The sequence below is a fragment of the Thalia democratica genome, chromosome 9, assembly GCF_965202585.1.
Source record: "Thalia democratica chromosome 9, ktThaDemo2.hap1.1, whole genome shotgun sequence".
NCBI classification, from domain to species: Eukaryota; Metazoa; Chordata; class Thaliacea; order Salpida; family Salpidae; genus Thalia; species Thalia democratica.
Window position 1 is genome coordinate 8626080 of NC_139173.1, and position 72089 is coordinate 8698168.

At 24.5% G+C, this 72089-nt stretch overlaps 3 protein-coding genes and 2 non-coding genes across 7 annotated transcripts; 3 read left to right on the plus strand and 2 right to left on the minus strand.

The window, feature by feature from the left end:
* The first annotated feature begins 2856 nt into the window (after nt 1-2856).
* Nucleotides 2857-15828, plus strand: LOC145844743 (uncharacterized). The gene is made up of 13 exons (XM_082952166.1): nt 2857-2982; nt 7693-7905; nt 8260-8451; nt 9765-9824; nt 10146-10186; nt 11821-11903; nt 12769-12865; nt 13145-13227; nt 13676-13824; nt 13884-14008; nt 14647-14712; nt 14998-15196; nt 15481-15828. The coding sequence occupies exons 1-13, from the start codon at nt 2870-2872 to the stop codon at nt 15731-15733; spliced, it is 1674 nt and encodes a 557-aa protein (XP_082808292.1). The 5' UTR covers nt 2857-2869; the 3' UTR covers nt 15734-15828.
* A 1281-nt stretch (nt 15829-17109) lies between these two features.
* Nucleotides 17110-28017, plus strand: LOC145844042 (uncharacterized). Of its 2 annotated transcripts, none has more exons than XM_082951371.1 (11): nt 17110-17213; nt 18527-18589; nt 21245-21362; nt 23478-23580; nt 24229-24280; nt 24585-24703; nt 24859-24968; nt 25946-26012; nt 26666-26880; nt 26987-27108; nt 27349-28017. In XM_082951371.1, exons 1-11 carry the CDS (start codon nt 17129-17131, stop codon nt 27474-27476), a joined length of 1182 nt encoding a protein of 393 aa, XP_082807497.1. In that variant the 5' UTR covers nt 17110-17128; the 3' UTR covers nt 27477-28017. The 2 variants fall into 2 exon arrangements, with proteins under 2 accessions (XP_082807497.1, XP_082807498.1); XM_082951372.1 differs by having other exon boundaries at nt 27002-27108.
* A 5143-nt stretch (nt 28018-33160) lies between these two features.
* On the plus strand, nt 33161-33242 carry Trnas-cga (transfer RNA serine (anticodon CGA)). The gene has a single exon. It is a non-coding gene; the product is annotated as a tRNA-Ser (tRNA).
* A 1766-nt stretch (nt 33243-35008) lies between these two features.
* Trnas-cga (transfer RNA serine (anticodon CGA)) lies at nt 35009-35090 on the minus strand. The gene has a single exon. It is a non-coding gene; the product is annotated as a tRNA-Ser (tRNA).
* A 16145-nt stretch (nt 35091-51235) lies between these two features.
* Nucleotides 51236-64731, minus strand: LOC145844409 (histidine--tRNA ligase, mitochondrial-like). Of its 2 annotated transcripts, XM_082951806.1 has the most exons (10): nt 64590-64731; nt 64063-64245; nt 63518-63616; nt 62139-62261; nt 61683-61793; nt 59366-59555; nt 56510-56628; nt 56087-56242; nt 51808-51984; nt 51236-51546 (listed from the first exon to the last, which is right to left on the minus strand). In XM_082951806.1, the coding sequence occupies exons 1-10, from the start codon at nt 64680-64682 to the stop codon at nt 51340-51342; spliced, it is 1458 nt and encodes a 485-aa protein (XP_082807932.1). In that variant the 5' UTR covers nt 64683-64731; the 3' UTR covers nt 51236-51339. The 2 variants fall into 2 exon arrangements, with proteins under 2 accessions (XP_082807932.1, XP_082807933.1); XM_082951807.1 differs by lacking the exon at nt 64590-64731 and having other exon boundaries at nt 64049-64161.
* Nucleotides 64732-72089: the final 7358 nt, after the last annotated feature.

Sequence of the window (72089 nt, forward strand, 5' to 3'; positions counted from 1 at the left end):
GTCCAAAAACAAATCCAATTAACTATTGTTTCAGACAAAGCTATACAAAAATTTTCAAAAACAAAATAGCTAAAAAGTAGCCCTTAAATAGCTGTCTAATGAAACAATAACCAAAACACTTTAGTTGCAAAGCTTTTGTCCTTTATTCAGAACATTTTCAATGCAAAAATACGGCTTATTCAATATATTGTTTTTAGTATATAGGTTGTTTTACTATTTTAAAGAAGTTTGAGGAAGTCTTATCGTTTTTATTTGAAGAATTTTCCCTGGATTTACAAAATTCCAGAAATTTATTAACTTCTAATAAGTTAGTGTTAGTTTTTTCTAACAAAAATACCTAGTCTGAAGGGCTTATACAAATTCTATCTTCTCTGTTGCTTGTAGAAAACAAGAGCTAAAATTATTTTATGTTTTAAAAGCGTTTCAAACATAACACTGATAATTCATTCTAACTTAAAAATTAGTATACAAAAAATACACTTACCATTTTTTGTCAATTACAACCAACTCATTCTATTTAAATGCTACAAAAGAATAATAATAAGAAGTACCTCAACGAAATTAAATATTACTAAACAAAATAAAAAATGATGATATATATTTAACCTAAATACAAAACTTAAAATATAAACTATTTTAAATTTTATTAGGACATTACTAGCTAACTTATAACTATCACTATATTATCCTAGGAAAATTTATTAATTTCTTTTTCTATCATAATATATATTTTTCATTAAATTCTTCTTTTTTTATTTATTTTATTCCTTATTTCAATGAATGATTTACATTTCTCAGCTTAGCATCAGTTGTTGTTAAGCTACTGTTACTACTCTTAAAACAGCCTCTGATTGGCTTAAAAAAAGCTTGCTCTAATTGGCTAATCTAGTAGTGGAATTCTCAAGCGACCCACATAAACATATGAATTTTAATAATTAAAAATATAAAGTAATAATTTTTTATGTTTTATTTTTCAAATGCTAAAGATTTTGTTATTTGTCTCAAAAAATAAAACAACTTGCTTAACATTTTTAAACACTAAACAACTTTTCATGTTTTTTAAAATCAAATATTGACTGCAAAAGTTTGAATTTAATCTACAAACGACACATGTTAAAAGTTAAATTTATGTCAAAACTTAAGCTGAAAATTCTACAACAAGAATTAATCTTAATCTAAAATAGATATATCTAACGTTAAGGCATTTAGTTGTATTCAAAAACCATTTCTAACTGAAAATCATAACATTTTTCTTTTTTTTTAATAATTTAATGCTAAAAGCGTATAGGATAACTTAGTCTCTTATGAAAAGTAAAATATATAGGAAATTGCTTTTAAAAGACATATTAAATCGTGTTTTAATTGATTATAACGTATATATACAAATTTATATAAAACCAGCTGTTAGAAAAAAATCTAAAACAAGAGTGAATTAAATATATTGCCAATAAAGCTACATTTCTATTAGCTTCTTAGTGTGTTTAGTTTTGGTTTACATTACAAGTCTACAGTTCATGACGAGTACAAATTTTAAAAACTTAAATATTATTTTCAAATTTTGAGTTCTGACACGGTCAACATTTTAGCAGTGTGATCGAAAATAGCATCAAGCTTATTTTTTTTTTTTTATCAGAACTCTTCGAAACTTTTAACGCCATGTCTTTTTAATATAGGAAAAACTCTTGTCTACAGATTAAGTGTATTTGTATACCGCATTAGCTTTAAATATTTCTAGACAGTTGCACTACACAAAAATGCTCAGAAACTACCTTAGCGGTGATAAATTTTTTTCACTGTAATTTACAAAATTGTTTCTATATAAATCTTTTTCAAAACCCGAACCCGAACGAATAATTTTCAAAAAAGTTAATTACAAAGTTTTAACAATAGTTAATATGAGAATTTTTACAAGTAGTTATTTTTTGTTTTTGATCAAAATCTAAGTTAATAACTTATGGCCTTCGAAAAACATGTTTTAAAAAGAATATTTAAAAGTGTTTTACTTATAATTATTTTTACGTTCTGCAATACCCTAGGTCAACAGGTTAAAAAAACTTCGATTTTTGTTTTTGTGTTCAAAAACTTATTCATTCAAAAACTTACTGCTGTATTATTGTATACAATGACTAATTACGACGATTACGTCTACCTGATGAGTAAAACAAGATCGCAGAATATCACACGCAGAATTTATATTCGTGCGTTTTATTAAGATAAAATAATATTGTAAACACTGTTAATTCTAAGATATATGCAGTAGCTTACGTAAAGGGCTACAGTTGATTATGAAATTTACAATGAAAAAAGAAAAGTGTATTTAGTTTTTTTCTAAAATATCCTTTACCTATCAAATTTAAAACAAAAGTTAATTTGATTATTAATAAACTAAATGTTTTGACTTATGATTGTTTTCGTCTTGTACTTATATTTTATGTTTAAAAATACTTTTGCTCAAAAACTATTTTTTGATAGGTTGACTAAACTATTATGTTAGTAGTATACTAGTTTAAAATCACTTGCAAAACTTTCATGTAAGCAGACCTTGTTAATTGTTTTTTGTCACATTAATTTAAAAACTTTAATACAACGGCTCAAACACAATTAATATTGACGAATAAGCTTATGGTATTTATCCAAGCTTTGCATGCTTCATTAATTTTTAGTAATGCTCCTCTTATACAAATTCAGCTTATGCATTAGCTTAAGCACTTATTGAGAAATTTCTCAAAAGAGAAAAGAATAATTAAATCTAGAGAAAAAGCAAATGTTTTAGATTTGGAACCATGAAAAACTTATTCTAGTGATAACAAACTTTGTTTAAATTTAATCAACACAAAATTGACTTCTATGTACACTTGTTGAGTATAGTATGGATCACTTTTCTAACTTTTCCAATTTGGATATATTAAAATGTGTTTGGATTTCTGTTGTGTTTGTTTTTAGCTTCATGATAGGATTGCTAGTGATAGCTCAAAATAAAAGGTTTTTAAAATTTTTTGTCAATATTTTTCTACTATTTTCTTCAAATATTTATGTTGTAAAATAAATAAATAACTTGGTGTTAATAACTGGCACTAGATAAGGCACTGCATGACCATCAACAACATGTATTCCTGATAATTTATTATGAGGACAAAACTAGGTCCCAAACTGTCGCATAGACTGTTGTTGATAATTATGAAGTTTAGTGCTTATTGTCTTGATGGTGTAGAAAAATCTCAGATTTGTTAAAGATAGTCCAGACTCACTAGTTAGTATTAAAAGATAATTTTTTTATGTAAATCTATATATAGTTTATGATACCAAAGATATAGACAATCTTTTACATACAATTAACATTGAAAAGTATTGCAAAAACCTCAGACTACTCAAGCTATCTCAAAATAATTTGAATTTTTTGAAAACTCCGGCTTCTTTGAGGTTTATAGAATATTGTCAGACTAAGTCAGACTTTTTTGATGTTTTTTATGAAGTTTTATCAAACATAATTAACCCAGTTTTCAGTGCTTTAATTTTACTTAACTTTTAGCAATCTGTAAAAACAATTTATGTTTTTTAAGGCCACAATTTGGTCGACTAGTTCTACTTTAGTTCTAAACAAATCTAATTTTTATGAAATATGCTGACATGTTATCCAATGTTTTATTTCAACGCTTAGTTCTGTTTTTTGAATTTACAATTTTTATACTTTACATAATTTAATAATTGAAAATGTAGAGATAGGGTGTACAGCACATTGTTTTCTTCATATTGTAAAATTCACACTATAACATTTAATTTGGATGTGTTTTGGCTTTATTAAGAAGAAAAAAGAAAGCAATAGATAAAGGTTTGCACCCTAAAAAACTGATTTGAACCCTAAATATCTAATGTTTTTTGATTTTTGACTTAATAGTAATAAAGTCTCTTATACATGTCCAAGACTTATAATTTTTATCTTTGAAATCTTATAATTATAGGCATAAATCTAAAGTCATTTCAATTGCTTTTGATATGTTATGACATCATAATCACACAAAGTATGCAAATTTTGTCTATAAGATAGTGCTTTTGAAAAATTAGAAAGCATAGCTTGTTGTTTAATCTAACAATTTTTTTTGTAAAGTGAAACTTTGTAGGTATACTTACCTTTAGAATTTAGACACTGTGGTATGTATTTTAGCAGGATATTTGATGTAATAATTCATTATTAAATGTTTAAATAAAAACCTTTTTGAATTTACATTTTTTTTTATTTTTTTTTTGAATTTACATTAAAACAAAATAACGAAATATTAAAAAGTTATAATTTATTCTATGCAAGATAATGTTGTATGGCATAAAACATTTACTTTATGATAACAAAATAAAGACTTAAATAAAGAAATAAAGAACATTGCAAAATAAAACAAACACTGCACTGTACCATTTAGTATTAGCACTTAACATTACTGCAAAATGACTGATACTTTTGAAAATATACAGTAACCTGCCACCTAGGTATGCAACTCCTAGATACTTCTAAGCCAAAAAAACGTTACTTATATTCTAGAAATGTTTTGATTTTTTATAAAAAAAACAACCAAAAAATGTTAATAATAAAGTATTATATCTTTAAATGAACTATTTTGTACTATTTTTAAGAAACTTAAACTAATGGAACTACAGAAATATTTATGAACTTACAAATTGTAAATCAAATCGAATATTTATAAAAAAAAATTTATTTACTTAACAAAAATAACAAAAAATGCAAACTTTATTTGAGTACCCCTAATCAAAACATAGGAATAAAAGTTACTTAAAAAGTTATACAAAATTTAGATATACGAAAATAATGAACAGTGCAATTAACATTTACATACCCAATTATTGAAACATAAATGTAAAAAGTAAATATGAACTAAATAAATAATAATTGAACTTATAATATTTATAAAACTGTTAAGCATTCTTTCTTAAATCCATAACTGTTAATATTGACTGTGGAGACCACACTATAAGTACCACAACATTTTATCCTTTACTGTTGTGTTTTCTACCAAGACAACCAGTTAAAATGCAAAAATTGCTAAATAATAAAAAAGCAGAGATAAAATTTTGTAACCCCAAGCTTGCTTTTTTGAATACACACAATTTAATAAAAGCATAACTAATGTATTAATAAATCTTTATTTATTTAAAATTTGTCATTAACTATGTGTATATTTTTTTTTAAAGTTACAAGTAATGCAAGATAGAACAACTTAGAGGGGTGAATATAAATATAATTATACTTACATATAGATACATATACATATAAATTCTTAGGGCTTATAACATATTTTCAACAAATTTGTTTTGTTTCTATGGTGAAAGGTTTTTTGGGGGGGTTTAGCTTTAATAACATTTTTTAAACTTTAGTTGCTTTTAACATGCATGTAAAAGGCAAAATGTAGGTAATGAAAGATCAAAATTTCATAGGTACGCACTCCCTGTTGGGTCTATACTTTGAACACAGTGTGCACTAATTAATGTGGCATAATAATAGCCTACCACAACATATTCATTTATTTGTTTCTGAATATTCAAAGAAGAAGCCCCTACAATCAATAATGCATCAGCATTTGTTGGTAAATAGCACAGAGAGCACTCATCATCTATTGCAACAAAAGCACATAAGTTTAAAAGTTTCCTCATGGATATAACCATTTACTTAAAAAAGTTCTGGATTGTTTAAGACTTTAGATTTGATTCTCTACAGTTTATAAACTTATTATAAACAACCACTTCATTTTGATCAGAGTAAGATTTTAAAATAGAATGCAGCTCTTCCACTTTCACTACAGGCCCACCCCAACTTTTACACAGTTTGAGAAACTTCTGCACGTAATTAATTTCTTTCTTTCCTTTTTACAATTTTATCTTTTTGAGCTTTAAATTTTTTGTTCTGCCAACCACTTTTGCTCCAATTATTTTGAAATTTAACAACTTTATTATTAAATTTTTCATGTTTAGTTTGAAAAGAATCAGATTTAAGTAGTTTACAGTCATTTATTATCCCTCTTGTTGTGAAGCATTGGTTCCTAAACTTTTCCACTGCTTTCCAAATGGCAAGGTGCCTTTCAGACTCTAACTTATTGGTTAGGAGACCATTCAGTTCATCATAACTTAATAAGTTGAACTCAGTAGCACATGTTGCATTCGACAAAGGCAACTTTCAAATACATATTCACTACCTGTTTAGCAATCCAAAACTTTATTAGCTTTAGACACATTTTGTCAAGAATTTTATGATACAACTTAGAAGTTGACAAAAAGTCAAAATACCCTGAGTTTCCCTAAGATTTTATATAATTTTACTGTACCCCGAGTATCCTGAATTTGTACAATAAAATTACATGCAGTTCTTATAATATGTAGGTCTAATTCTTATACTCTTAGTCAAAAGCTCTAGATAATCATAGTATCTAAATACTGAAAGTAATTTAAAATGTATTTTATATCTTTATCGACATGCAATTAAAATGACATCACAACAGTAATATCTTTCTAGTTGACTGACTCAACACATTTGACATACAAAATCAAAGAATTTTACCATTTTACTGACAAAGTTTGCATAATTTGTGTGATTATGACGTCATAAAATATCAAAAGCAGTTGAAAGTCTCTAAATGTATGCTTTTAAGTATAATTTTTCATTGTAGATATAAATTATAAGTCTAGGGCTGCGCAATTCTTAACCTGGGGTAAATTTACCCCTTGCGATAAATTCCCTTGTTATAGGGGTAACTTTTTTTATTACAAGGTATGTAAATTAATGTTTATTAATTTTCTTTTTAATTTATATGTTTGTATTTGACTGTAATTTTTTTAAGTTAAAATTTTTACAATTTTTTATATTTAATAAGCTTAAAGTTCAAAAAACCTTTTTTTTTTCCTGAAAATTAAACACTTTTTTGTAAATTGGGGGTAAATAACCTTCCAAAAAATGGTAACAAATGAAAAAAGGTTAAGATCCCCTGGTATAGGGCATGTATAAGTGACCTTATTACTATTTAGGTCAACAAATTTATTTATATGTGATTTTTGGGGTTTAAATTAGTTTTTTGGGATGCAGACTTTTTATTTATGAATATTTTCTAATATTCTTATTAATGAAGCCAAACAACGTCTGAGTCATATGTTAAATTGTGTCTAGCAAACATCATCCAAGTACTTCATACCCTATATACAGTTACTATATACCCTATACACAGTTACTTTTTTAAGTTGTAAGCTAAAAAAGTTTGACTTCTTATACAAACAGTTATTGTATAAACAAATAAAACTTTGCAAACATTTTTTTAACGTTTTATCCTAGTAATATTATTAAATTTTTGTATTGATTTATTGATAACTTTGAAATTTTTCTTCCAATTAATTTTTTTAAAGGTTTTAAAAGTGTTAATACCATTTGACTTTTAATACAAAGTAAAATAAAATTGTCAACTAAAAATTTGTAGGTATGTTCTTTAGTTTTAATTATACTGTTTTATTGTGGTTCTAATTTATGTATATTACTTTCAATTAGCCATTCACAGTAGATAATGAAGTTGTAGCCTAGGAAAGTGTAGCTTAAAATGGCACTAATTATAAGTTATTGTATTTTTTAGTTTTTAGCTTATAATAATTAATTGTGTGATTACATGTAAACGTGAATTTATAAAAATAATGTTTTTTTTTATACAGATTCTCACGTTCATACAAGCGCCTCAATATATTGTCACTCAGTCTTCTGCTATCTTCCTTTATATACACAGTAACAATACTGTCAGTTGAGGTTGTTACTTGCTTTACAAGAAAATGGACATTTGGTGGTGCTTACTGCAAAATAAGTGGCTACTTATCTTGTGTGTATTTTGGTGGTGTTATGGGTAACATATCAGTCAGCCTGTTGCAAAAGTAAGTTCAATAAATAAGTTGTTTAACTAAAAATAAAACATTTAAGTTAACAGACAGTGACTTTCAGTATTTTAATATAAATTATAATTAGTCTTTGCATGGAAATTATATTTTGTTATAAAAAAACAATTGAAATTATAGTTTTATTAAGTGAGACTGATTTATGATAGTTTTTTTTCTTACTAACATTTTTTAGTAAAATAAGTGTTGACATAGTATATATAAACTTAACTTAGTTTGTTTTGAAATTATTTTATTGTTTTTCGCTCTTTATTTATAGTTATTTATACTTTAAGTAACAAACTAAACAGTTTATAAACATTGTGAGTAGTTAAAATACAATTGCAATGATAGGTTTCTGTATATGAACACATCGCGGACTACATCTTGTTATGTTGAATCCAAGCATCTCATCATAATTGTTTGGCTGTTTCAGTTTGTACTTGCATCTGTACCTTTTATTGTTCTTAAAGATGCCTATGTATTTTCTCCTGTTTACTTTAGTTGCATACCTAACTGGGTTCAATACAAACCTTTAAGTTTACTGTGGGTTAGTGTTTTAATTAACTACCAAGAGCTTTACGCTCATGTTTTGAATTTTAGATGTTTTTTTTTTCTTTAAAAAATGCTATTTATAAGGACAATTATAAATTAATATATCCTTCAAAAGTTTTATTTACTTAGTATCAGTGTTGTCATTTTACTTAGAAAACCAATAAATTTTAATTTTTATTTAAATGAAATTCTAAATAAATTTTATAAATAAAAGTATGTATAGATCAGATGTTAAATAACCATTACATAAAATAAAAGTATTATGTTTTTAGTTTTACTGAGTTTTTATTATTATAAAACATATTTAAGAGCATATGAAATGTAAAACTCTTTTTTTTTTCAAATTTAGTCTTATTTTTTACATAATTAGATAAGCTACTTGTTACTTTTTTACCATTTGTCTAAATTCAAAGTAACTTTTGAGGTATAAATGATCAAAGTTAGAGCAGCCAATAGGTTCCTTATGGGAGGCGAAAACTAAAAGGACAAAAATAGGCTATTTCAAAAAAAATATATCTCCTCCTTCAGTTTTTGAGCAATTATTTCAAAACTTATTTAGAGTAATCTTTAACAAATTTTAAACAACTTGTAGGAAACAGGTTTTTAATTTTTCAAAAAAAAAAATCTTTTAAAAGTGTACAAAAAAAAGATTTTTTTAATATTTTGGTCATAAATTTTTTATGACTTTGAAATAATCCGCTTTGTACAAGTTGTTCGTAATATTGAGAAGCTCGTTTTTCTTTAAATTGCTTTAATTTTTGGTAGTTTTTTCAAAATTTCAGTAATATTGCCCTTAAAAACTTTTAATTCCATGCGATTGTATCAGAAGTTTTTTACAAAACTTGTTTTATCTCCAAAGTTAATTGAAACTTTTTATTCTGTGAAATTTATCCTATAGTATATACTCTAAGCTTTGACCAACTTTATTTTCTGTATAGAAAAAAATGTTGGTTTAATTTAAAACAAATAATTCTATTAACTTTGAGTTCTTCTGACATAAAGTTATAGTAATACTGCTTATTTGGTTATTTCTAAGAGTACTGCTGTTTGTTTAAAATTCATAAAAAAAAACTCTAATTAATCAAAAAGTATGAGAAGAGAATTAAGTACTTTGATTAAAGTAACTGATTTAAAGTCTGCTGTATGAGTATACCAGTTATATACCTATTTTTTTAGTTTATAACTAGTTAGTTCTTAAATAGTTTTGTAATTAAACAGGTTATAGTTTCCTATTTAATACCTATTTCGATGATGGTTTTTTTCGGAGCGTTTTTTTACTTTTATAAGTTAAACAAACTGAAAAGAATTTGGACGGAACAGACCAACACTTTAAATGGGTTTGACACTTTGATGACAAATGTGAGGTAATTTTTACTATGTTTTGTATGACAATAACTTTTTTTTTTGCTTTAATAACTACTTACAACTATACTAGATTAAAGCATTGTTAACTTTAACATAATTTTATCGATTTTTTATAAACTAATAAATCTTATTTTATTTCATATAAAGTGTTAACAAATGTATCTACAATAAGTATAACTAAAGAAAAAAAAAACGTATAAACTCTAATAATTCTCTTTGCTATAGATGATTTTTATAGTTTTTTTTGAATAAACAGAATATTTTCAATATTATTTAGAGTTTAGTTTCTTTTGTTAAATAACAACTTTTATATTTTATAGTGGTTATGGAAGATCATCAAACATTAGCCCCTTCATTACAAGTATGTTATATTTGTTTAGTTTTTGATTTATGTTTATTATAATAATCAGTTTTCTGTATCTTATAGTTTTTATCTATCATCTGAAAACTTATTTAAAAGTTCATAAACTCTTTACTTATTTACATAGTTATAATTAAAACTTTTATATAAATTAAAAAAAAAATTTTTGTAATTAACTATATACTTAAAAAAATTTTATTTGAAAACTTGAAAGTTCAATTATAAGGTTCCAAAAATTGAACTTAATTTAAACTTAGCATCTATGCGAACAGACTTTTTCAGATTTTTAGTGATGTTTTATGTATGTATATATCATTAAGTTAATATTATATAAGTAATAAAATAAGTTTTATTTTCAGAGTATTTTTTACGGTATAAAAAGTCACGTTAAGTTTTTCTTTTTGCATTTGTTTTTTTCTTTAAGTTATGAAAGTTTTAAATTTTGAAAGTTATTACTAAACATGTTTGAAATAAATCTGTTTTAGATGTAGACAAGGCATTTAATTTCTTATTACAATTTTTTCTAATGAACTTCGGTAGCTAGTTTTAACATTAAATTAAACAAATTTTAAAACTTCAATAATTTAACTGAAAAAGCTCGTTTTGAACAATTGTATATTCTTACTTGAATAAATATTTTAGCTAATTCTGTTTTAGCTTAATCAAAAAAAAAAAAAAAATTAACTTAATTTGTTAGACTAAATCTAACTAGTGTTTTTTATTAAGAAGTTATTTCTGATTATATTAAAGAAAATAATATGTATTATGAGTTTATTAAATAAAAAAAATTAAAACTTATGCGCATATTTGAATTATGTATTAAGGGCATTGGGGAGGTCCAAGATTTTTTTTTACAGAAAATAACATTGACTCTTATTTCAAAGCGTAGAGTAAATACTATAAAATAGTTTTAATAGATTAAAAGAATTTCAATGAAATTTTGAGATAAAATAAAGTTTTGTAAAAAATCCAATACAACCGCATCCAATTGAAAATTTATAATGGAAAATTTCTCTGAATTAAAAAATAATAACTATAAATCTATCTCCTCCTTCATTGAAAGCAATTTAGTTCAAATGTTCAGGAAATGCACTTTTAGTATAACAAACAACTTTGTACGAAGCAGATTTTTGAAAAAGAATCATACAAAAGATTCATTACCAAAAAATCAATTTTTTTTGTCATTTTTAATAGAATTTTTTTTTTTAAAGCTCGTTTCATACAAGGCGTTCAAAATTTATTAAAGATTACTTTAAAACTTTTTTAAAACAATTGCTCAAATCATTGAAAGTGGAGATAGTATTTTAGTGAAATAGTCTGTTTTTGCACTTATAGTTTGCGCCTTCCATAAGGAACTTATTAAATGCTCTAACTTTGATCGCTAATATCTCAAAAGCTACTTTGAATTTTAAGATGCCGTAAAAAGTAACAAGTAGCTTATCTAATTATGTAAAAAATAAAACTAAATATGAAAAAAATTCTAAACGTTATTGTTTTTAAGAACACTTGATCTAAGTATTATACCTAAGTTTTTCTAATTAAACATTTTAACCATTTTTACTTAAGATTTTAATAGCAATGAAGATAGATACATTTTTACAACATAATAATCATAAATGTTTATTATGCCTTAGAAATGGAGAAAACAGCACAACCTCCTCTAAAAAATTCTCGACCTTCAAAATTTTTTTCTTTGAATCGAACATTGCCACACTCGGTAGTTAATAAAGTATAAAAAACTAACAAATATTTTAAGACGCTTTTGAATGTTTGCTGCTTCTTTATAGTATATGAAAAATGTATACAAGTACAGAAAGTAAAAGCTAAACTAGTATTTTCTGATAGCGTTATTTAACAAATTGTATAAATAAAACTTATTGTTAATGTTTAGTTCCAACAAATTTATTTAAGTTTTAGTTTAAAATATTTTAGAAGAAAATTGCTAGTAAAAACTGAAGTCATAAGTTGAAATGCAATTTTATGTAAAGGTTAGAAAAACTAAAGCATGTTAAGTTTGCAAAAAAAGCTAACATTTAGTATCTGAAAAACAGAAAGCTTTTTATTTTTTTTGTTTAAAAAAAAAACTGTTTTTAGTTTACTCTATTTCTTATTGATTAACATTTACTTAATTGTTTTTAATTAGAATTTTATTTACTGGTAGGGTCTTAACTCTTATTTGTTAATTTACTGTTATCATTAGGTATGGTTTTTTTGTAAATGTTATATAACAGTACAAAATTATTTAGTTTATGTAAATATACAAAAGTGGTATGTGTTACTGTTTTGTTTTTATTAAATTGTCATTACGAATGTGCGCTTCTAAAACAAGGAAATTGTATGATTTTTAGGCTGATAATTTTTTTATTTTTCGTTTAATGATAAAAAAATTTACCACTATGTTTTTAGTAAAACAATAGTATTATTTTTAGTACTAATAAAATAATTTATGTAATTTTTATTATAAATCTTGTTACAAACTGTATTTCTTTTATAAGTACTAAACGAATAGTTTGATGTTGTTTAATGATAACAATGGTAAAAAATAACGACTTGTATAATAAGTTTTGTAAATTTTTTTACAGCCTGTACGTGAATCTTTTCATTCAAATTTCTTTTCAAGCAGAAAAAGCTTAAACTCTACTGAGAATAGATCATGTAGCAATGAGAATATAGCTGTTGGTTAGTTGATGAAAAACTTTATTCATAAGTTGTTTTATAATTTTTAAATAATCAATAAAACTGTTTATTAAACTTTTAGAAATAACACAACAAAACCAAATAAACAAAAACTAAATAATTAAAATAAGAATATAATTACAGTAACTCAATATTTATTATCGTTGTTTTTTTTTTTGTAATATTCTTTCAGATTTTCTTGAGAAAATAAGGTCTATATAATTTTAGTTTTTTTTATAATTTTTAGTTTATAAGTTAACAAAAAATAAAAACTGAAACCAGGAACTTCAGATGAAATACAATATAATGAAAAATTAAAAAGTCCCCTGTATCTTTATAAAGAAAGTAAAACCAAATTAAGAAATGTAAGTATTTTATTTGTTATGTTTATTTTGTAATCATACAGATTTATAAAAATTGCACTTTTGAAATATTTCTATTCTAGTTAAACTTGACTTTTTTTTATACTTGACTTCTTTTTATATACTTATAAACTATCCTAATGAAACGAAGTGTGCAATGTTAAGAAAAAGAAGTTTTTGATTTAAAAAAGTAAAATCATTTTCAAACTAGAATATGTTAACAAAAAGACTTAGATAAAGAGTTAAATAGTAAAAAACTTGATGTGATCAAATCATGTACAAAATTTAAGTTAAAATGCAAGCGTGTAATGTGTAAAGTTTAATTTAGATTAAAATGTAATTGTGTAATGTGTAAATTTTAATTTAATTATTTGAAAGCGAAATTCACCAACTCAAGTTATTATAAAAATGTTTCTCCAAACATAAAAGTTTGATATCTAACATGAAACAGGGAGCTTTCAAAATGTTGTTGTTTATCACTATCTTACTGCTGATAACGACACCATCAATACTATTGATGTCTGTGAACACACTGGATACTGAAAACAATTTATTCAACGTTCCATTTGAAACTTGGGCTGCGCTTCTTTTCTACCTATTGTAAGTTTTTAAACGCTTTAAATATTTAATTAGCTGGTTTTTGAAATGCTGTTTTTCAGACCGCTTTTTACCACTTCGTACATACTGATATCTAACAAGGAGTTTCTTAAATCAGTTGTAAAAATGTTTCGAATTAAAAAAAGTAAAAAGAAGAGACACCAATACCAGTTACCAGTTTATCTCAGTAAGTTATGTTTTAATGTTTTTTAAAACTTTTATTTGATTTTTAAAATTTTCGGTTTTAAGAAATGAACGGCTAACAATATACCCAATTCTTTACTTTTGAATTATAATTTTAAATAAATATTTGTATTTTAACTTGTTTGTGTATTTCCTTTTTTGTGCTGTTTTTTATTCATGTCTTTATAATTTGTTTTTGTCGTGATTTTGAAACACTAAAGTGTTTTAAAAATATATTAAAATATGTTCCAATCACTTTTATGACTTAAATACTTAATATTAATCATTTTTTTTATTTACTTTTGCATATTATTTAATATTATAAATTGTAAAATATGTTTATCGCTTATCACTCAACAATATGATTATTTTTTAATTGTTGATATATACTATATGATTGCATTTGTTTTTAAATGCTTAATTACATTTTACAAACTATATTAACAGAAAAACAACTATAGTACATTAAAAAAACATTGACTAACATTATACCAGTTCTCATTTGTTGAGAGCACTCTAACATTTGTTTAGTTATTATACCTTCAACTATATACTTTTTGATGTTACTGTTTTATGTTTTAGATAGTTTAAAAACTTAATTTTTAAACTTCTTAAACTCGTTATTTTATTTCTTTCAAACAGACAATAATGAAATTGAAGAAACTTCATTTATCTCACCTGGCAAAATTTCTAAAAACAGCACTTCAGGTGATTTTAACATAAAGTAGTAAGATTAAAAAGTTTTAATAAATTTACACTGCTATTCAAATTAATTAAAATCTATATCTAGTAATTTGTTTTCTTATGCTTATTCTAGCTCTTACTTATATATCCAGTTATTTTCAAATACTAGAAAACTTGATATACTATACAAATCTGGTAAAAGCAACAACACGTATAGAACAAGTATTTTACTTATTTTTTGTTTAATAAACTGTTGTATGTACAAACTCTCAATCCACTGTCCATCTATTTAAATTATTAAAATGACAGGAAAAATGAACTCACTGAGAAGGGAGATAAAACTTGCCTGGATGTCACTGAGTCAGTTTGGAAGTATCAAAAGTTCCAAGGTATTCAGAGACTCGGTATTTGTGAATGAAGAGGTTCCCAACATGTCCCAGTATCCCCTACCCCCCGATTTGGTTGAATATTTCAGCTCGAGTTTCGATGACAGCTCAGTTTGTTTGAGGTTTTCACCATTTTCTCGTTTGCTGGGCTTTTATGGTTAAAATAAGTCTCACAAATAGTTTGAGTTATAACGTATTTTTTAATGTTTTGAAAATATTTTTAAACCTTTTGAGATCTAATTTGTTATTTTAAAAACTAAACTAATTTGTATTATGTTTTAAAGTGATATGTTTTAGTTGCTTATAATATTTTTCAAAAACTATTTTATTAAGTCACTAATTATAACTTTCATAAATTGTAGAAAACAACTCAGTAAATTTTTATCAACTCAATAAAAATTTCCAGGCAAAACAACCGGCTGAGAAAATCTTCATCGCTGAGCAACATCACATCTCATTCCTCTCACAGGGTTTCCCCCAGGAGTGAAACTGGAAGGAGGCACTCGTTTTCAGGAGGGACACTTGAAGTTCAGGAGATGTTCCGCCCACTGACTAGCGACAAGAGCTTCGTTTATTCAAACGTTTTTTCCAGCAGAAATTTGATGAATTCTGAAGTCATGCCTTTCAATTTGCATCAAGACCCGCGCGGCTTCGGCTGAATTTTGAACTTTCAAGAAGTTCGAACTTCTTTCAAGAAGTTTTGTTCTAATTTGTGAAAAATGTGAACACTGATATAAGTTTTTCAGATATAACTGTAGACACATTAATAATCTGTTTAATAAAGAATAATAAAGTACATGATAAATTTAGATTTTGGAAAATGAAAAAAAATATATATTATTAGTTTTTTTTTTTATAAATTAATAATAGTCATTAGGTTACGAATAGGTAAAAACTCATTTTACTTTAATGTTTAAAAATCTATATTTGCGTTTTTTAAATTGAGAATTAATACAAAGTTTTGTTTTTATAAAAAAAATCAGCTTCTAGTTATTACAATGATACTTTAATATAAAATAAATAGGCTTTTCTATTGTTTATTTTTATCATACAAAGTAATGTAAATAAAAAAAGTGTTTTTGCTACTGAGATAAAAATAAACTTTTAAAGTAATTTTTTTATACTTTTAGATTTGTTAAAATTTTAAATTTAATAAAGTATTGTTATTACAATTTAAAGTTACAAATTTTTATGGTAGACATTCTTTAAATAGTTATAATACATTGTTTTATTTAAGTGGTTTTATTGTTTAAAACAAAGTTGTTTTAGCTCTCCAAAATGTTTACCATAAGTTTCAAGTTTATCATTAATTATATTTGTTACGTTGTAACATTTTCTTTAAAATTTTACTTATTTTTCGTTTATTTTGGACTGTAATTACAAAGGCACCGTTTAAATCCTTTTTAATCTTTTTTATTTTATTATTTCCGTTTTTAAGTTTAGCTGCCTTATGCCTTGTAAGTTTTATAAGCATTGCCATGTCAAAAAAATTTCAAAATATTTTCAGTTTAAATTGCTTTTTAATTTTAATATTAAAATTTACGTTGTAAAAAAATTTTTTTATTGAAAGTTTTAAAGAGTCATTAATAAAGTTCCCATACATTTTATCAACATACACTTTCTGAAAGTTTACTTTGCTGCAAAACTTTAGTTATTTCAAAATATTTTATTTTTCAAGTTTGAAACTTGAAAGCACTTATGCAATTTATAATGACACTTAATGTAATTTATAAGTTGAAAAATACGCACAGATTTTTGTTTTCGTAAAGTTTATTTAAATTTATTTAACAACTTCTTTTACATTTCACTATTTTAAAGTTTTCTAAACTTTATATGATAAAGGTTTAAAACATTTTTAAAATTTGATCGAAATTAATTTATTTCAACTTTTATAAAACCAGTTTTAAAATAAGCTATCTAGTTTCCTAAAACTGTTTGTCATGTTCCTTATAAAGTTTTTATATATCAATTCTACATTTCTTTACTTGAAAATTCCTGAATTAGTTGTTTAATATATCTTCTGGTAAATTTTGTGCTTGTTTTCAGGTTTTATAATGTCTTCAAATCTAAATGGCGACAATAAAAATAATCTAAGCTCAGAGAATTCTATTGACGAAAGTTCTTTAGATGTTGACCAAGGTACGTTTGTTTTTAATTGTTTTAGTTATACTGCAACAATATTTTTACTATGAAAAAATTAATCAAAAAAATAATTTTTATAATCAATATACTAATCAAAAACTGTTTTCTTGTAAACACCCGTGCTTATTAATCAATCATAATTTAAAACAGTCACGAATGAGTTTTATAACAAAATTTATGCGACATTCTAGTGGTTGGGTTTGAAATCTGCTTTAAATTTGCATGAAAACCGCGTAGAAAATAAAAGTAGAATATAAATCAAACTTTAGTGAGATGTCTGAACTACATTTCATACAGTTTGTGGTTTAATGCCGCTTAAAATGAAGTTGCATTCTATTTCATAATTTTTGAAGTTTTTGTGCCGTGCACAAAACGCGTTGATACATTAATCAAATTAGTCAATTTAGATGTTCAGATAATACTTTTACAAAGCTGGTTCCTTAAGATGTGGTCTATCATTCGAGTGTATAAACAACAACAATTTTTTTTCTTAAGTCCGTCACTTCAAAAAAAAATAAGTTTTTTTTTAATAATCTAGTTTTATCAATAACTATGAAGAACCACTGAGATAAGAATTAAATATTAACTAGATACTTTTTGGTTTATTTGTATAAAAACCAAAAATATAATTTAAAAAATCCAAAGCGAGTATCATAACAGTTTTTATAAAACATTTAGTCTAACGTACTTTTTGGTTTATGAAAATTTATAGCATTAATATTCTAAACGTAATTTGTTTCTGTAAAAAATAGTTTAAAATTTTACAAACTTAAATTTGAACACGCAAATATACATATTTAAGAAAATACTTTAAGTTTATTAACTTGATCTTTTTAATTTCATATTATATGTATTGTGATGGAATGCACTAGCTGTGAGTAAATCAGACATAATGAATGTAAACTGTTTTCAAAAACGGAATTTTCGTGAAATATTTTTTAGTCTTTTTCAAATTTTTTATAATAAATAAACTTAAAATTTCGTATATAAATATGTTGATTAATTATGATTTGAAGATAAACTATTTGTCTTTGAAATTTATGTGGGAAAAATTTAAAGCTCAAATTTTGTCATTTCAATTTATTTCAATCAATTTAAAATAAAATATATATTTTAAAATTGGAAATGATTAAATGTTATAATTTCAATATGTTCTAATTTTATAAATATTTACAACTATTTTTGAAAGTTTGTGTTCATGTTTTTACATTCACGTATTTGCACTAACATAAGTTTATCTATTTATTTCACTCTATTCAAAAAGTTTTTATTCAGTAAAATATATAAAATTTTTAATGTTTTATTTCCAGCAATCACTGTTTGCAAGGTTAGAGAAGATGGTGAACTCGCACTGAGGCTTCAGAAAGAAGAAGGTTTTTTTATTGTTGTTATTTGTTTGTAAGTTATATACTTTATTGTTTGCATCATCATAATTTGTGTAAAGTTTTTTAAAATATTAAGTTTAATTTATAGTTGTATGAATTACATTTTATTAAAGATTAAATCATGCGTATTTTGTGTTTCTTAAATATTTATATTGACTTTCATCAATTTAAACCAAATTATTAAAAAAAATCTAACAAAATAGTTTTGATAATTTGATATTAACATAAAGCAAGTTTTAATTTTTCCTTGATTACTTTTTAGTTTAAGAACTGCTGATACTACTGAATTATTTGTATCTGCTGTAAATTGTTTAAGCATAACAGTTATGTAGCTCAGTACGTTGCTGCAAGTCTGTATCAAAAACATTATTTTAGAATTTTGAATAACAGTCAAAAGATTCAACTCTTCTTATTGCAACTTCAATCTGATTAGAAGTCTATGGAATTCCCTTGACTCATTATTAAAAAAAGAATTGATAAAAATACTGTCTATTAGAGTGAATATGTTGCCCTCAAAAATTTAAATTTTAGAATTTGCTTAGCCCATTTTTTGTGCGTGTCAAATCACATGAAAAGACATCTCAAAAAAGTTAGCTTCTTAGTTAGCTATAAGTCTGTTAGAGCAAAACACTTTTGAAAATTTTGAAAAAAGAAACATAGTAAATAGTCATGATTTGTATATTTAAAATTGTTAACTAAAAAATATAATTTTGTATGATTTTTACAATGTTAAAAGCTAAGTTAATTTTTAATCAAGTTTGTTTTAGGTAAAACTTTAATAGGTGTTATTTTTAAAGTTATTTATGTTGTGCTTAGTAATATTTTTGAGTAAATTACGTTACTTGACTATATAAATAAAATGTAATGTCGATAGTGGAAAAACACAATTACACATATAACGATAAATAAAACTTAAGAACATATTTGATATTAAGAGATAAGACGAAAACTTCGAGCTACATTTAATTAAAAATAACAAACAAAAAGCCTATTGTTCACAGTTTTTCATGATGATTAAATATTAATGATGTAAAATGAAAAATTTGACTAAACTTAAGCAAAAACCAACAGTTGTATGGTTACAAAAATGTAAGTTTGTCAAAAGAATTTCTACAATTAATACTTTTTACTCCACTTTTAAACATTCACAAGTAAAACTGATTAAAAACGAGCACAAGTTAGAATGGTAAGTAAATTTTTTAAACCCACTTTTACAATTAATTTGTCATTAATTTTTACAGTGTATAAATAAACAATGGAATAAATAGTCTACCAAGCTTTTCTGTTTTAAGTATAACTTGTCTAATACACAGGGTTGCCAAAAAACCTGGCATTTAAAAAAACCCTGGAAAAACAAGTAAATTAAGAAATTTCAAAAAAAAACCTTGAATTTTGAACAAAAATAACTATAAAACCTGGAAAAACCTGAAATTTTCAATATTTTTTACATGTAAAGTTATAAAATTTATGTTTGATACAAAATATCCATCATTTATGTATGGTTTTTTTGTTATCAATATTTTTTTTACTAAAAGACACATTTTAAGTAGCTTTAGAGTATATTTTTAATGTTATTATTATGTACCAGATATACCTTAAATTTGAATTTATACCAAAAATTGACCCAAAAACTGTATTTTCGAAAACCTAAAAGAAGTTCAGAAAACTTAGAAGAATTTTCTCAAAAACTTTTGTCAAACCTGAATAAAGGATGTAATTAAGTTCTAAGTAAATCTGAAACAGTTTAGTGTAAGTTTATATTTGAAGTTCTAAATTGAACAAAAATAGTTCTCAACCTATTTGAAAATAAGGATACAAATATACAACATTAATTAATCAAAATTTTATTTGTAAAACTCAGTTTCACCCTTTAAGGGATCTTCAGTTACAATCTTTAAATCTGAAAAACAAAAGTAAAACAAAACATGGAAGATACTAAAAAGTAAAACAAAACAAGTAAATTCCAATGCAATTTTAAATTAGTTCAGTTTAACTCCAGCTAGCTAGTAGTTTATCAAGTTATAAATTTAGTTCAAATTCCTTTGTTCATGGTAATATGTAAGTCATTTAGTTTATTTATTCACTTTAAGCTGATTGTATTTTTTAATTTAGTAGTTATATGTTCAATACCTAAGTAAAAGTTTTCAATTTATTAAGTAATTCTAGTACATAAAATTTTCATGTTTAAGACACTTTCTAAATATCATAAGTTACAATTTCTAATTTACTTGTTTTGTTTTACTTTTTAGTATCTTCCATGTTTTGTTTTACTTTTATTTTTCAGATTTGAATTGTAACTGAAGATCCCTTAAAGGGTGAAACTAAGTTCTACAAATAAAATTTTGATTAATTAATGTTGTATACAGTTTAGTTTAATTAAAATTAAATAAACTAAACTTTTTAATAAACTAAAGTAGTAATTTTATAAAATAGTTTTATAAAATACCTCATAAATTAAAATTGGTTTTACGTAGTCAACATTAAAGTTTTGATGACTTTTAGGCTCGTTTATTTAAGCACTAGTCTTTAATTTTTGTAATATTTAACTTTTTTTAATCAAAAAATTTTAAAAACTCAAAACAACTCAAATTTACCGATTATTATATATAACTAAACACATATTTATGTATTTTTACAATTCAGAGGAGCGTCATTACGCGAGAAATATAGAAATAAGGCAACTTGCGATACACGATCTGAAGAAAGCGAAAGAGCTTCAGGATGTCGAAGACAGGAAACACCAGGAGTGGAAGAAAAAAAGGTGAGCACCACTTTTATGAGTTTTTTTTGTGAAATTTTCAAGTTTTCATGCATGATTACTACCGAAAGTCAAAAAAAAAATACCGACTATATTTACTTTAACATGTTTTTATTAAAATAAAATTTCTGGTTTTAGAAATGTCTTGTACATATGAATTTTATTAAACTCAATGAAAAACATCTACTAACCGAAAGTACAAATACTTAATTTACTAACTCGACGGTGTTGTTTATATTTATCCTTTATCATGATTGTTTTTAAAAAATAAAAACTAATAAAAACTAATATCAATTTTTTAACATAAACGCGTCTCATATGTAGATTATTTTTTGATTTATTTCTGACAAACTAAAGTTTGAAAAAATAGTTTAACTAAATAATACTTTGTGCAAGCTAAGTGAGCTTGTATATTAGACAATCGTAGATTAAAACTTTTGATTTATTAATAGGGAGTTCTCTACATTTTAATAATGTACTAAAATATTTCCCTAAAATAATTTTATAAATTGTTTAATGTCTTACTATTTATGTTGTTTGAAATGAAAGCTAGCTACATTGTATAAAAGACTAAAGAGTTAGTGTGGCTTAAACATATTTAAAAAGCATTATTTGTTTGTCATTTCTCTTTAAAAACTGTAAATAGTTAAGTTATGTTATAAAAGTTTACAGTTTTCACACATTGATTATTTTTCTAGTTTGATTCCATTTTATTACTTAAAACCAGCGATTTAAATTAATAATGTATAGTAAACTCTCGCATCTTTACGCACTTATGACGTTACGCTCTCTCGTTTTTGTTACGCATTTAAGAATTCTAAAAAGTTTAAAAATTCTTTTTTTTTACTGTGGCACAAACTAGGTTTATTGTATATTTTTTATTTAAAATATGTTTTTAAATGTTAACTCACCTCTCTATATCTTTAGACTTTGTAAACTATGTTCCTTGACTAATTGAAAAAACCTTTAGTTATACCTCATTATAATAGAAATTTTGTTAATAATAAGAGTTTAAAGTAAAATTCTGAAAGAAATATGACTGTGCTAAATAATGAAAGTATAATGAAATAAAGAGAGTAATATTTTTTGCATTTTTAGTTTGTGCCTTCCATAAAGAACCTATTGTACTCTATGGCTTTAACCTTTATTGCTTAGGTGTCTTAACACCCCTCCTTTTATACCTTTTAATAAATAAAAAATTTCAAATCCTTAAATTCTTATGGCATGGAATTTCATTCCTACTCAAAAGTCCATTAATATATCTTAAATTCAATGCAAGACAAGTTTATCCTTATGTGGACATAGGTCAAACTAAAAAAAGCTTTAGTAACATAAACAATGTTTATTAAACATTTTTCTTATATTTTGTATATTTTTGTTCAACAGAAGAAATCCATTACAGCACCTAATGCATATTTTTGTAAAAGGCTTTAGAAACAAATTTTAATGTAGACACCACACCATTTCTTAATTGTAAAGAAATGCTTAATTATAAATTGAATTTGCTAAGTAGAATAGAATATAAATGTTAAGTATCAAATAAGTCACATATAAATAAAGATCAAAAGATAATCTACTTATTTTTAAAATTAGTAAAAATTTTTCACAAGCATTGTTATTTTAGATAAATTTAAGTCTTTTTTTTAATAAATGTTTACTTTTATCTTTTGTTTTGATATTTAAAAACAAAATAAACAAATTTTTAAAAGTCGGAAAATCCCCAGTCTGCTTTAAACTAGAAGCAATATCAAAAACAGCAATTATAATAAGTATATTTGGTACCTCTCGTATATTTACGCACTTTTTCTGTGGACACAATATGCGTAAATAAGCAAGAGGTTACTGTATTACTTAACTGTTTTTTTTTTTCTTAAACTCAAACTAAACCTACTTACATAAAGCATAGTGGTAGCAAAAATTGATGTTTAATTTACTTTTAAAGTTTAGTTCTTGAAACAGATGGTAGCAGCCAAACTTTTCTAAAACTACATCTTTGCTTTATTCTTAGTTAATAATTTTTATTATTAATTTCTTTTAAGTGTTAAAAGACTTTATAAAGAGTTTTTACTACAAATAAAATATTTTATCACTTTTTACCACTTAAAACACTCTATACAGAGAGGAGGAAAACTTGAGAAAAGCTGCTTACATTCAGCAGAAGTACTACAGAAGGGACTTGGAAGAGAAAGAGAGAAAAGAAAGGATTGATCGTTTGAGCCAGGTATTTTTGTATAATTCAAGTACCAATGTTATTATAAAATATACTATTGTACTTGTAAATGTATATGTAAATGTATATGTATTGTATAATGTCTTTAATAATCCATAAATTGTGTTTTTCTCATTTAACTTTGTAGTACCATTTTTAATAAAGTTGGTTGTTGTTAACTAACGAAAGTTTATTCTTAATTTTTATGCTTTTTTTGAATTTTTATTTTTGTAACATTTGAATTTTTATTTTCTAGAAAAACTTTTTTATAACTATTGTTGGTTTTCAATGTCAGTAGATGCAATAGTTAAAATATAGATTAAAACAAAATATACGTTTGAATAAACTCATAAAAAGAACATTGAGCTTGATAGAAAACAATTTTCTATCTAAACTAGATTAAAAAGTTTTATATTATGAAATTTATAACATTTAAGTCAGCAAATGATTTTATGTAAGTCTAGAATTTAAACACCAGTTAACAATATAATCTATTGTTGTTTTGTTAATTATTCATGTCAATTGTTGCGTATCGGTTGCCAATTCCAAGCCATTTGTAAAAAACTAATTATCAGCTATTAACTTATTTTATTCCTTAGTGTTATAATGCTATTTATTACATTTTTTATTTAAGCTTGAATATAAATATTTATTGTACAGAGAAAAGCTTTGGAATTGGCTGAAAAAGATGAAAAGAAAAGAAAACAGCTCGGTAGTAAAATACTTTTAAATTTATTTGTTTTTTTATTAATATTTATACTTAGTTGTTTCAAGAGTTTATCGTGCTATAATATACAACCTAACGATTTTACCTAAAATAATAAATTTATCTAAACAAGTATTGAAATAAATCTGCAATTTAAATGTTAAAAGAATCTGTACTTTAAACTTTAATATATAGATTATTAAACCATATCAACCTATTAAATCATTTAGCACAAACTAAGTTCTATAAGTATCGTTTTGAATAAGTTCTATAGTCACATATAATCCTTAAAAAACATACAACTTTGCAGAAAAGCTTCAAGTAATAAATGATCAGAAAATAGCCGAACAGATGATGAAAAACATGAGAATTAACAACGGAAGAGAAAACAAAAATTATAAACAACCTGACAGATACACTACCGATGAAGTGAGATAAATTATAGTTATTGAACAAAAGTTGCTTATGTTTCAAAATTAGAAAGTTGTAAAATGCATGAAACTCTAGTTTGTTGTGTGTTGTTTTAAATGAAATAAGTTAAATTTAAATTGATATTGTTGATGACATCATTATGTTTTTTTTAGGAAATTGCACGTAGGATGTACTTGAAAGACAAGCAAGAATTAGAACGGAGGAAAATTGAGAAGCTAGACAAAAACAAAGCTGTTTTGTTACAAGATGAAGAACTAGCCAGGTGAATATATGATAAATAGAAAAATGTATACGGTAATTATATTTTAATTACTACGAAATGTTCAGGGTTGCCACATGGTCAGGAAAAGTCAAGAAAAAAAATTTTAATGACAATAGTCAGGAAAAAATAGGGGGTTTTGAAAAAAAGTCAGGAAATTTGATAAAATGTTTAAAAAAGTCAGATTTTGTCAGTTTAAATTTACAAAATTTCTTATCTTCCAAAGCCTTCAAATGGTAAAAGTTAAGTAAAAATCCTTTAAAGTCAGAATAAAATTCCAAAATTTTCACAGAAATTAAAAAAATTATTTAATGCCTTCTTCTGGTATAAATTAGTAAAATATCCTTTATAAAACTGCAAAATTTTTCTAATAACAAGTACGTTATTGTTTTAAGATTTTAGTTGTGAAAGTTCGTTATTAAGTTAAGGTTTTAATTGTAAAAGTTCCTTATATGTCGTTTGGTTTATTTAGATACATTTATGCTAGGAGGTGCTAAAAAATTATGTCTTTTTTCAGACAAGCTGTGTTTATAAGGTAAATAATACAAGTATTGTGCTGATAGAGCTGTTTATTGCAAATGCATCAATCATACACAGATGGTTCAAGTGGTTTAATGGAATTTGATGATTGAATTTAGCAAAAAAGCTGTTGTTTTAACCTGTATTAAAATTAAATTGAAAGCTTTATATAGTTTCAAGTGTTAGGTTATGTATTTTAGAATAAGTTTAATTTAACATTTTTATTTAGAAAAGTCAGGAAAATTTTGTAAAAAGTCAGGAAAAGTCAGGAAATTTGTCTCAGCTTGATCTGTGGCAACCATGAATGTTAGCTTTAAATTTGTTCGGGGTTTTAAAACATTTTATTTTTAAAACAGTCACTAGATTTATAGTGTTTGCAAATAAAATTAAAAAACTCTTAATTATAGTTTAATAACTTTTTTTTTAATCAAATCAAATAAATTCATATTGTATTTTTAAAGGCACATTCATGAAGCAGAACTGAAAGAAGCATCGAAAGTTCGCCTTAGACCTCAACGACCGAAGCAGGTTTAAATTATTTTCCTTTAAATTAGCTTCTTTTTTTCTAAATTAAGATATAGATCGGGTATCTCAATTTGACTGGCTCCTTCAAAATGTTTGTTGACAACAACTCAATTGCTTTCAATCAAACTGCTTTTTAAATTGACAGTAGATGTGGTAAACTTACATGTAGTTTTAGACAAAACTAAATATATTAGTAAAAATATATAATCACTATATAACTGCGTTTTAATTAAAAACTCAAATGATGACAGATGTCGCGGCTTACTTAGGTTTGGCCTTTATTCCTAAATCCTAGGCTAGTTATTTTGACTTATAAGGTTAAGCTTTTTTTTTTCTTGCTAATAATGTTAATTTTGTAAGTGTTCAACCTTAAATAAGAGTAATTTTTTTGCTATTACTATATTTTTAAAAGTTTTCTCATTAGATAAATATTATATGATATTCCTCAGGCTTATTTATGGTCCTTTAGGCTGCCTTTTTTGCTTCAAATAGAGCGACCCAGTGATAATCGTTCTTGTAATACTCTACCTTATAAAATAAATATCAAATCGATAAAGCTTTCTCTTTATGTATCGGTGTTTCAAGCATCTTTTATAGATAATTCTTCTTAAAATGTTTATTAATTACAAAAAAAAATTTTTTTTTTTTTATTTTAGCCTTCAAACCGGCCAAGGTCCAGAGACATGTTGAACGAAAATTACCACAGATCTGAACACAGGGTTGATCACAGGGGGGACCACAGGGGAGACCAAAGAAGTTCGCTGAACGAGCAAAGAAGGACCCATCAAGAAAGGGGCGTCCCATCCAGGGGAACTCCGAAAATAAAAACTCAAAACCAACCCGCAAGGCCGCCACCCCCAAAAAACACAAAGTATTTTAACTAACTTTCAACCTAGTATTTTTATTCGTTTCTTTACTTAACACAAATAAACATTCAATCAAGTATTTGATATACTTTTTAAATTTTGCTCAAACAGAAAATCTTCATCCAGGGAAGGTTCTTCTCGAAACCAGCCAAGCGTGAGATCGTACGACCACCCTGTTGCCATGGCAGCCTCGTCATCAAGCAATTTTTATGGGGATCGGCTTCACGACAACGGTGCTTAGATTAAAGTTACCTGATTAAACTTTTGATTAAACTTTCTTAATTTCTGCTAATATTTCTCCTGTCCCTATTGGGATATTAAAACATTTTTTAGCTTTTAATACTCTTTGCCCTTTTAATTTTCAACAAATAATAAGTCTCAGTTCTTTTTGCTTAAATATCTACTAAATGCTTATAAAGTTTCTGATAAAGTGTGTAACTACTAGATTAATTACTTAGTATTTATTTGTTAAGATAAAGACATTCCTATCGATGATGACGATTACGAACACAATTACCGCGCATTAGTTGACAAGCACAGCAAGGGAGGGAACGGTAGAAGGGAAAGTGGGAAGAAGAAGGGAAAATCTTGGTGGAAGTGAAACATTAGGTTGAATTTGTAATGAATAATGAAATAGAAAAATTGATAAACGTTTACGTACAATCGTTTATGTGCTGAAGTTAAAGTTATATTTTTTTACTTAGCTTATTACAAATATCATAACAAAGTATTACACAAAACTATTTTTAATAGTTTGAGTTCATATAAATTTCTTATCTTGTTATTTGATAAATAAGTTTTTTGAAATGTAACTGACAAAGAAGTATAGAACTTATAATTCTTTTATTTTTGACACTAAACTGATAAACTTGTTAGTAGTAGGTTTATTAATAAATTGCTAAACCGTTCCCAATTTCATTTATGCACATAAAATACTTCCGACATTTTTCTTTGATGCGCTTAAACAAACAATTAGAATATAAAGTTTTTTTTTTAACTGACTTGAATAAAAACAAGTAAGTTTTATAATCATATATTTGCACTTTGCATTGATAATACTTTGAAATACTTGCATAAAAACAACTTTACTAAAGTGAGCTGTTTGTTGCTATGTCAATTAAAAACATTTAAATCAAAATTTTTCAAAGTCATTTTCAAGATTTTTTCATATAAGTCTAAATAAAAATACTGTTTTGATTAAGCTTTCAATTATTATTTTTTATTAGATATGTACTTTAGTTTCTACGATTATATATGTAGATTTTGTTTATCATTCAGTTATTTATTAATTTTATGTAATTTTTTTATTTTCATCTCCTTTTTCTGCCTTATTTATACTTTCTGGTACAAATTGTGTATATTATGAGTATATCAAAAACATGTATTTGTTTTTGAATTTATATATTTATATTTAAATAAAAATTAAAATTTTATTTATAATATTTTTATAGTTGGTATATATTTATACATTTGTTTTTGGTAAGTAATAATGAAAATACAATTTTTTTTAAACTCTAGTTAAACATTTTTTGCCCAAAAACCGTGTTGTTTTTCATTTAGAGTTTTTATATACTTTACTATTTAAAAAGTTCAAACTATTGTTTCTAAAGTAAGTGTATGGTATAACTAAAAAGTTTTAGCTTAAAGTGTTGCGAAACAAATTACGTATTTCAAAAATAATTATTTAAACTTTTTATATACAGGTCCGGCCTTTTTAGCTTATTTTATAAAGTAAGATTTTTTTTTCAACAAAATTACTTTAAAAGTAAAAGTAGAAAGTAATTTAAAAGTAAAACATCGAGCATTAATAAGACCACAGTAATAAAGTTTTTTGAAATTTGTAAAAATGTATAAAATAAAAATTTCTGTGTGCTGTTAATTCACTAATATTTATAAACCTTTCTCGGTATGAAAAGTACAAAATTTTTCAGTTAAAATTTGACGGTAAATTATTTTCCACTTGCATATTATTAAGTGTATGCTTACTGAACTGGATCAATAAAATTATGTTCATTGATTAATTCAATCTAAATAATTAAAAGGCACAACATTTTTTTTTTGTTCTAGCTAAAATTCTAACTAATTTGTTTTATTCATAAATCAATTAGTATTCCTATACCATGGTTGAAAACTTTTCTACTCGATACACCAAATGTCATTTTGTACATAACGGCCAGTAGATTTTTTCGACATAGACTTTCTCCGACCACTTTTTTATCTTTTTGTAAAATTATACTAAAATAATAAAAATTTGTCTAAGTAATTAGCTTTATAGTTTTCTTACAATTCAGTTTACTTATATCTAAGTTTTATTTTTTGTTTAGTTTAAATTAGTGTTTCAATCATCTAAAATTTTCTTTTTGCATTTTCAATAAAAAGTTTAGTCGCAGGCCGGATCCTACCCACAGGCCGTATGTTGTCCACCCCTACATTATGACAAAATTGATTGAATTTAAAATAAATAAACAGGAATTGTTAATCTATTATCTTATTATTGGTAGAATATAGTCAATGGGATGGACAATGTACAGACGTCTGTCGCGCGACGTGTTTTTAAGCTTGATAACTTTTTTGCTAAAATGTTTGGTTTACGTTTTTTTTAATCTAGTTTTTAGGTCCAATTGCTTAACAAAATGAACAAAGACATTAAAACAATTGAACCACATACTATTTTACAATACTTTTAAACATTTCTAAAGTAGCGGTGCACAATTTTACCTTGAAACAACAACTTAAATCGTAGAAAAAAATTAACAAAAAAGTTTTTAATTTTAGTATTCGTAGGAAAATTCACTATAAGTAAAATTACTGTATGTTATAAAGCTACTAGTTGCACAAGTATTTTCTGCATTACCTCTACGAATGTAAAACAAATCTGTAAACTAAGCATAATATATTTAAAGTAATTCATAACTCAATTCACGTATAAAGCTCTAGATTATTATAAAATTCTATTTAAAAACAGCTTATTGCTACACAGTTAAATACTTTTTTCTATAAGGTAAAAGTTTGTTTTAAGAAATATTAAAAAAGTTATGAAGCTTGTGTTTTTATGAATTCTCTAATAAGTTGAAAAAAAAATTCTGATATAAAGCTTTACTAGTTTTTAATGGGTATCTTTGATGTTTAAAAAGTAAAGTGTTTCTAATGTTTTTAGATTTAAAAAGAACATGCTAATTTTATTTAAAATAACAAATAATCTAGATATTAAGTCAAGAGATGCTCCTAATTTGTAATTTAGTTTAACCGGTCTGACAAAGTTATTCTATTTCGTGCAAAATAATTATTGGAAAACAGTAAATATTTTATAGTTCAGTAACATAAGGCTGAAGTTAACTTATTAAACTAAAATTTCTGAGTAAAGTAAACTTAATTCCTAAAACAACTATTATTAAAATAGGTGAACGTTTTTTTAAAATCAAAAAATTCAAGCTCTTAATTTTTTTAAAGGCCCACAACTCAAGTTTTATAAAAAAAAAATTTAATGAAAGTGTGTATGTATGTTTAATACAAAACCTACAAACACTTTATTTTTTGAAAAACTCTTAATAATTTTAGATATATAGCTAAAACAAGTTTTAAAGTATAGTTATTTTTAGTAACTGTTTTTTACAAAACCAAAAACAAAGTTTGCAAGTTTTATTTAGACTTACCGTACACATTTTTTGTTTTTTTTCAGATACATATAAATTTTTGAGTTTTTGCCCTTTATATTCTATTTTAAGAACTTGACCTACCCGAACTATAATTGTCATATTATTATTGAAAATTTGCTGTAAAAGAAATTTTTACGACGAAGTAGATTTTTTTATAAGGGTATGTTATGTGTATCAATCTTATACAGTGTTAGATTGTAGACACCAGTTTGCAGAGATATTTTTGAAATGAGAATTTTTAAATAGAAAAATCAATAGGTTGCATGTGTTTCCCCTTAAAAATTTCCCTTAGTGTTAGGAATCACATAAAAAAAGCTTTTAACACGTGCTTTTGACATTTTTCTAAAAACAAACCTATGTAAATTGTATGGGACTTTAAAAAATATTTGATCTTAAAGTTATTGGTTAGAAAGTTTTCTACATTTTGCAATCATCACAAAAATACATTCTTCGCATTTTAAGACGATTTGAAGAAAATTTAAGGAGGCGACTTTTGATTTTCTCAAAAAAAAATTACTAACAAAAAATAATAAAAGTTATATAAAATAGAAAAAAATACGTCCGTAGTTTTTTTTTAAATGGTCTTAAAACGCGTAAAATGTGTTTTAGTTAAAATGCAACATGTAGAACAAATATCAACCAAATACTTAAAGGTCGAATTCTTAAGTTTTTATACAATTTACATAGGGTTTGTTTCAGAAAATGTCAAAATTTCTGAATGGTGTTAAAAACTAGGAAGTTATTTTTTTGTATTATTTTATGTAATTCACCAAGCTGAAAAAATATCTAATTTGGAGACTCGAGGATTAGGGCAATAGGTGCACCTTAGTGTACAACTTTAAAAACTACGTACTAAAATAAAACATAATTTGTAGTTTTGTCAAAAGAAATTATTAACTCTTAAAATAAGATAAAAACTCAATGTGCCGCATAAAAAAAGATTGAATATAGTTTTATCTGCATTTATCTTCCACCTGCTGTTTGCAAAGGTTTATTTGAAAATTATAAACAAACATATTATATCATCTTTTTAAGTGTAATTCTAAAATGAACACATTGATAGCTAAGTTCTATCAACTGACTCAGTTTTATTATTTACATTACTTATTAATATGTATATAATCAGTATTTATTTAGGCCATCATTAAAAAAGTTGAGATGTTTCGCCTGTACACTAAATAATGAAATTTAAGACACGACCATCAACAACAGTATCCGAGACGACCTACGACCAGTTTAGGACTCATCAGGCAGCTATAGTTGAGAGAAACGGCTATTTAGACCTTACCAAGGGGGGTTAAGTGCATATGCACTGAAGCAAACGTTTGTGGGTAAAATCCAAAAAATTTACTTAGCCAAATCGTTCACAGTTCTAAGACAATGTCAGCTTATTGTGATATTTTTGTTTACGCTCGTTTGATCAGTTTTAGCAATTAATTATTACGGCCATCATTAACAAAGTTGAGATGTTTCGCCATCAATAATAATAAACTTCACACGCGGTTTCTCGCGACTATGCCTGTCTGATGAGTCCTAATAAGGACGATACCGGTCGTAGGTTGTCTCGGATGTTGATTATTGTTTATTCTAAATATGAAAACATTCAACTGAGTTTAGTAGAAAGGTGTTAGTTTTTTATTTAAAGTTACTTAATTAGGTGCTAAAAGCTAAGTTTCATATATGATTTCGTACAATGCTTTAAAGTTGTAAATGATTTTCTCTTACTATTGTACCCAAATCCAGTATTAAAATATCTTACTTCCATTAACATTTATAATTTATTTAATTTTTTTAAGGCTGCTAGATAATTTTTTTTTTGTGGTTTTATAATACTGTTTTACTTTTTAAGGTTAATAGAACTTTTTGTGATTTTGTTAGTGATAACTTAGATGGTATTTATGATAAATAGATTTATTTTACCTTAACTTTACCAAAGTCAAATGTTTAAAATACTACCAGTATTTTTCAAATAACCTTTTTTGTTTCCAACCATCATATACTACATAGTGCATAATAACACAATGAAAAAAAACAACTTAATTTGTAAGCAATATTTAAATGACTTTTGCTTTATTTATAAATTTGTTTAAAACTTTAGCTTAACTTCATTGTATATTTTTAGTTTTGTACATTAATTTAATTAGCCATTATATAGTATTTATCATTAAAACAAAATATTTTTCTAAAGTTTAATTATATTCTAGCTAAGTTTTTATCAAATTTTGCATAACTTGTGGTTTAAATAGTTTTCTATTGCAGAATTGAATTTTGATACTCCGTTCAGCGGGTTTTTTAATAAACATTTTTTTAAATATATTAACCTTGATTTGAATTGATTCCTGTGTTAAATCTGTTTTAACTATTCTTTAAGATTACGTCATTCAAAATTTAAACATTTAACTAGCAAAATATTTGTAATACTTTAAACATTCGTTTAATTCTTAACAGTTTTATTGTACTTTTGAAGGATTTAAAAATAATTTTTTTGAATTATTTTATTCTTATAGCAGCAGAATGATAAGGTAATATTTAATTTACTAAAGTAAGTTTTAGGCAACAAAAACCGCAAAGCTTCTTACAACGTTAAAAATTAAAGTTTATAAACAATAAAAGTCGCATGTTAACGTGAGCTGCGATGGCCGAGTGGTTAAGGCGTTGGACTCGAAATCCAATGGGCATTGCCCGCGCAGGTTCAAATCCTGCTCGCAGCGCTTTTTGTCTGTTGATAAAAATTCTAAATATTTTCGATTAAATCTTTTAAGGAATTGTATGTAAAGGTTTATATTAAAAAAACTTTTAAAAGTTTAACTTCAAAATAACCTTGTAAAAAAACTTGTTATCAACTTCTAAGTTATTTTTAAGGCAGCTAAATAAAATAAGTGGTCACGTAGTTTGACTATTCGTGTAAGAATCTGTTGCTTTAGAACTTAAAGTGTGACAAATTTCTCATAGTTTTTGTCCTAATTTTCTAAATTAACTTGTTTGCATCATGTTTTAAGAATAATTAAGCATTTTACATTCAAATTTCTACTTTAATTATCACTATACTACTCAAGCATATAAAAGTTGTGCTAATTCACCACGTATAAAGCTGTTTATTTGAATAATGAAACATAACTGACCAGTTATTATTCAATAAAAATACCAGACACAAAAATTCAGTAAAACTAGATATATTTCAAGCAGTTTTCATCAGTAGAGTACAAAGCTAACAAGAGATAAGATTTTACAAACTTATATAGAAACCAAGCAATAGTATGGTGTGCAATGCATAAACTCCATGTATTTTTATTGTTTTAAAAATAAATCTAAAAAGTTATTTTTTTTTTTGCTTTAATTTATATTTTTTTAGCTATAATAAAATATAATACTGTCAAAATAAATCTGAAATATAAACACTGTTAAAAATAAAAACTTCATACCACTTGAACTGCAGTCTTGTATCTAAAAATATCTGGTGTTGATATCCAATTTTTCAGTTTGAGCTTTTCAACTTGAGATAACTTTCCAATCTGACATATTTTAGAATTACAACGTTTCTAGACAAGTTTTTGAGAACATTATGAATAAAACTTTCTTAAGTAAACACATAACTTAGTTAATTTTCGTTTGATTTTTATTTTATTCTTTAATTTCATTGATTTTTTATTTCTTAAGGGTTAAAATTAAAAATTTAAAAATATTTTTTTAGCTCATAAGAAACTGTATAAGCATGTGGACACTGTAAAAGCATACGACTTGATAACCAAAAGTTTTTTTGTTCACTAGGTCCCTAGACTAAACTTTTTGAGCGCTTTTTTAACGTTCAATAAATAATATATATTGTCATTATATTATAGTTTTACTGTAGATTAATTACCTTGTAAGTAAACTTAAGTTATTTTAATTGTTACTAATTTCTTTTGTTTTTTTAACTCTTTGATTACTTTTTTGATTGCTTGATTTCTATATAAGTTTGTAAAATCTTATCTCTTGTTAGCTTTGTACTCTACTGATGAAAACTGCTTGAAATATATCTAGTTTTACTGAATTTTTGTGCCTGGTATTTTTATTGAATAATAACTGGTCAGTTATGTTTCATTATTCAAATAAACAGCTTTATACGTAGTAAATTGAACACAACTTTTATATGCTTGAGTAGTATAGTAATAATTAAAGTAGCAATTTGAATGTAAAATGCTTAATTATTATTAAAACATGATGCAAACAAGTTAATTTAGAAAATAAGGACAAAAACTATGAAAAATTTGTCACACTTTAAGTTCTAAAGCAACAGAGTCTTACACGAATAGTCAAACTACGTGACCACTTATTTTATTTAGCTGCCTTAAAAATAACTTAGAAGTTGATAACAAGTTCTTTTACAAGGTTATTTTGAAGTTAAACTTTTAAAAGTTTTTTTAATATAAACCTTTGCATACAATTCCTTAACAGATTAAATCAATATTAATTAGAATTTTTATCAACAGACAAAAAGCGCTGCGAGCAGGATTTGAACCTGCGCGGGCAATGCCCATTGGATTTCGAGTCCAACGCCTTAACCACTCGGCCATCGCAGCTCACGTTAACATGCGACTTTTATTGTTTATAAACTTTAATTTTTAACGTTGTAAGAAGCTTTGCGGTTTTTGTTGCCTAAAACTTACTTTAGTAAATTAAATATTACCTTATCATTCTGCTGCTATAAGAATAAAATAATTCAAAAAAATTATTTTTAAATCCTTCAAAAGTACAATAAAACTGTTAAGAATTAAACGAATGTTTAAAGTATTACAAATATTTTGCTAGTTAAATGTTTAAATTTTGAATGACGTAATCTTAAAGAATAGTTAAAACAGATTTAACACAGGAATCAATTCAAATCAAGGTTAATATATTTAAAAAAATGTTTATTAAAAAACCCGCTGAACGGAGTATCAAAATTCAATTCTGCAATAGAAAACTATTTAAACCACAAGTTATGCAAAATTTGATAAAAACTTAGCTAGAATATAATTAAACTTTAGAAAAATATTTTGTTTTAATGATAGATACTATATAATGGCTAATTAAATTAATGTACAAAACTAAAAATATACAATGAAGTTAAGCTAAAGTTTTCAACAAATTTATAAATAAAGCAAAAGTCATTTAAATATTGCTTACAAATTAAGTTGGTTTTTTTTAAATTGTGTTATTATGCACTATGAAGTATAAAATGTTTGGAAACAAAAAAGGTCATTTGAAAAATACTGGTAGTATTTTAAACATTTGACTTTGGTAAAGTTAAGGTAAAATAAATCTATTTATCATAAATACCATCTAATTTATCACTAACAAAATCACAAAAAATTCTATTAACCTTATAAAGTAAAACAGTATTAAAAAATCACAAAAAATTAAATTATCTAGCAGCCTTAAAAAAATTAAATAAATGTTAATGGAAATAAGATATTTTAATACTGGATTTGGGTACAATTGTAAGAGAAAATCATTTACAACTTTAAAGCATTGTACGAAATCATTTATGAAATTTAGCTTTTAGCACCTAATTAATTAACTTTAAATAAAAAACTAACACCTTTCTACTACACTCAGTTGAATGTTTTCATATTAAAAATAAATAATGAACTTTACCACACGACCAATGTTAATAATAATAAATTTAGTTTCAGAAACATATTTTGTGCGAAGCAATATTTTTGGAAAACTCTCGTATTAAAAAAACTTTGTACTTATTACATAATCAAAGTATAAATTAGTCGAAACAAGTAAAATAACAAATTTGTTTAGTTTGCATATTGTTTACAAGCTTGCATTTTGTTTATTTTTGATTATAACTCAATTTTTTTAAAGCTACTGTTTTACAAAAACAACACTCAGCACTTTATAAAGCGTTTTTTCATATAAAAATCAAAACAAACAGTATATAATCACTAAGTTGCACTTAAGAAAAGTATAAAATATATTGTAAAAAGACCTAAAAAGCTATACGTATTACTACTTTTAATAATGCTATATATTAATTTAGTTTTTGTTTGGTGTATATAGTAAAATTTAATAAGGATAAAAACTATACAACAAACTATTTTAGTAAGAAAACAAAAGCTATTAAATGTAAAAACGGTAACCTTTAATAATAGTAAACTAATGTTTGATTACTTATTTTTTGTTAGTTTTACAAAAAGTATGTTATACTATTTCAAGTTGTTTTATATCATAATTAAAGCATCAACCAACACAAGACTGAATAGCTTAAATAGCTAATGTTTTTTTTTTACATTTTAAATGTTTATATGTTTTTTTTTTTCCAGAACTTACTAAATCTCTTTAAAAAACGGAAAAAAGAAAACAAATAGTATTTAACAAAAATGAAATATTTTTCAATAAACAAGAGTCTACGCTTAAAAGCAAGAATTATTTATTTTTATTTCGATTTTTATCATAAAATAATATTAATCTAAACACTTTTTTTTCAGACGTCCAAACCGATGTAAAAACATCTTTTTTCATTAGTTTTAAGATTAAAAGTTTCATTAGTTATAAAAACTTTACTTATTTAAAAGTGACTCGATAAATATTAATACTTTTTATCAAAATGCTTTAAAATGCTTTTATTATATAATCAGAAACGAAATAAATATAAATATTTTTTTTAGTTTTATCCAAATTACTTCTGTACAAAAACAGTAAACTTGGTATAAATAGAATAATTTAGAGTGAATTTATTTAAAATCTAGTCACAGTGTTTTATTTTAACTTATTAAGGAAAACATTTAATTGCTATAAATAAACACCTTTTTACAAATACTTTATAAATATTCCAACAGTAAAACCTCGTCAGGTTAAAATTAGCCATTTCATGTTATTTGGCTTTTTGTTTTACTAAACTAAAACTGTCTATATACTACGCGCAATTATTACTTTTGTAAAACTACTGAATTTCGTACAAATATTTTCCATATTTTAAATCAGAAATCACCGAAATATTACTGATTGGTGGTGAAAGAGACTCAAAAGCTGTTTTATCGTTTTCATTTGACAGCAAACAATGGAGATTTTTGCAGAACCTACCCTGTAAAAGGTATACCTATGGATCTGTTTTAATAAAAAATGCAATATAAATTCAGGAGGAGTTCAGAATAATCAAATAGACAAACTTGATTCGGTCACTGGAGCTGTCGAAACTGTTGGTTCGTCCGTATCGGACTGATTTTGTCATCTTTCAGTTTGATGATGATAATTGTATTTTTGCCGGCGGTGCTTTTTAGCTCACTTTTGCACTGAATACGACTTGTCTTTACAACACGGACAAAACACTTTCACGCAAGTAGAAAACGTAATCGCTGGAAGATATCTGCTGAATATTCCACCAATGCGTCGCTGATTTGTTTAAAATTTGTAGCGCTAAAGAGCGTAAAAAAATTAAAAAAAGTTTAAATTATTACGAAACCAGGGACAAAATGATGCGATAACATTAAAAAAGCAAACATATTGTTAAAAAAAAATCTAAAACAACTCTAATATTTTAAACTTAGATGTATTAAGTTAACTTGAAAAATAACTAATTTAAGTAATATAACATAAAACAGTTAGTTTTTAATAATTTAATTAGTGTTTTTATAAACCACTAAGTACTAATAATTTTTTAATAATTACCTATAAAAAACCAAATTTACGTAAATTTTAAAATAAACAATTAAAAGAAACGTAGTTTTGGGTAAAAAAATATAGAATAATCAATAGTGATTAAATTTTTATGTTAAAACTCAGAAAAAAATAAGAAAACCTAAAAACGTTATAACTTAATCAGTTCCAATAAAAACAATGGTATTTAGTACATTTTGTATATAAAATAAACAATAAAACGTCGTTTAAACGTCATATATAGATCAATTTTTTGTATGTAAATATCAAAATATTATTAAAAGATGGTTTGATGAGAAGTTTATAGAAAAGTTATGTATAAATAAAATTTCACGTTTTAAGAGACAAGAATACACTCTAAAAACATTTTGAATTCTACTTATAACCCTTTAATACATATATGACAGAATATTAAATATATGGTCAAAACAGGTTTACCAAAGGAATTAAATCAAGGTTCGTATCGTACAATCAAAAACTTTATTTTAAATTCTCATTGGTTGATAACCCGTTTAGTAATGAATTTTATTAATTCTTTGTACTATAAAACAATATTTTTCATTTGTATTTAAGCTGTTTTCATTGAAAACACTCAGATAAAACAAAATTTTAAATAAAAATAACACAAAACGCTTACAAAACATCTTGATTCGAGATTTTTATCACATATAAACAAAAAATAGTAAAAAAAATATCTAAGCAAGTTTTTAATATAAACTTAAAATAATTTTTTTTTGGCGATAATAAACATAAAAGTATAGTTGAAAAATTTTTAAAATTATTGAAAAAAAAAACTCTAAAATTAATTAAGAGTTAGTTTAATAAAGGATTAAATTTTATGAGATCCATATAGTTTAGAAATAAAATGAGTGTAAGGGGTAGGCGTAGGATTCAAAAAACTTTATTAATTGTAGGTTAAAATATTAAGCTTATACTTAGGCATAACAGTTTAAATTAAAGTAACTATTACTTTTATTTAGTTTAACTAAGTCAATTATCTTGTTTTTTTTTTATGTATTAACTTGTTGTGTGTATTACGTATAATTTTGTTTTGTTGTTTTGTAGTTTTTTAAATAGCAAGTATTATACTTGATTAAAAATAACGATTAAATTAATTTAAATGTTAATTTAGTTGTTTTGTTATGTTAACAAAATTGGTACATAATTAATTATGTTATCATATTTTTATTGGATTAGTATTTATGAATAAATGAATTATTCAATGCAAAAACATTTGAAAAGTTGTTAAAATTTTTACATTAATAAACGCAAAATGTGCTGTTTTACCACAGACAACATGGACGAGAAGTTAAAGCAGTGCATTTTTGCTTATAAACACCTGTGTTAGGGTTCAAAGCCCACCACTTCCATATTTTTATTTATTTATATAGTTATTCAAGTAACCACATATAATTATAAAAAATAAATAAAAAGCCAATTATTATTTATCTATTACATTCAAAGAGTATCTTTAAGAAGTACGATTCCGTGTAAGATAAGGATAAGTTTAAGGGCATAGGGGGGTTAAAACACTTTTTTCAGAATGTGATCTTATTTTATGTAGTTTTTACTGAGCTACAAGATGCTATTTACAGATTTAAAAAATTCAAAACAATCTTTGAGATATAGCCGGTCAAAGTCGGAGGCAACAATAGGTTCTTTATGGGAGGCACAACTAAAACAGCAAATAACTAGAAATCACTAAGAATATATATTCTCCTAGGTTTTTTGAGATAATTACCTCAAATTTTTAGAAAATGTTCCTTGCAATGTTTAGAAAAGTCTTTTGAAAAAAAAAAAATAAAATAAAAATTTTATAACAAAAAAACAAAAAAAAATTGTTTTATTTTTTATATATATTTTTTAATAATCTTAATATTTCCTTGCAACAGTATTTTTAAATATTGCAAGGAAATTTCCTAAAAATTTGTGATAGTAATTTCAAAAATGCTTGGAGGTATATCTTCAGTGAATTCTAGTTATTTGCTGTTTTAGTTGTGCCTCCAATATGGAACCTATTGTTGCCTCAGAATTTGACCGGCTATATCTCAAAAAATATTTCGAATTTTTAAAGTCTGTAAAAAGCAACTTGTAGCTTATTAAAAACTATACAAAACAAGATCACATTGCGAAAAAAGTGTTTTAACCCTAAATTTATTTTTACAGGGGGGTTACACTTTTTCTTAATGAATAACTGACCTTTAACTAATACTTATTTCTAAAAAAAGTGTTTTAACCCCCCTATGCCCCTAAGTTTATTCTTACCTTACACGGATGCATACTTGTTAAAGATACTCTTTGAATGTAATAGATAAAAATTTTGAAAAATTTGTGCGTACCTTACACGGATGCGTACTTCTTAAAGATACCCTTTAAATATAAAACATATATGTTTTAAAAATTTAGTGAGTATCTTACATGGATGCAACCCCCTGGCCTTAACTGTAATTTCCTTTTGCTTATTTAATGGAAGAATCATAGTTATATAAATAAACAAAAACATGGAAGTGATTGGCTTTTAACCCCCTATACCCCTAACAAAAAGTTCTTGTGGCAAATTAGATATCTGTTGTTCAAACAATGTTTTAGATCCAAAACAAAGTTATAAAAACAATCAGAGGCCTAAGTTACCCTGTGAACTTTATTTTATACATCTAACCTGAACTTAATTAAAACTAACTATAACTGTAAATATTATAAGCTAATACTTCAAGAAATAATAAAAATTAAATCCTAATATATACTTGTTTGCCACTCTTTGAGTCATAAAATCTTCTGGGTAACCTTAACCTTCCTGGAGTTTTTTTCAAATCCTTAAATACTTTTAATAAACTGTTTAAAAAAATTTCCTGAGGTTTTCTTAAAAATCTTAAAACTGTTTTGAGTTTCCCAAAGTTTAAAAAAATTAAAAATTTCGTTAGTTTCCTTGAGATTTTCTATTATTTGAAATTTCTCTGAGGTCATTAGTGTGTGGAAATCCTATATATATTTTATTACATAAAAGCCAATGTGAATTTGATAATTATCTAGTATGATGTTGCACCAATATCTAACTGAAATTATATTGTATTTGATGTATTCTTAACTATAATTTTTGGCTAAAAATTTATATTTATAAGTACATAAATTGAGTTATAGATCATATATTAATAAAACTTAAATATATAATTGCTTTTATTAAACAATATAAAGAAATTAAATTATTTCAATTTTTTATATTGATTATGATATTGTAAAACAAAATCAATCGAATACTTTAGTTTGTCATAAATAAATTTTATTTATGTGCACTATGTATTTAATTCTTGTTTAAAACAAAGTATATTTCAGGCTAAACATAGTTAGCATAAAGCATTTATTTTTAGGCTAAAATAATGGTTAGAAAGACATTAAATTCAATATAATTTCACCTTGACATTGGTGCAACTTCATCCTAGGTAATTACTGTGAATTTTTAAACCAAAATAATGAACCCCACCACTCATAACCTTATATTAGCAGTAAAAATAAATAATCCTAATTAAATAATTATTATTTGATAATTTTTTCTCATCCTACAGATGTATTAAAGTTAAATTGTTTACAAATTTCTGAAACTAGTAAGGTTTAATATTTGAGAACAGATTTTTGAATTTTAAACTAAGTCTTTTGCTAACTTGTAACAATTTGTGGCTCCAAAATATGATATAAGCATCAAAATTTACGGTTGGATAGTTTTATCTCTATGAAAATAGATCAGCCAATCAGCGACACATGTGTAGAATATTCAGCCCGGAAGATATGGTAATATTTTGGTCAAAAGCACTTTTGGGAATGTATATGCTATTGGAGGTTCTAACAAAGCGACGAAAACTAAAAGCAATCGAAATATATGAAAGAAAGGCACAAAGTTTGGAACTAACTTTTGCCAAAAAATTACTAACTTTTTCCAAATTTTGCCAAGTTCAAGGACAAATTCAAGGCTGTGGCCTATGATGGTCTTATTTCTATCCTTGGTGGTGAAAGTGAACTGATGACAAACTCCATTGAAAAGTTTAATGTACAAACGGAAGAAGTTGTGCATGAAAAGTTCAATCATGGTCTTGATGTTGAAACAATCGAGAGAGGATTAAGTGTCGCAGATAAATATTTTCCCGCCAACATTTTGTAAGCAGCTTTTTGCTTAGTAAATAAATTATTGTTCTGTGTGATATTATTTTATAAATTAAAGTTGTATATCATTGTATTATATTCTATATTATACTATAAGTTATTTATGAACGGCGTAATTAATAAACATAAAAGTAGCTTTTTTTTTTTAAGTTATAACACAGTTCCTTTCAGTGTTTTTTATGAACTAATAGTAGTTTATTAATTTGCAATGAAACTTTTTATATTGAGTTTATTTTTAAAATTAGTGCTACTAATAACGCATAAAATTTTAAAATAAAAGCTTTAAAATGTAAAATTAAATAAAAAACAACAAATAATAATAAAGCTAACATTTAAATAAAAAAACAATTATAGAAATGTTACTGAAGTTCTAATTCTTATTTCTATGAACTACTTACTCTTGATTTTCGTTTTAAGTTTTCTTAGAATTTTTATTAAAAAATTCCTTGCTAAAAAAGAAAAAATAATACTAGTTAGAAAACATTTAATTTAACTTAGTTAAACTTAGTCCTTACTTAAACCATAAATATTGTAAATTCTTTTGTGTTTTTCAAAAGGTTAAGTATAAAGTCATACAAAAAAAACTATGATAGTTATTAAAATATTCAAACTAAGTTTATTCAGTTAGCGTTAGGAATATGTTTGTTTGTATATATGTTGTTTATTGAACGAAAAAAAGCGCTCAAATATTTGGTCCTAGGACCTGGTGAACGAAAAAACCTTTCGGTTATCGAGTCATACACCAGGATATAGTTTAAAGTCATGTCCAAGACAATATAATGTATAGATAACTTTTTTCGTATAAAAGTAACAACTCAACAAATAAGCATTTTCGTTTCTTAATATTTTTAAGTAAGTAAGATATTTTAATACTTCTTGTAAATTAGTTTATTGTTCAAGTACATTGTTTTTGTAAAAAAATATTTTATTTTAGATGATTGAAAATTCAGAGTAGTTTTTTTATTAAAGTAGTTAAAAAACTAAAGTTTAAACTAAACTAGTTAAAATAATTAACAAAAACAGAAATTTAACTATTTTTTAGAATAAAGACAGTTCTTTAATACAAAACAATAATTAATTAAAGATTTTTTTACCTGTTTATGGTATTATAATTTATTTTTGAAGATTTTAGTAGCATTTGAAATTTATATATACAGTTTATACCGTTTCAACAGTTTTTTTCTTTTAGATATCTTATAAATATCAGTTAATAATTTAGGCAGGTTTTTATGATTTGAACTTTTGTATACTTAAACAATGCAAAAAAAAAATTTCAGAATATAAACTTAACTAAAGACAATATATTAAAATATTTGTTCAAAAATAGATAGATTTGATTTTTTTTACTATCATCTTATGAGTTTTTCAATGCAATTGTTTTGCATCTTTTAAAATATAAGTAATGTTACTCAACCAACAGTAACTTTGAAAAAAAACTAATAAAAAAAAAAAATTGAAATGTATAGTGTGCCAAAAAGTTTGTTCTTAGTCATAAATTATAAAACAAAGAAATATTTTTTCTTTGATGAGTTTTTGAAAGTAAACTTTTTATTGTTAGTATGAAAACATAAAAACTCAATCGCTTAATAAAACCTGATGTAATTTTTAAATCTTTATATACTTTAGATAAAGTTTACTTTTTTTTTACTTTTTTTTTCGTTATATGTTGAATAAAAAGACATTTTAATAAAAATCAATTTCTATAATATTTTTCAAATCGTAGTCGTGTATGATGTCAATAACTAAAAATTACTTGATAACGTTTGTATTAACGTTTAATTCAAAAAAGTATATTAAAGTAATAACTTTAAAATAGAAAAGCGTTACCTATATAAAACAAATAAATGTAACAACGTTTTTGTACTTAAAAACTAGTTTGTTTCTTCAGAACTTTATGTTATCTTACATTCTATAGTTAATTGATAAGTATAACAAATATAAGCCTCCTTATCTTAAAATTCCAGGAAGACTAAATATAAATAAGGAGTTTATTATATTATATCTTCTTTTCGAAAATTCAACAAAAGTTTTAACATTTTCTATAACTTATACTATACAGCTAGTTGAAGAGAACCATATATTATATATATAAACATATATAATGATATTTAATAGGAACAATGTAATAAAGTTTATTTTGTTAGCATTAGCGATATCTTTGGTTGTATGCATAATTGTTTTTTCATCATACAAAAATAAAAATTTAACAAGTAAGAATATTAATTTTTGACTTAATTTTAAGTGTGTTAAAAAACCTTTAGTATTTGTTTAAATTATTTTATTAATTAAGTGAAAGATATAATTTTTTAATTGTTTGTTTTTATATATTTAAAAGTTCCGAATAGTATGTTTATAATAACATTTTCATTTAATAAAACATTGTAAAAGTGTTACATTAAAATCTACATTTTAAATATTTTGTAGAAAAAAAAAGTATTTCATTAGAAAACAGTTAATATATCTTAATATTTTTTATTGGTTTATAGTATATAAACTATTTGTTAATGACTTGTGTAAAATAAGACATTAATATAAACATTTTAAAATATATCAACAGTTAAAGTTTTAGCTTTACTTTTAAGTGATTCATGAGTCTAAACTAATAATGTTGATAAGTTTACATTATTTTTCATTTATATAGAACGATGCAGATCAGAAAGTTTTGTTGTAATTGTTAAACTTTAAGAAATATAATTCAGTTCGTAAAATATAATTTTTGCATACTTTACAACAATTATTAGTACTACTTAACCATAGGTGTAGCAGTTTTGGAAAAAGTAGATCTTTTTTTTATGTTTAGTGAAAACAAAAAATTTTTACCTGCTATAAACTAGAATCAATTTTATAAAAAAAAAGTAACTCTTATTAAAGTACTGAGTTATTTTAAAACTTTTCTAGGTATAAAACTAGTAACTCGATATCTTTGTTTTTTATCGTCGACCGGACGTTTAATGACGTAATTATTAAGAAATCACGTGACAATTGTTTGTGTAACTAGTTTTTATCTCGGTCAATAAAAAAAATAATTTTGAAACTAAAAAAAAAAGCTATTCTGATTGTATTTTGTATGTTTACTTAAATGATTATAAAACATAGAACTTTTTTGTAGTAGATAAGCTTCTTTCTTTACAGGCTGTGCAGAACTACCCGAACTTATATCGAACGGAAGAGTTGTTGTAAATTATAAACCAGAACGAAACAGATCAATAGTTGGCACAATTGTTACTTTTAAATGTAACAACGGCTTCAAATTAACATCTAATGTATCTGAATATGTTTGTCAAAGCAATGGAAACTGGAGCAGCCAAGTTCTTAATCCAAAATGCATATTAGGTTCGATTTAATATTTTCAATTTTTAAGCTTTTAATGTAACACTATTTTTAATGATAAAAATTTTTGAATACGTTTTTAGCGAAAAGCTTTTAATTAATTTTTAAATCATTTGGGAAGTTTTTCAATACTAAACTTAAATACTACAAGCTCTTATAATACATTTTATTATTCTCACTAATAACATAAATCAGTTATTTCAACCTTAGTTTCGAACTTATGCAATTTTTCAATACAATGAAGTATACGTATTAAGTTTAGTTTTAAGGACAAAAAAATAGTGACACTACTCTTAAAATTTTTAAACTTTCTCCTAAATTCGTTTAAAAATTAAAAAAACAATCTATTTCTTTTAAATCTCATAAACTTACTTTAAGTTTTTACACAATTATATTGGCAAAGTTAAGTTTATAACATATTTCTCTTTTAATCTCAGTTGAATTTATTATGATTAACATATAATTTTGAAATTTTGATAGTAATTATATAAAATTTTGTACTTATTAATTGTTGAAATTAATAAAATTTCAGCCTGTGGTAAACCGCCTGACATTCCACATGCAACTTATGACAGTGAAATATCCGATTTGTACTTCGAAGGAAGTTCATTAAACTTCACTTGTGTTTACGGCAAAGAAACAGAAACATTCAAGTCAGTACTCAAGTCGTCTATAGAGTGTTTGAATAAGAAATGGACAAAATATTCTGCTTGTCCAAAACATACTTTGAAAAGTTAGTTTAGTATTCTTTATGTTAAAGTCGCATACAATCTTAACAATGTTTATCATACTGTCCTGGACAAGACGGTAAAAGGTATCCGTGGTGCGCGACTCGATTTTCGTTTTTTCGTGCACCAGGTCCTAGGACCAAATAATTTGAGCGCGTTTATTTTGTCGTTCAATAAACTATACTGTGGCAATTTATTTTCAAGTAATCGATTAAAGTTCAGTTTTTAAATTAGATAAGTTTTATTTCATGTGTATAATTGTAATCTAAGATTACTTTATACTACAAAAAAGTAATATGTTTTACTTTTAAATGAAAATTTTTCATTTGACTAGAATAAACATAAAAAAGTCAAGCTAAAAAACTTTATTTCTAATCTTGATCTTTCAAGTCTTGAAAAAGTCATTTTACTTAAAAATGTTTTTGATAATATTCGAGCAGTCAATAAACTAAAAGTAAAACAGAATGTCAAAAATTACCCCAAAGAAGTCATAGCAATTTAGAAATTGTTTACAAATCGTTCCCGACCGAAACAAAAGATATAATATGGTCGGGTTCAAAGATAAGTTACACTTGTGAGGATCCATTTAAACTTTTTGGAAAAATCATTCTGACCTGCCAAAATGATGGAAGTTGGACTCCTAAATCACCACCTGACTGTGTTGCAGGTTAAAATAAATAAATTTCGTATTTTATTTATTACCTATCACTACTAAAATTTATATTTCAAAATAAGAGTTATAAAAAGAGAGTTATAAAGAGATTAAATAATTCGTTTTTACGTATAGTTTAGCAGAAGTTGTCGTGCTATGTATTTGCTTCGTTCATAAATTTTTTTTCAAAACAATTAAACAGTTTAATTTGTATAGTACTTTAGCTAAACTGAAATTTAAAAAGTTTTATTTGTAGTTTTTAAAGGGGCTATATAACTTGCTACTTTTGTTGAAACTATATATAGTCTGTTTTTAAGCGCTTTTACTAAAATTTATATTTCAAAATGAGAGTTATAAAGAGATTAAATACTTCATTTTTACGTATAGTTTAGCAGAAATTGTCGTACTATGTGTTTGCTTTATTTTTATAACCTTTTATCAAAACCAACAAACTGTTTAGTTTGTGTTGTACTTTAAGCTAAACTAAAATTTAAAAAGTTTTGTTTGTTGTTTTTAAAGGGGGCTACATAACTTGCTACTTTTGTTGAACCTTTATATAGTCTGTGTTTAAGATTAAGTTTAATTTATCATAACTATACCTTAGAATTTTATTTCATAAACTAAAACACGAGCTCTTAACTTCTACAACAAAAATATAATTTAAATAGTAATGCTTGTAATATAAGTTTGTTTAAAGAAAACACATAACTATACTTTTGTTGAAAAATTTTAAATATTTTATAAGTTTTGAGCTAAAAAGAAATCTAGTTTTTTACAAGTTAATGTTTACTGAAAAACTATAAAAATAATGTATTAGTGTTGTGTTATACTATATTTTAAAAATTGTACAGTTCATTTTGTTGAAATATGTCAATTAATGTTTGTTAATTTATTCTGATTAGACTATCAGTTATTCTAGAGTTTAATAGGAACAAAAAATTAAAACTAAAAAATACTTGTTTACATAATTAAAGTAAATGGTTTCATTCTATTTAAGTTATAAAGAATTTATTTCAGTAATAAGTTTGCAAATGTGCTAAAGGTTAGTGTTTAAAAGCGTAGATATATTTATTTTAGTAAAAGTTTTGTAGATGTAAGAAATGCTTCGTTGTGAACGAAAATTAAATACTAATTTCTTTTTTATTGAAAACGTCCTTTAAAATTAAATTCAACATACGACAAAATCCTGACTAATACACAAAAATAAAATAAAGTAAAAAAGTTTATACTATTTTAAGATAATTTTTTTTTATGTCATTTAGTAAAACATATAATCTTTTTTACACAAAAATAGGAATGATACAGGATTTAAAAAATCTTGTCTTTACTTTTAATAAGTTTTAAGTATTTTTGTAGTCTTAGATCGTTTCACTAAAAGTTTACGAAATCAAAAACTAATGTAAGCTACTTATTTATTTTTAATTTACTATACTCAAAAATTTAAAATCACTTTAGAGACAAAACAACATTTCTAACAGAGGAGTACACTTTCAAAATAACATCTGAAAAAGGAAATTTCGACCAAGTTAGAAAGGAATGTATCCAAATGGGCGGAGATCTTATAACAACTAATATGAAGCCACAAGGACATAAATACCACCAGTTTGTTAACAATTTCAAAGCTTTAAAAAATCAACACTACTGTATGCACGAATTTCTAAAACTAAATTACAAAAATAAAAAAGTTTCAACTTTTGTTCATTGTTTGTCTACTTTGTAGTAAACCTATTTTAACTAATTTTAAAATTTTTGGACAGTTTAATATTGCATAACTAGTTTAGAAATACCTAAACAAACAAATTTATAAGAAACTTTTATTATGAACAATCATCTCAACAAATATTTGTGACGTCGTAATGCTAATTTAAGGCGAATCAGAAGTTTAGCGGAACACTTTGGAAAAGATCTTTGGGTTGGAATTACCGACCGTGACAGTGAACAAAAATGGACTTTTGTCACAAATAATGAAGAGTTTGACCCAAACGATGAGGATACCCTATTTGGGTGGGACGTAGGAGAACCAAACGACAATCAATATAAACTTGGGTGGCAAGATTGCGCTCGTATTTGGGATGAACATGGTTATCTAAGTTTGGATGATTATCACTGCTGGTTTAAACTTTTTGGGTTGTGCGAAATAAAAAACTTTTAGAAATGTTTTAAATATGTGCAAACATAATTTTATCAAGTACTTAATTGCATACTTTTTAAGTTTATTTTTTAAGAAAAAATCATTTTTAAGAGTATTTTTTTATATTTTGTATTTAACATAATTGTATAAAGGTTAAATTTACTTGTCATAAAACTAAAACTATAGGACATTATCTAAATTTTCTTGTAAAAAAATATTTTAGGAAAAGTTATTTCTACAATTACTGTGCTTTTACCTTACAGTATAATTTATAAATCAAATTGAATGATTTATAAACAAAAGAAATAACTAACTAATACATAAAAAAAACGTTCTTTTTACAAATAAAAACAACTACAATGTTTTTCATCGAAGTACATAAATTCTAAAGTTATTTTCATAAAGGTAAAAACTTTTAGCATGAAGCTTTTTTATTCCTGAACAAGGATTAACAATATTAGTTAATCTTAAAAATATGATTAAGTGTTGAGGTCGATAATAAATGATGAATTCGAAAATTTAAAAAAAATGTTATATCTCGGTGTAAATTTATATAAAATAACTTTGAATTTCTTAAAATGTTCTCCACATATGCTCAATAATAATTCTAAAACAACTTTGGGTAATAAAGTTTGAAGTTAAAAGTCTTTCAAAAAATGTTAATGCTTTTAATTTACGCTAACAGGGTCACAAGTTGTTAGTAGCTTGAGGTTTTCGATTCATAAGCTATTTTTTACCTCAGTTAGATTTTTCGGTAATGAATTATTAACAGCTAACTTTTTTCGGGAAATATAAAATCCACTTAAAAATTCCAAACTTGAGTATAATCTATCTATTTCGTTTGTTTATACTCTACAAACTTATAGGCTTAAAATTTTATAATATAACAATATACATATATATAGATAATTAAGTTTAACATAGTAACATTTTTTTCTAATCGATTATAGAATTTTCTAAATATGTACATATAAAAATATTTAAAGATGGTTTTTAACTTTAATAGTAATAGTTTAGAAACAGGCACATTTTTTGATAATTACTTTTTCAATATGGATAAAATCATGTACTTTTTCGTTTTTATGATCTCTAGCAAGTTTTTAAGGGATGTATCAGGAATATATATACTTTTTTTGATTTGTAACCAATCGTTTTGAAAAATCACGATGCAATACGAGAAGTTTTTAGTTTAACAACAATATCAAGTTTAACAAAGTCAAGTTTTAAGGTGCAGAAAATAACTTTATATATTACGTTTAAAACTATAAGTAGTATTTTCAGAATATTCAAATAACAACCATCCGTAACAGAAACACACTGGTTGAAAGCTTAACCTAATGTCAAAAAACTTTCAAATTTACATATTGGTTAAATTTATATCCGTAGTTAAAATATGTTGCACTTATGTATTTAACAACATTTACAAAAATATTAGAAATTTATATCATATACAACTGAATTACCCGAAAAAAATCTAAAAATCTTATTTTCTATATTGTTTATGCTGTTTAAATTATTCTAAAGTTTATTTACGTTCATTTCTTTTAAAAATTATGTCTTTATTTTTTTTAATACTAAACTTTAGGATTAAACAAAATCAATTTAGGCAAGACTAAGTAATGTTAGTCCAATAAATAACACATTGATAATAAACCAGGTTTCAAAATAAACTTAAAACCTTTTAATAATCAATTTTAATATCTATTTTCTAAACTGAAGACAAATAAAATTATAAACTCTAAAAACATATTATATTATACTTAGAACAAAACTTAGACATACAAACAAATTAAAACAACAATTAATTCACATTTACTGTTATGGATAAAAATTAACTATTTAAATCAGCTTTTATTACTTGAAAATATTTTTGATTAAAAGACTTTTAAACTGTAAAAACTGCCAGAAAATAGATTAATGTTTATAAGTTAATTATATAACTTTTACAATCTAGTATACTATATTTTATATAAAGAATAACTGAGTTTAAATAGAGATTTTAGCTCAAAATTACTACTTACTTTTTAGTTCAAATTAACGCATAAAAACATGTTTAAGTTTTACTCAATTTATTTTGTTCCACACAGAGGAAAAAAACTGTTGAAAATAAACATTTTTCATAAACAGAGTTCTTCTCACAAAACATTTTCTAACATCAAATTTTAGCCTAAAACATTTATGTTAAAACATCAAACTTCATTCAAAACAGCTTTAAGTTGTTGTATTAAATTTTCCCGCTTCACAGTAGTTTCCTGCCTGGTTTCAACATTTCTGATCTTGACGACACCTTGTTCTATTTCCCGCCTTCCAAGCATCACTGCAATCGGAATTCCCTTCTTTTCACACTCCTGCACTTGCTTGTAGAATGTAGTTCTGTCCTTGTAAGAAATAGAAGCCTAAAAAAATATATAACTTGTACAATACTCTCAATTATTTAAAAGACAAGTAAAACCTGTTGTAAAGAGGAAAAAATATACATACAAAACCTTGTTTTTTTTTCATACTAATCATGTATGTTATAAACTAAGTTATTTATTTATTTTTTAACTATAGTTTTAGTTTTTTAGCTAAACTCCTTAAGACTACTTAAATTGAGAAATTTCTATTGTTTGATTTAAAGCAAACTAAAATATAGTTTTAGCTTGCAATTTACTAACTGAAATTTCGTTTTCTCTCAAGTTTTGCAGCAACTCTAGTTTTTCCAGCAAAACACCGGGCTTGGGGGAGCAAATAAATACTTTTGTGGAATTCGTGTTGCTCGCTTCACCTTTCAGTTTGGATTGCAACAAAACGAATACTCGCTCGATTCCCACACTGAAGCCGACGCATGGTACCTGGAATAAAATTAAGTGAAATTAATTTATGTTTTATAACTTTTTATAAAATTTCTATAAGTATTGAGAAGACTGATATTTTTAATTTTGAAAATTATTAGTGGGTATTTGAGTAGTTTAAAACACCATAAACTATGATTATTATTGAAGTCTTAACTATAAAATATTGCTCAATTTGCTGTAATGAAAAGAACTTAATTACATAATTTTGCTTGTTAAATATAGTTTTACAATATGGACAAAACACATGTTTTCATTCTGCTTCAGAGTAATTATCAAAAACTTTACTACGTTTGATTTCTATTATTAGTTTCTTATTTTTTTAATTACTTTTTATATCCAAACTTTGTAACTTGGGCTACTTAAATAAACACAATAAAATTTACAAAACTAACTAAAGGTAAAAAAAACAAATCTTCAACTTAAAACTTTAATTTTTTAATTAAGGAATATGATTTAGATACTTGAATTTTTTTTTTGTTCTTTTTAAGTGTAACTTAAGGTACAAACAGGTGATTAAAACAGTTTGAAATAACTGAAATAAATTGGTGTTTTAATTCAATTATTTTTATTTCATTGCATTCTTTAACATTTTCTTATCAGTTTTTAAGTCGTTCACGTAATATTTTTAAAATCCTTAGCATTGAAGTACCATAAACACCATAATAACTTAGTTAAATTTTTAAGAAAATTTTACAGCATATTTTTTTACTAAACAAATAAGGCAAACTAAAATATTTCCGTGGATATACTTTTGATAGATATTTTTCAAAAATTATTAATCATCAGTAGATTTATATGTTGGTAAAACTATCTTTTGTTTTGTATAATGTAAAGTTGGTTTTACAATTACAACTCATGTTACCTTTCCATTTGGGGTATGACTGATTAATATAATTTACACTTAGCAACTGTAATCTTGTTCAATTACAACAGAAAATAAAAGTTTCATAAATTTGGAAACTTTTGAAGGTGAAATAGCACTTACATATTTTCTTAATAATTCCATAAAGCTTCTTTTTAATAAAATTTAACATAGGCTCAAATGTTGAAGCTAATAAGAGTGAAATAAAAATTGTATTCTATAAAATATAAGATTTTCCTTCAAATTTTAAGATAAAAAATTTTTTGAGAATTTTTTTTCATTTGCTACACAGTTTCTTAAAAACTAAAAAGTAGACTTAAACGAAGTACTTGAAAAAAATTAAGACTAAGAATTCAAATTTACAAGATTTTTTTAATAAACTTAAAATGTTAACATATTTAATGTATTGAAATACTGAAAATAAAAAAAACATGACCAAAACTCTTGAAAAACTCCCAATTGAAAATATAAACTTTTTCTTTAAATTAAAAAAACTTTTAAATTTAAGTACAAAAGTAATTATTAAAGTTTTAACTGAAAAAAATTGAAAAGTGTTGTTGAAACATTTTCCATCGATACTAAAAAAAACTTCCCATATGTTTAGCTTTATTCTATACTAAGTCTATAGAACTCACTAACTTTGATCCCTTATATATTAAAACAAATTTAACTTTTAATATCTGTTGAAATTCTGAAATAAAATTAACAAAACAAGATTAACTTGTAAAATCAAGTAATACTCCTGTGGCTTTAAATAAAAATAACAATAAAAAAATATTGTTTCATGCTTAATAGTTTTTAAGAGTAGTCAAAACTTCAAGTATGTTCATTAAATTACAAAAAAAAACGTTTAAACTCAAATATTTATTATTATTTTTAATATTAGGATTCCATGATATTTGGATACCCTGCTTATCTTTAAAGTAAAACTTTTAATAAAAATATTACTTTTTTTTCACAATCTATTACACTATAAAAAAATTTTTATTCCAGATTAGGACTACTCTGTGCTTAGAAATTATACTTCTGAGAATAATTTTAACGCTGTATAAATGTTTTATTTTAAGCCTATTAAAAACAATATCTTTGGACAGTAGATTTATATCATATGCTGTTTTGTAATTGATACTAAATTGAACTCTTAGTCTTCATAATTTAAAGATTTTTTTCAAATTATTTTGTCAATTTTGTACGATATTTAAACATTACAACGGTTGCAGGTTGCAAGGTATAAGTTTTCTATAAGTAGGTTCAAGTATGTTAATGTCTTTTTAGAAATTAAAAAATGTGCTTTTGCTTTAATAACTCATGAGAAAACCTTAAAGTAATTCGAAAATAATTTTTGATGACTATTTTCAGAAGAAAAAAAACTAGTATACTACATCAGCTAGCTTTGAAATCTAATGACAGCTATGTTTTTATATGTTATATGTTTTGGTTTTAAGAAAACAAATAGAGAGATCTCAACTGCTAGAGGAGAAATAATGAATTTATTCTTAAAAGAATAAATTAATATTTTTATATATTCTAAATTATTTTTCATTTATACTTAATATATATGAGTCCCATCACACGATATAATTGTTCTTTGGAACATCAACTTAGTTATTTTATATTGAAATATAAGTATTACATTTTAGCCTCTGTAAAATATTCACTGAAAACAAGATAAAAAAAAGTATTTTGAAATTACGTAGTAAAAGAATCATTTCATATAATATAAATTTTTCATTTTAATTTAAGATATAGTAATTTTTGTATAAAGTTTTGTATGTGTAGATTACATTTTTTGATTGCAATATTTTGGGAGTCATAAAGTTAATCAAAAATCTATGGTACTTTTAAATTTTTGAGCTAATGTCTGCAAGCTTTTAGGGTTTAAAATTAAACAATTTGTAGTTCAGTTATGTTGTAAATTAAAAAAATTGGATAACAAAAATTAAGTCATTAGATTTTACAAAAAAATGCTTTTGAGCACAAGGGAGTCTTTGTAATTAATCGAATACATAATTCCTTACGGTTATTTTTTTAATATTTGACAAGAAGTAAACTGTGGTTATTTTTAAAAATTAGTCTAACACTAATAAAATAGACTTCAAATAAAACAGTTTTTTTTTAATTGCATCTTCAATATGGAACCTATTTATCTCACAAACTTTAAACCTTTAAAACTACTTTAAATTTTTGTGTAGATTACATTTTTTGATTGCAATATTTTGGGAGTCATAAAGTTAATTAAAAATCTATGGTACTTTTAAATTTTTGAGCTAATGTCTGCAAGCTTTTAGGGTTTAAAATTAAACAATTTGTAGTTCAGTTATGTTGTAAATTAAAAAAATTGGATAACAAAAATTAAGTCATTAGATTTTACAAAAAAATGCTTTTGAGCACAAGGGAGTCTTTGTAATTAATCGAATACATAATTCCTTACGGTTATTTTTTTAATATTTGACAAGAAGTAAACTGTGGTTATTTTTAAAAATTAGTCTAACACTTATAAAATAGACTTCAAATAAAACAGTTTTTTTTTAATTGCATCTTCAATATGGAACCTATTTATCTCACAAACTTTAAACCTTTAAAACTACTTTAAATTTTTCAACAGATATTAAGTATCTGGTAACAGAAATAAAACAAGAAAAAAAACAACTTCTCAAAGTTAATACTAAGGACCATATTAGTGAAAAATTTCATAAACACCAGTTATAGAGCAAATAAAATAAAGTTTTAAGAATTAAAATAATGTTTCTACGAAACTAAAAATTGAAGAAAATTTTCTAAATTAAAAATATTAAAAAAGTTGAAGAGTTATTTTATGGTCTATAATCTTGTTTAACTTTTAAAAATACATCTAATTCGATGATTTTCCGCAACTTTACGGTTTTTGGCCACTTTTTCTTAATAAAAATTAAGATTGACATTGTAATCCAGAAATAATCAGTCAGTAAATATAAATTTGGAAGTATTTAACTCAGTCGGAATAAAACTAATCGAAATTAAAAATATGTCTTATTATTCAGTGTTATTTATTAGTTTTTTTTTTTTTAAGTTTCTTAACTTTGCCTCCAAACAGTGATAAAGTTTATATATCATAACATCATACAACAACTAAAAAATTTTTAAAAAGTTTGAAGTCAAATGAAATGTCTCTTAGTGGTAATTTGTAAACAATTTTACCAATACTTGTGTAATTATCAAGCAACTATAAAACTTATTTAAATTAAAAACCAGACAAACTTGCGTATTTTTCTCACTGAACTGCCCAATCATACCATCGTATCTGCCACCACCAGCAATCGATCCTACTTGCAACTTGTCATCAACAAGTACTGCTTCGAATATGAGACCGGTGTAGTAAGACATTCCCCTCGCCAGGCTCAAGTCTATTGAAACCTGCGTACAAGAGTTGTTGAAATAAAATTTTATAAAGAAGGTTTGTTAAAGCTTAGACACAATTAGTTTTGATGGCTCACATCTGCTCATGTCAAGGCTGCAACAAACACAGAAGTTTCAGTAAAGTAAACTCAAACAAAGATAATAGACCCAAAAAATTTGAGTTTACAAAAATGATTACAATAGTTTATATAATGAACTATAGTAATGTATTTGAAACATTGATATTGAAAGCAAATTTGAAGGTAGAAGGAATTTGTTACTGACTTTTGTGTGTACGTTCAAAGCTTTCAAGTATTGCAGCAGAGTTTCAATGTCTTCTATTCCCTTCAGTGCGGATTCGTTTTCTTCTAAAGTTGCTCTCAGTTCTTCTAATAAATCATCCCCTGTTAAATCTATTTAGTGAGAAAAAAAAAATTATATCACAAAAAGTAAGAAATCAAAACCTACTGCTTATTTTAAAACCTTTAAAGAAATTTTTTAGCATAAAGTTTCAAGTTTTTTAAAAAGTGCATCAAATATATTACAAATACATATATTACTTACAGAGTTGCCGAAGGTTTTTGAGAAGTTTCTTCCAGGCTTTTAAAAGTACAAGTTTTTGGGTCTATTGTTGAAGGTATAAAATTGTATTAATTAGTATAATAACATAAAAAACATATTGTAAAGCTAATTTAAATGCATTTGAAAAAAAATTTGTTAGTAACAAAAAAAATATTTATATGACAGACTTTTTGCGTCAAATTAGAATTTCATTATTTAAAATGTAAAAATTGTTTAAAATTCCAGGTTTTTTGGCAAAACTAGTTAGTATTATAACACTACTAAAGTTTAATTACAGTAAACTCTCGCAAAATTACGCACTATCGATTAGTTAAGTATTTTAGAATTCTCATTAAGTATAAAAATACCTTGAAAATATTTAATTTTGTACAAACCAAGTTTATTGTAGGTATTGAACAATATATTTAGTTTTGTTACATAAAAATTTAAATGCTAAGTCACTTCTCTTTATCTTTAAACTTTAAAAAAATATGTTCTTTCACCAATGTATAAAAATTTAATTGTACCTCAGTGTACATATTATTTTGTTGATTAATTCAGTTAAAGCTCTTACTAAACCATATGAATTCAAATGTTAATGATTGAGCTGTAAAAAGCACTGCTTTCACTAAATAGTAAAAAACAATTAAACTATATCAGTGTCAAATAATATTTTTGTATAAAAAAATTACATTGGCATTTATTTAAATTTATTAATAAAATATAATTTTAATAGAGATAAAAACTATAAAATTTCCTTTAGTTTTAATATTCTATTAGCTTTTAAAAAAAAATTTGAAACAAACGTATAGGGCAACTCTTTTATAGTTAATTTTATTAAAATTGATTTTCTTTAAGGTTTAATATTTAGATTAGGGCAAAGGGGGATAAAATTTTTTTTTGGAAATTAAGCCTTATTTTTCACATAATTATTTAGGACATGTTACTTTTTACCGTTTGTTAAAACTCATAGTAGCTTTTGAGACATAAGCGATCAAAGTTGGAGCGTTCAATAGGTCCTTTGTGGGAGGCAGAAATTAAAATGGCAAAAATAGACTATTTCACTAAAAATCTATCTCCTCCTTCAAATTTTTAGCAATTGTTAAAAAAAAAATCACAGTAATCTTTAACAAATTTGAAACAATTTATAGAAACTATTTTTTTAATTTTGTACAATTTTTTAATCAATACATAAACAAAAAACTGTCTTTTTATTTGATTTTGGTCATATATTTCTTTTATGGATTTTTTTTTTCAAAAATCCGCTTCCTACAAGTATTATCAAAAGTTCGTTTGCTGAAAATTTTAGCTAAATTGCTTTAAAAGTAAAAGAAAAGATAGGTTTCAAGTAAACTTTTCAAAGTTCCTAAAAAACTGACCATTAATTTTTTTTGATTCTATAGGGTTGTATCGGATTTTTTATTTTATAAAACTGGTTATATCTCAAAAGTTAATTGATTTTTTTTTGTTTCATAAAAAGCATATTATAGTATATACTGTAAGCTTTGGAATAAGAGCATAAGTTAATTTTTGTTTAAAAAAGTTGAACCCCCGTAAGCCCTTAATATAAAAATATAGAAAACAGGACTAAATTCTAATCTGTTAATTAAACCTATGGCTTTAATTTAATATATAATGAACATTTTCATAGAAAAAGTTATTCTAAACTAAAATTAACTTTCAAATATGTTTTATTTTAATTTTTTTGTTAATAAAATAAAAACTTTTAAGTTTAGTTCGTTTTAAAACAATATCTACATAACTATTTGAGAAAAAATCTGGGATCAGGTAGAAAATTAACATGGAGTTGGAAAACAATAATACTAAGTTTTGTGAGGTCATATTTTTTATTGTTCAAACTTTAGGGGTCATTTTTTACTTGTTCTAACTTTTTTATTACAGTCAATTACACTAAATTAATTTAATTTTTTTCTTTCACTGTTACCCCTAACCCTTACTCTTGATTGGTGACTTATTTTTCTTCTTACTACTTTCTATATGTCAATTTTTTTTTAATTATTACTGTTACTTCTAACCCCTACTCTTGGTCACTTTTTTCGGTTTTCATTATTTTGTTTCTACTATCACTAGCACCCCAAACCCTAACCCTTAGTTGGTATTTAATTTGTATCATTCATTTTTTACCAGCTTTTTACTAAATTTTTTAACTAACTAGTATTTTGATCGCATTTTCTCGTTACTGTTTAACGTTGTGTACTCAATTCAAGTTCCTACTTGTTATTATATAAATTTTTACAGATTTTAAACAACTGAAGATCTCGTTTGACTAGTTTCAAGCGAGTGAAACATTGTATTGTTAATAAAATTTAAAATTTATAACTATTTAATTATAATATTTTTTTACTAATCGTTTTAGGTATAACAGAACAAACTTGTTTAGTTTAAAATTTTATTAGAAAACAGTTAATTATTTTTTCCCAAAATAAACTTGGGGTCATTTTTTTTACTTGTTAAAAGCTGGGGTCACTTTTTTACTTGATCCAAAATCAGCATAGATTTTATGAAACTTTTTTAAATAAAACTCAATTTTATTTAAAAAAACTCCGTGTTAAAACTGACCTTTTAAAAACATGAAATGCTTTATCTTGCTAACAGCAGTTTCGTTCACACCAATGCCAAGTAGAAGTTTTTCCACTCCATTCCATTTAATTTTGTCCATTCGGTCAATAATTGAACAAATATTTTGAAGTTGGCTTTTTGAACAACCAGCAGATATTAGTATTCCATCAAGTATTCTTCTGTCATTTACCTGAATGAAAAAAATTTAAAAAAATAACTTTAACTTTATTATAATTATTATTATATAACTATATTAAAAAAACTATAAACAGTATATAAGACACTCAGTAACCAATTTAATCTTTAAACAGCTTATAAACATAAGTGTAATGCAAAAATAAACGATAAATCTTAAATGTACAAAACTTGTTTATAATCTTTTTAAGAACATTTGAAGTCTTAATTAACTTTAAACAGCATATAAAAGACACTCAGTGCAAAATTCCAGATAAGACTTCACACTATTTTCATCAGTGGATAAATAGTAATAAATTAAAGATAAATTTAACTTATATATAAACAGTAGTAATCATTATAAATAAACATTTGTTGCTTTATTTACTTAATGCTCTTTTTGGTGTTTATATGTTTGTATTTCATTCGCTCCAATATTAGTATATTGATTAGTTTTGTGTGATTAACATTGTATGTGATTAATATATGTTTATGATGATTACTACTTTTATATATAAGTTAAATTTATCTTTTATTTATTGATATGTACCCACTGATGAAAATAGTGTCAAGTACATCTGGAATTTTGCACTAAGTGATTTAGCGTTTATTTTTGCATAAAACTTATGTTTATAAGCTGTTTTAAGTTTAAATTGGTTTTCTTTTGTACTTTTTTTGTTTTTAACTATTAAACTTTTTACGATGTTTATAACAAAATTGAACATTAAGATTATTTTTATGATGAAGGAACTTATTTCATTAGAAATAGTCAAGTATAAATTTGAATACTTTTATACAAATTTGTTTCCAAATTTTCACTGTATGAAAGGCAAAACTCTTTATTACAAACCAAAAGTTTATATAGAGCTTGCAAAAAGATAGTCTTTATAGTTTACCCTAGTTTCCAAATTGATCTAGTTTTTTTTTTTTTTTGCTTCCCATTTTTAAGATTGGTCCTACTTGTATGTAACCAATAAAATCAGTTGTGCACATATTTTAAGTAAGTTCTAAACTTAAGTTAACAAAAAAAACAAATCTAGTTTATTTACACATTAACTAATTATTTTAGAATTTTTTATCAGGGTTGCCAAATATTTTTTGTAATTTTTATACATGTTTTTTGAATTTTTTGCAGTTTCTACAGGTTTTTAGGTTTATTTTTAGAATAAAATTAAACATAAGTTGAAAAATTGTCTTTAAAAAATAACAATTTCAAAATATAATGTTTTTAAGCAAAAAAGTTGAATGATACAAAAAATGTCTTATCATTATGATAGATTTTTTTTTATTTAATCGAAATTTCGTTAGTCAAGATGTAAAAATAGTTTAGAATTCGAGGTTGTTTTTTAATCAAAATTTCTCAATTTCAAGGTTTTTTCTGTTTTTTTTGCCTAAATTGTCAAATTCTAGGTTTTTCCAGGATTCAACGTTTCTTGGCAACTCTGTTTTATAGAACAAAAAAATCTGTAAAAGCCAAAACACTTTGTAATTAGTTTTTAATTTGTACTTAATAGAAAAATTTTGTATATAAATTTGTCTTGTTTTTTAATTAAAATAACAAACTGCCCAGTTATAATAATAACTTCATGTACTTACATTATCAGACTATCAGACTTCCATAAACAACTTAATCATTAATTATAAAAACAATTTAACTTAACACATTTTGTACCTTAATTTATTTAATTGTTATAGTATCTACTGCAAAAAAGTGCTTAGTTAAAAATAAAGTAATATAAGAAGATCTCTCTAAAGTTTTGTTTAAGTTATCACAAAATCAGACCTTAATTTACGAAAGAATAATAATAATTTAATGTAATTGAAAATGCAGCAGTGTTTCTTAAAACCCAAGACAGTTAGATCAGAGTACTTAAAAACAGCAAAGTAGTTTTAATCCATTATTCATTACCATTTATCAAAAAATATGTATTTCTTTTACTAACTTTTAATACAGAGCTAGTTTTACAGAGCTAGTTTACAGAGCTAGTTTTAAAATTTTGGAAACGCTTAAATAACAAACTTAAATGTTAAAGTATAAAAACACTCAGTTAAAAACTTGGTTTAAGTAAATATATCACTAAAATGTTTAAAAATTTAAATATACTATATAGTTTAAACACCAAAAGCTCAATAAGAAACAAACTTTGATGTGAAATTTTCCAACATCTAATTTAGATAAAATTTCACACAATAATGCCAGACATTCTGCATCAGCTATCATATCATCATATTTTCCAACTATGTCATAATCACACTGCAAATATTATAGAATAACAATTTAGATTAATTTTTAGCTCAAAACTAAGAAAAAATCAGTGGTTATAGTTTGCTATTTTAAATTGTTAAAAACTTTTAAACTGAAATAAAGTGCATATGCTTCTTTACATATCTTTTGTCATAACCAAATTGGAGTATTTAGTAAAATGTTCCGAGCCAAAGGTTTAAAAAAAAATCAAAGTATAAAATTAAACTTAGGGTAAAAAAATGTCTTAAATAGTATAAAAATATTGAAAACAATGTGTAATGCTATTTTAAAGGTGTTTTAAATTTTAAATAAAGTTTTAAACGATAGTATTTTAAATGACTTAAGTTGTAAGACCTGGACAAACTGTCTCAGCCTTCCTTTATGCAACAAAGGATCATCTTTTCTGAACACTGGTCCAACCTGATATACTTTCATCTTTGATATTTCTTTTGTTGCTATGTAAATTGACAGTGGTACCTTTGAAAATATCAAGTAAATAAAAACTATACTAACTTGGCAATTTAAATTAATTAAAGTTGGGACAACTTTTTTATCAAAAGTTATTGTTTGCCCTTGAAAACATGCAAACAGTTTGTGAAAATACAAAACATATCTTAAAATTACAATAAAAGGGCATACTCACAATCACAAACTAATTCTTTAATCTTCATAAAAAAATATTTGATAGCAAAATTTAGCAAATACTTTAGATAATTAAAATAGTTTTAAAAGGTACCAAATAAGCAAAATGTAAAATTTAGTTTTAAAGTCAAAAAAAGGCAGAATTTTTTTTTTTTTGAAATTGGATCAATATAATGTTATTTTAATAAAAACATTAGACCTATTTGTAAACTAAAAGTACTAATTTAAAAATACAAACTTTAATTGACTATTGTTTCCTTTTTTTTTAATTTAGTTAGATAACTCTGAAAAAAAACTATTATTTTACCAGGGGTTGGCAGATCAAAAACAAAACCTTTTTAATGTGCTTAAAAAAACATTTTTTTAACTATTTTTTGGAACAATAAAAATTTAGGCTATAAATCATGCTTAAAACACAAAATTTTGAAATGAAGCTGTGCGGGCCCTGAATTTTACCTTTTTTTTTTAAATTTATTCCTCCGGTCCATTAAAAAAGATTTTTAAATGTTTTCACTATAACAATGCAAAATGCTGTTTGTTTAAGCTCTTTGTTTGTATAATATTATAAGAGACTAGCTGTGTTAAACAAATTTATTTGGGGTTACAAGACTATTCAAAGTAGAACAATTCTAGTTTCTAAAAAAAAAATTAACAGGCCACAACCAAAAAAAAATATTTGTATGAAAAAATTTAAAAAGCGTTTGTAGGTCTAATTGATAAATAATTAAAAGCAAAAAAAAGTAAATCATTAAAAGAAATATTTTTGTTTACTAAAAATAACTTAATTTTAAAATTTATTTTAGCCATATATCAAAATAAATTAAACTTTTATAAAAATGGGTTTGTAAAAACTAAATAGACTTACATATACTTTTTTTCAAACACATATTACTGTTTGAGTTGTAATTCTTTGAATATTGTTTTAAGAATTTGAATTGTTGGAATTAAAACTGTCTGATTTCTAAAAAATTGTGCACTCCTTTAAGAGTTCAAAATGCTTCTTGTTTAGGCTTTTTATTTTTTAACATTATTGTTTTGTAAAGGTTTGTACAGCTTGTTGATAAATATTTCAAAGTTCTAGTTTTACTTACTGTAAGATCATACCTTAAGGATTGGTCTTCTCTTTTGTTGGTAGTTTTTATTTCAAAAATTTGCTTTTCATCCATTCCACTATTACAGTCTACTAACTCCTATTGTTTTAAACAACATAAAAAATCTAATAATTTTATTATCAAAAAATACTGGAAACATACTTGTGAAAGGTTGTGAAAAAAGTTATGGTTTTCTCAGGTATTTTGTTTAAAAATAACTGCACAAATATAAAACTTATAACTAAATAAATGTAATAAAACACATATATAAAATAAAAAAGTAAAATTTAGATAAAATATTTAAATTAGTTGTTTTGAATTTTTAAATTATAAGCATATTGTTGAAAAAGTTGTACCTAAGTGATCATTAAATTTTTCCTAGTTTAGATTTTTTTAAACATATTCAAATAATGGTTATTACTTTTAACTGTTATACAAGTTAATAACTCTATAAAATGTTTTACATACAAGACTTCACCACAGCATAAAAACCTCATTCAAAAAAGTATAGAAGTTAAATGACAAACTAACAGAAATTAAAAAACCTTAAAAATAGTAAGGGGAGTTTCAATAGATACTGCTCCATGCTTTTCAAAAGTCTCTTCAACTTTTTTAATGATTTGTTTTCTTATTTTGTTTTCGGATGGTGAAAAATACCTAGTTCCTTTAGGATTACTTAAATAAATTTTTTGTGCGCTGATCTTTTTTGAAGAATTATCTTTCAAATTCTGCAAATTTTAACTTTTTGTATATTTATTAATACTTTAGTTCAATTTAAGGTAACATATATTAAAAAAGTTAGGTTTCTGTTACAACAAAGTTAGTATTTTAACTATATCAAAAGTTTGTATAAATACTTAACAGTTTGATTTAATATATATTAATGAAAATTAAATGCTAAAAAAGGTTATTAATATAAGAGTAAAAAAAATCAAAATTAATTACATATTGTTCTAGTTATATTCTAAAGTTTAACACAATTATATATCCAAATAAGCTACTTGATACTTTACTTTTATTAATTGATAATTAGTTTTAATGTAATTTAAATAGTTAAACATTTTAAACTTACCTTAACAGATGTACTAAAGTTAGTTGCAGAACAAATGATAGGTAATCTTCTTTGTGTAAAACAAGAAATATTTGAGATAACAACTTTAAACATGATTTATCTTGCTAAACTTTATCCTGCTAAACTTTAAATTGAAAACAATAGAAACACATGTTTTGTACAGATGTAAACTAAATTATTATTCTAATTTTCGAACTATTTCACTATATTACTTTGAACTTTTTATGTAATTAAGGTCATAGAGGTTAAATCTCTATTTTAAAAGTTAGTCTAATATTTCTAAATTATTAACTTAGCTACAGTTTGTTTTTTTAGTTGTTTAGAAAAATTAAAGCTTCTATGAGATATAAGCTACCAGATTGTAGAGTTCAGTTTAGGTTATGGTCAAAAGCATGCTCACCCATGAAACATTATCTATTTTCTAACAAAAATCTATTACTTCCTACAGTTTTTGAGCAATTATTATTAAACTTTCTCATTCTTTTATTTTTTTGAACAACTTGAAGGAAGTAGATTTTTTTAAATCCAACTAAAAATTGTTTATTTCTACACAAATCTGATTCCTAAAGGGTAGTTGTAAGAATATTAGAAAATTTTCTAAAAATTTAATTAATTTGCAATAAAAACGTAAAAGGCAATAGATTTTTATTAAAACTTTTCAGAGGTCTGCCATAAACTTTTCTTCCATCAACATTGTAAAACTTATTACAAAATTCATTATACTTCAAAAACTAATTTCTTTAAGTTTAAAGATAAGAGCTCATGTTAGTTTTTGTAAAAAAAGGTGTTATACCATAGTAGTTTTTTTTGGTATTTACCTAGGATGATGTTGCACCAATATCAAATTGAAAATGTATATTATTCAATGTAATTTTTAACCATATTTTTCAGCTAAAAATGTGTATTTTATAAATAGATAAATATAGTTAAACTTATTTATCATAAACTAATAAAACTTAAATATTTAATTGCTTTTATTTAACAATATAAAGCCACTATATCAATTAATTTATATTGATTAAAATATTAAAAAATAAAGTCGATTAAATAATTTAGTTTATCATAAATAAATTTAGTTCTTACTATCTATTTATATAGTTTGTTTAAAACAAAGTATCTTTTTAGGTTAAACATACTAGTCTTGAAACATTAATTTTTAGAATATAATGATGATCAAAAAAGACATCAAATATAATATACTATAGTATTATATTGGTGTGACATCATCCTAGGTATTTACCTTTTTTTTTTGTTCAAAAAAACCATACTTGGCAAATATAGATGTTTTTAAGGTAAAATGAAATTTTTAATATATATGTATAGTTCTTAAGCGTACATACAACCACAACATGTCTACAAAACTTTAATTTTTTTTAGAATGAATTTTTAGTGTTAGAGTGCTTGGTCCAGTGAAAGAGTGATTGTTATAAATTATTGTAATAAATTTGTTTATTGTTGAGTTATTTTACTTGTTTTTATTTTGTTATTGTGTTAGAATTAAGATAGTTTTTTATGTTTTTTATTAGAAATTAGATGTATAAGTATAAATTTGATACAAAAATTTTTATTTTTTTTTTAATTTTTTTTTTTTTAATTTTAATATTTTTTTTTTTAATTTTATTTAATATTTTATTTATTTTATCTTTACTTATTTTATTTGTTTATTTTTTATTTTATTTTTGTTATTATCTTTTGAGTTTTGAACAAACTTAATACTTACAAATTTTAAAAACTCTTATTATTTATTGACTTTATTGTTGATATATATGTATATATTATTATCCATACAAGTAGTATTTTTTTTCATACTACAGTATTTCTTTATTCTAGTTAGTTTTTTATGTTTTTAGAACTAAATACTTTTAATTAGATATTTGTTTATTTGAGTTTGCAACAGCTGATTGTGAGTTCACACTGGTGGCAGTGATCACATGATTGGATTGTTGGTGTGTTTTTTGTTGTAGCTCGGCAAATACTTACTTGGGGATTTGAGCTTCATGATTTTCCCACACTTTGTGGTTTTTAGTGTTAAGATTTTAACCTTGTGAGTGTTTGCTAAATGACGTGTCACCAAAGGTTTTTTTCAATAATAGGTTAGAATTAGTTTTTATTTTGGTTAGTTAATTTTTTTTTTCTTTTATTATTACATAGACATTTTTATTTTTAGTTAAAAGGTATTTTTTTTTTCTTAGTAAATTTAAAGATAGGGCAAGTGGAATAACATGTGATAAGCTCAAACTCACTTGCTTGACCTTCAGAAAACGTTTATGTTGCAGAGGGGAGAGTGAGTATTTTCTGATGTTTTTCTACCTTAAAAAAAAAAAATAAAATAAAAAAAAATAACTTAACTACACTGTAGCCTAGGAAAATGTAACCCAAAGTGATCCCAGTCAATTTTTATCTTTATTAATTTTAGATTGCTCAATTTGATCTTTTCTTCATAAGGGAACTCTTATTTATAACATAATTAAGTTTCTCATTACATTCCCCTATCTTTTAATAATTATTATGCCAATTGGGTTATTTAAAATCAAAACACATTTTTTCTATAAAAAAAATCCCCTGTTTTAATTTGCAGCTTACACATGCAAAACAGAGTAGCTTGAGCATTGTGCAAATCATTAGCATAATGTAAAATTATATTTACCAAGTCAGCAAAACAAAAACACTTTTTTTTATGTTACTTTTAGTTTTAACCATAAAAACTTATTTTTATAATTTAATAGTTATATGTTTGGGTAAGTTAGGCTAATGATAAGCTTCATAGTATAACATAACAGGTCAAAGTTGACTCTAGAGTAATATTTTAACTAATATAATGGTATAAAAAAACTTTATACTGAGTTTAAAATGACTTGAGATTAATAACAAAACGTAACTGGTTAAATAAAACTAATGATTTTTTTTTCTAGTTTTTACTTAGCAAAGCACAAAGTTTTTTTTTGTAACAAATTATGTCGTTAAAGACAGTAAATTTTATTTCAAAAAACTTTACTTAGATGCAGAAACTCTAACTGAAATCTATTTATTGTTGACTTAAATAAATATGAAAATTTATAAGCTATTGAAGCATAAATATTAGCAGACCTCAATCTAATTAGTTTTCAACCTTCTTTTTCGAACTAAATTTTAGAAATATTACTTAACACTTTCTGGTGTGGAATAGTAATCGACGAAAAATACTCCAGAAACAATTACGCAGATGATCTTAGTTCTGCTGTAGCAGTATTACAAAAGCAAACGGCCTTTGCTAAAGCCTTTGCTAATGAGTATACTGAGTTCAAAAAAGAGAGAAATGTCAAAACAATAATACAAAGAAGATTTCAAGCAATAAAGAACTATAAAATGTCAAATATTTTTTAGGATTTCTATAAAGTCGAGCACAGTTTTTGATACTAGTACAAAGCTATGCTAGTTATAAAAAGTATCCCATATTACGCTTCAGGACCGTGATAGTTTACTTTCTTCTAAACAAGAAACTAAACTATACAAATTTGAAATGTTTTTGTAAAATTGCTACAATTCTAAGTTACAACAATAAAAAATAGTTTAAGTTATAGTTTTTTAAAATATTTCTATGTTGTGCACTTTTTCATTAATAAACATATTTAATTTAATCTAAGCTCGTTATTTACTCATCAGAAAAGTATTTAGAGAATTTAGCTGTTAATAATATAACTTACTGTTGTGTTGAAGGTTTATATAAAAATTTTATTCACAATATCTCCCAGTTTCTTCAATTTTCACAAACTTTTAAGCTTCAATTGAATAAATAAGTCTTAAAGAACATAAGTACTTTAAAAAAAAATTTATTTAATCGCTGATTATACGTACAAAAAAACATTAAATTTTTTTTAAAACTTAAAGCTAAGTAAAGTAAGTTTTAAATAGTTATCTCTATTTTTTTTTCTCTTTGTGTAAATTTTATTTTTTAAACTCATTAAAGTTATTTGAAATAAAGTTCCTTTTATTTAGTTTCCCAAAGTGGGCCAAATGGCCCCCTAGGGTGCCATGACAGATACTCAGGGGGCCATGAGCAGCAAAGGAGCCACAGGGGGGCCATAAGGCCATAACTTGAAACTTACACTAGATATTCTTGAGTTGCAGATGAAGAGCAAAAAACAGGTCTTATGTGTATTCTATGGTAGTTTAGAAACTTACACTAGATATTCTTGAGTTGCAGATGAAGAACAAAAAAATTAAAAAAAAAAGGTCTTATGTGTATAGTTTATGAGTAACCTATATGTTGAAGGGGGCCATTGCTTTTTCTAACTCTTTAAAGGGGGCCATTTGCAAAAAAAGTTTGGGAAACCCTGCTTTATATTACAGCCACTAATATTCATAGAAAAATATATTAACTAATTTAAAAATATTAGTTTCGAATTATTTTAATGTCATAAACTTTAGTAACATTAGTTTGTAATAAATTGTATAAGCAGAGTATTTTTTTAAATTTAGTGTTAAATAATGTTTGTTTATATAAGCATGATAATTTATATTATCAGCTTTATTATAGCATACATTAATTGAAAGTATTAATAGATACATCTTTTTAAATTTAAAATGACAGCTTTTCTAAAAATAAGCTACATACTTTCTTCAAGAAAGCTATAATAATTATGTTTAAAAGGCGTAACACTATATTTATTTTATTATATCTCCACTAGGACATTAAAAAACAAATCCCGTAAAAAAGTTTTTTCTAAGTTTAAAGTAAGTAATAAAACTGTTTAAAAGTTTAAGTTTGTTGTACCTGAAAGAATTAATGTATTTTAACAATTAGTAAATTGATACAATATAAATTAATAGACATTAATTTAGAATTAAATTAAAGATTCAGAGGAAAATTACTTTATGCTTGTAAAGTTGCTTTAATCTTTTTAAAAAGCTTAAACTAAAAATAAATCAGATAAACTGAACTTATTTTTGTACTTTTAACGAGATTGTAGAGTATATTAATAAAAATATTCCGGTTAAACGTTTTTATTAAAAAAAAAAAGGTTTTAAAATAATTAAGGACGTTTTAATTTAAACACTTATGTAGTTGACATTTTAATAAAGTTGCTACAGCAACAAAACTAAAAAACGAACTATGAAATTTAGGAAAATGTTAAACAAGAGGTGATAGTTAGCTATAACTTGAAAAATTTACAAACTATTATGAAGAATTATGAGAATAATTTAAGCGAACCAATTATTTTATTCACTAGTTTCTTTTTTTAGTTCTCTCTCTCTCTTGCGCTTAAAGCGTGTGTCTTTTTGAAAAGCTTTAAAATAAAGAAAATAACTCGAGTGCGTTCATGCGTACCACTTATTTTTCATTCAATTTCATTTATTTCCTTAGGTTTCTCTCAATTTACTATAAAGCTTAAAAGCACGTGTAAACAGACAAAACAGCTATAATTAGTGGCATTAAAATTTTATCATGCCCGCTTCACGTTATTAATTGTTTTTACTAAAATACATCCACAGTGATCTCGGCTATGGCTATAGTTGAATGCTTGCGTAAAACGTTTCGATAAAACAGATACGACTTCACCGGTAGTATTGCTAAGACGTTTTGAAATTAAAGCGATATGTTTTAGAATACTTGGTGGAGGTAAAAAAAATTGAAGAAATACGAATAAATACATTCTGTGACTGATGAGCAGTTGGTTTGTTCGAAAAATGCTTTAGAAATTTATCAGCGCAAATCAGGAAAAGACTTTCGGTTTTTCAGGAAATTTTTGTGCGATGAACCGGCAAGCTAAGCAGTATATGAGTTGAAGATTTAAATGAATATATCTGTCTCTTTGTATGTGTTGGGAAATATTTTCCATCATAATATTTATTATTGGAAATTAAATACTGTTATATAAACTATTTAATATTTTCAGTTAGCATCTTTTTTATAGGTTAATATTTGTTGTGTGTTGTTTAAAAATCTTTTATAAGTTCTTTTTTTTTGATTTATTTTTTGTTTGTAATCGCAGCAACAAACTAATTTATAAGTTTGTTTCTGTTTTATTTATATACTAATATTATAAATATAGTTAAATGCTCTATGGATTATTATTAGTAAAGATGGCATATTACTTTTTTAACTAATTGTTGTAAAACATATAACAGGCTTAGAAAAAGCACCAATCGATAATTTCTTTTTTAGTAGTTGATTTTCGAACTTTTGTATATAATTTTGTATATTGTTTTATATTTTCAAATGTTACCATTTAGTAAACTGTCATTCACATAATCCATAACAGAAGACTGTTCTTAAGTTGGGCTAGTATTCAATATATTATATTCAACACAATTATCCCTATTACATTTCGTTTTAATATCATGAAAACTTTTCCTACACATAATCGAATAATTGCCCTTAGCTATAAGTATAAGTTTTAAAATCGTAAAAACATTCAAGTTTATATCTTATTTCAAGAAGTAGGAAAAGGTTTAAATAAAGGAAAAGAAATGATAAGTAAGTTTCCAGCAGTATCTTAATATCAATTATGTTGAAAAGTTAAGAAATAACATCAAAAAAAAGTTTCTTACGCAGACAGACAAGCTCTTAGTTTCTACAAACAACATCCAAATTAAATAATCTTTCTCACACTTATTCTAAACTTAAAGTTAATCATTCCGAATGCGAAATAAGTATAAAGAAGCTTTGAAACGATCAAAAGATAATCCAAATACATTACTGTGCAAATATGGATCAACCAGACCTATTGGCTCACAGCGCCTTAGGTTTTATTGACACTCCTAAAAAAACAAAATAAATTCTACTTAGCTTAGACCCATCTTATCTATGACTAAATCACCACAGTCAAATTTATCTACCTTTTGAATTTCTGTATTAGAACCAGTAATAGAAAAAATTCTCAATTCACACAGTACTTGATTTTTTTAGTTTTGTTGAAGTACTTATAAAATCTGGCAGTTTTGAAAGTTCTTTTTGACTTAATTTACACAAAGTGCATGCAAATATAATTTTGTAATAAACTACAAAACTTTAGTCTCGTTCTTTTTTGAAAAACTCCGCAACGGAAACTCCGAACGGTAGCTATATTTGTATAAGAAAATCGTCTCCCAGTTGTCGGACATAACATTTCAAGTAAAAACGAACAAACAAAGTAGTAGTCAGAATTCTTTATTTCATGAGTTCTAGGAAAATTGCTTATAGGGTAAAGATCGTTATTAGTTTTTTAATTAAGTCATTGTTCAATAAACAATGTTTATAGTTTCAGATTCTGTCCTTGATTAGCTTTATAAAAGAGTAGAATTGTATAAATTTACATTAGTCAGCGCCACATGTAAATAAAAAAAATGCAAACTAGCTACCCATAAAGAAGCTAAAGATAGTTATATCAGATACTAGTAAATGTTCTGCATGGCTAATATTATACTATCTGGTGATATGCCATGTGTCCAAATTCAAAATTATTACCTTATATTTCACTTACCCTCTTTATTTTAGAAAATATTGGATTATTGAACTACTGCATTGTGATTTCTTTTATA

Bases quoted from the DNA above. Each gene is read 5' to 3' on its own strand.
- LOC145844743 (XM_082952166.1), top strand. From the start codon at position 2,870: ATGGATCACTTTTCTAACTTTTCCAATTTGGATATATTAAAATGTGTT. The intron at 2,983-7,692 runs GTTTTTAAAATT...TTTTTTATACAG, and splicing joins GTGATAGCTCAAAATAAAAG to ATTCTCACGTTCATACAAGC. The intron at 8,452-9,764 runs GTGGGTTAGTGT...CAAACTGAAAAG, and splicing joins TACAAACCTTTAAGTTTACT to AATTTGGACGGAACAGACCA.
- LOC145844042 (XM_082951371.1), top strand. From the start codon at position 17,129: ATGTCTTCAAATCTAAATGGCGACAATAAAAATAATCTAAGCTCAGAG. The intron at 24,281-24,584 runs GTAGTAAAATAC...ACAACTTTGCAG, and splicing joins AAAGAAAAGAAAACAGCTCG to AAAAGCTTCAAGTAATAAAT. The intron at 24,704-24,858 runs GTGAGATAAATT...TGTTTTTTTTAG, and splicing joins ACAGATACACTACCGATGAA to GAAATTGCACGTAGGATGTA.
- LOC145844409 (XM_082951806.1), bottom strand. From the start codon at position 64,682: ATGTTTAAAGTTGTTATCTCAAATATTTCTTGTTTTACACAAAGAAGA. The intron at 62,262-63,517 runs GTAAGTAAAACT...ATATTTTCAAAG, and splicing joins CCTTAAGGTATGATCTTACA to GTACCACTGTCAATTTACAT. The intron at 61,794-62,138 runs GTCTTACAACTT...TAATATTTGCAG, and splicing joins GGCTGAGACAGTTTGTCCAG to TGTGATTATGACATAGTTGG.